The 60,948-nt window shown below is 48.0% G+C and overlaps 2 protein-coding genes across 7 annotated transcripts; both read right to left on the bottom strand.

Annotated features, from left to right (window-relative positions):
- Nucleotides 1-9,305: 9,305 nt before the first annotated feature.
- Nucleotides 9,306-45,541, bottom strand: ACTR5 (actin related protein 5). Of its 6 annotated transcripts, XM_070381727.1 has the most exons (14): nt 44,828-45,541; nt 42,450-42,679; nt 39,273-39,442; nt 36,180-36,397; nt 35,307-35,489; nt 30,290-30,406; nt 29,419-29,558; nt 28,255-28,387; nt 24,848-25,870; nt 24,205-24,295; nt 23,906-23,953; nt 22,822-23,074; nt 18,417-18,529; nt 14,222-15,560 (listed from the first exon to the last, which is right to left on the bottom strand). In XM_070381727.1, exons 1-9 carry the CDS (start codon nt 45,224-45,226, stop codon nt 25,613-25,615), a joined length of 1,848 nt encoding a protein of 615 aa, XP_070237828.1. In that variant the 5' UTR covers nt 45,227-45,541; the 3' UTR covers nt 14,222-15,560; nt 18,417-18,529; nt 22,822-23,074; nt 23,906-23,953; nt 24,205-24,295; nt 24,848-25,612. The 6 variants fall into 6 exon arrangements, with proteins under 6 accessions (XP_070237824.1, XP_070237828.1, XP_070237827.1 ...); XM_070381723.1 differs by lacking the exon at nt 23,906-23,953 and adding an exon at nt 9,306-9,425 and having other exon boundaries at nt 15,179-15,560; nt 24,205-25,870; XM_070381726.1 differs by lacking the exon at nt 23,906-23,953 and having other exon boundaries at nt 14,224-15,560.
- Nucleotides 45,542-50,565: 5,024 nt separating this feature from the next.
- On the bottom strand, nt 50,566-55,610 carry SLC32A1 (solute carrier family 32 member 1). The gene is made up of 2 exons (XM_005895984.2): nt 54,845-55,610; nt 50,566-52,493 (listed from the first exon to the last, which is right to left on the bottom strand). Exons 1-2 carry the CDS (start codon nt 55,235-55,237, stop codon nt 51,306-51,308), a joined length of 1,581 nt encoding a protein of 526 aa, XP_005896046.1. The 5' UTR covers nt 55,238-55,610; the 3' UTR covers nt 50,566-51,305.
- Nucleotides 55,611-60,948: the final 5,338 nt, after the last annotated feature.

Raw genomic sequence — 60,948 nt, 5'->3', positions numbered from 1 at the left:
GACTGATTGTCATGAATGATTTGAGTCAATGCCTCCAGCTGCCTTGATAGCAGCACTCCATTTTCTGTATCCCTTACCTAGACTTAACCAGGGTTTCCCCAATTCCCCGAGTGGAAGAGTCACCTGGAGCACTTATTAAAAATACAGATACCATTTTGCAACTACTGTATAATCATTGATTGAGGAGGCAAGTCATCTCAGGTGCTAGAGCCACTGGATGGAAAGTTGGATAACAGAATATTCACATGATTCCAAAAGTCAGACCATTTATTGATTAAAAAGGGGGAAACGCACCTTCACAATACAGAGACCCAGCAGTCTCCCCCTTAACCACGGATCAGACCCAGCATCTCAGAGTGAGGAGATGACCTGACATTCCTTGACCCCTTGTGATGCTATAAGATGTACTCGCATCTTCTATGTCATATTCTTGCCAAAAATACTTAACCTGATTTTAATCATGAGGAAAATTTAGACAAATCTAGAATGTGGGGCATTCCACAAGCCTGGACTCTCTTTTAAAAAGCTAATATTTTTTAAGGTGGGGAATTCTAGAGACGGACATAACCAAAAATAGATATACAGTGTGTGGACCTTGATTGGATCCTGGATTGAACAAGTAAATAGCTATAAAAGGAATTATTCTGCAGACCGTTGAGAACTGAACGATTGTTTGCAGGTTTGATGGCGTTATTGAATTAATGTTATTATTCTGAGATGCCATAATGGTATTGTGGTGACAGAGGAAGGGGTCCTTATCTTACTTTTAGGGGATGCTTGCTGAGGAGAGGACGAAGGACAGAGAAAGAAAAGCCTAAATGGGTCAAGATGTTAACAATCGCTGAATCTAGGTGAAGGGTATTCAAAGGGCACTTCTCTTTCAATTTCTTTGCAAGTTGGGTATCTTTCAAAATAAAAAAAATTCAGAGAGTGGGAAGGAATGCAGAGTCCTGAGAATCTACCCCCTGGAGATTCTGATTTAGTAGATCATTGAAGCCTGGGATCTGCTTTTTTTTTTTAATTAAAAAAATTTTTTAATTTTTTTGGCCGTGGGGTATATGGGACCTTTGTTCCACCACCAGCACCCCCTGCATTGAAAGGATGGAATCTTAACTGCTGGACCGCCAGGGAAGTCCATGGGATCTGTAATTTTTAAAGAGGGCCCCAGGGTGAAGTTGCGGTTTGGGGAGGGGGTAGTCATTTTATCTGGCCCAAGGCTTCACCATCCCGAGAGGTCACCGCAGCAACCTCTGCCTCTAACTGCCCTCGGGTTCCTCCAAAGCCCTTCCGGGAGCTACCATCTCTCAGCACACCCCGTTCCCTCTGCCTGGCCTGCTGTCTCCTTTTCCTCTGTTTAACCTTCATTGGTTTTTTTAGATCTCAGCCCAGATACCATTTTCTCAGAGGAGGCTTCCTAGACACCCCTCAGTCAAACCCCCCGGTTTTGGTTCTCATGGCCTCAGGAACCACAGTATAGTTAGTTGTTACGTGGTTGTGACTTGGATTCATGTCCGCGTCTCCTATCTGACAGTGTCATGGGTTGAACTGTGTCCCCACCTCACCCCTAAATCCACATGATGCGGTGCTTCAGAACGTGACCATATTTGGACATGGGGCCTTTAAAGAGGTGATGATGGGGAAAGGAGGTCCTCGAACTGGGCTCTCATCCAGTATGCTTGGTGTCCTTATGAGAAGAGGAGGGACTTGCCTGGTGGTCCAGTAGCTAAGACTATGTCCTCCTAGTTCAGGGGGCCCAGATTGGACCCCTGGCCGGGGAAGTAGATCACTCACGCTGCAACTAAGACCCACTGTAGCCAAGTAAATAAATAAATTTAAAAAAAAAGAAAGAAAGAAGAGAAAGAGTGATTCAGGAGTTCCCTGGTTTCCTAGTGGTTAGGGTTCCAGGCTTTCATCGCCAGGGCCCAGGGTCAGACCCTGGTCAGGGAACTGAGATCCCGCAAGCCAGGTGGCACAGCCGAAAAAAAAGAGAGAGATTAGACACAGAGAACAGACCACGTGAGACAGTGGAAGAAGACAGTCATCTTCAAGCCAAGAAAAATGGCCTTAGAAGAAACCAACTCTGCTGATCCCTTGATCTCAGACATCTAACCTGCAGAATTACGAGAAGACAAGTTTCAGTTGTGAAGCCCCCAGTGTGTGGTCTTCTGTTAGGGTGGCCCTAACAAGCTAACATACAGATGGTGAGCACCTCTGGTCAGATGAAAGTATTAGTTGCTCATTCGTGTCCGGCTCTTTATGACCCCGAGGACTGTAGCCCACCAGGCTCCTCTGTCTGTGGAATTCTCCTAGGGGAGGAAATGGCAACCCACTCTAGTATTCTTGCCTGGAGAATTCCATGGGCAGAGGAGCCTGGCGGGTTATAGTCCATGGGGTCGCAAAGAGGTGGACACAACTGAACGACAAACACCTCTGGTCAGGAGCCGTGTCTGTTTCATTTACTGCTGAATTTCCAGGACCTAACAAAGCTGGGCACACAGGCAGGGACACAGAAGGGACTTGTTGCGTGAATGATGTCACCTTTTACGAGACTTTTGAGGGAAAACACAATACAGGTCCTGGCCTACACAAAGGCTTCAGTAAACAGCGCTTGCAAATGCAGCAAGATAATACTTGGGGGTTATAAACTGAAGTTTAGATTGTCTTCCTTCAATTGTTGTTTTGTAACTCTTTGCCTCTGGGAAAGGACAGACACCACCCAGAGGGAACAAAGTGGCTTCTCCGTCCTGAACTGCAAATAGAGTCTGTAACAGTCACAGCCCAGGGAGTCACTGGAGAGCCTAGGCACTTTTCACATACTGCTGCCTCAGGCAAGAGAGGAAAGCTTTTTTGGAATTCTAGAAATCTAGGCTTGGAAGATAAAGAGACAAAGCCTGAGGAAGAAGGTAAGATGTTTCTCCCCAAATGACAGATTGGTTGAAGTGATGCTCACCTTCAGAATGATTAGGGAAGTACAGAGAAAACATCCATAGCAGAAAAGCCGACAGCCGTCAGAAATAGCCACAAAAAAGGTCCTTCCATCCTGAGGCAGTCTAGGATGATGAAGCATGAATCCTAAGGAAAATCAACTCTGAATATTCATTGGAAGGACTGCTGCTAAAGCTGAAGCTCCAATACTTTAGCCACCTGATGAGAAGCACCGACTCATTGGAAAAGACCCTGATGCTGGGAAAGATTGAAAGCTAAAGAAATGGCAGAGGCTGAAATGGTTAGATAGTAACCACCGACTCAATGGACATGAACTTGAGCAAACCTTGGAAGGTAGTGAAAGATGGGGAAGCCTGGCGTTTTGCAGCCCATGGAGTCGAAAAGAATCAGACACGACTTAGCGACTGAACAACAACAACAAGGACTGTGAAATAGGAACTTCTTAGGGTTAAAGAGTCGGACACGACTGAGCGACTGAACTGAACTGAGGGTTAGGGGACCAAACACTAGGCCCACTGCTTTGGAGAGGAATCTAGCATTGTTTGGGAAAGATGGCCCAGCAACTCCACATTTAGGAGTACTTGGCCTGGAGAAAGCCTCACACCTGTGTAGGAACAGGCATTTCTTTGCGGCTTTGAAATCGAAAAAGACTGGCAGCGCTCTAAATGCCGGCTCATAGGGGAGTGGACATAATGAATTAAGGGGTATTTTAAGATGATGAAATTCTAAACAACAGAAAAAATGAACTGAAATAAAGCCACCTGTATCAACACAGAGAAATCTGGAAAACAAAATGCAACTGGGGGGAGGGGTGCAGAAAGCAAGTTGCAAATGGATGCTTTCAGTGTGATACTTTTATATATTCAAAAGGAAATAGCAACCAATATGAAATATACACAGGCGGTAGAATGGCCGCTACAGACTCATTCTCCATCCTTCACTCTGCTCTGCCTCACCGGGGATTAAACTGCAGGGATTCCCGTGTCTTCTGGCTCCTTCTAGGTTTTGGCCAAAGGGAGGCACCAGCGGATCAGTGGGCAGAAGAAATGAGACCATCTGAGTTGTCTGTGTCCCTCCACTGAGGGCCATGGCTCGTGGTGGTGGCCCACTCTAAGTTTTGATAATTGCTCACTCCCCTTGCCTCAGTTTTCCCATTCACAAAACGGGCATGATGGGACTTCCTTGATAGTCCAGTGGTTGACTTCGCCTTTCAATGCAGGTGTGGGTTTGATCCCTAGTCAGGGAGCTAAGATCCTATAGGCCTTGTGGCCAAAAAAATCAAAACCTAAAACAGAAACAATATTGTAACAAATTCAATAAAGATGTTAAAAATGGTCCACATCAAAAAAAAAAAATCTTTAAAGCAGACATGATAAAAATACCTACTTCCTAGCATCATTGTGTGGACGTGGTCGAGGGTAGGCTCCTGGCACAATGCCTGGTAGGTTGTAAACACTCAGCAAAAGCTAGCTTGTATTATTATTAACCACACCCTCTCTCCAATCCTTCAACGAAGCTTTTCCCTTTTGTTTTTCCCCCCACCTTTTTTAAACATAGAAATCTCATGACTTCCTTTAATATGACTTGAAATTTCAAAATACAGGATTACAAGAAATCTGTCATCTGAAACCAAGGGAGCCAAATGTGCTTTAGAATTCAGAACTTTGGGGTTTTACAAATGTCATGTGGAGCTTCCCTGGTGGCTCAGTTGTAAAGAACTCGCCTGCCAATGCAGGAGATGTGGGTTCAATCCCTCGGTCGGGAAGATCCCCTGGAGAAGGAAATGGCAACCCACTCCAGTATTCTTGCCTGGGAAAACCCATGGACAGAGGAGCCTGGTAGGCTATAGTCCGTGGGATCGAAAAAGAGGACACAACTTAACAACTAAGCAACAACAAAGTGTAATGCGATGCATAAACTTTATATCAGTGATTCACATACTTGAACGTGAGTCAGAATCAACAGGAGGATTTGGGTAAAGCACAGAAGTCTCGGGCCCATCCCAGAGGTTTTGCTTCAATAGGTCCAGGGTGGGGCCTGAGAATTCCCATGTTTTACAGGCTCCCAAGTGATGCTGCTGCTGCTGGCCTGGGGACCACACTTGGAGAACTAATGCAGTCTATTATATACCATCCTTAGGGCAGCACCCCATAAATTAATATTTCTGCTATGAAATGTTAATAAAAGACATAACTAACTTATGTCAGTTCAGATTAGGTTAAGCTCCCCAGTGAGCTTTATTAATCTGATGAGAAACCTTTCAGTTTTCAGAGAATTCTGGATTTTGGAAGAGAAATGTAAGAGATTGTGGAGTTTGAAATGTCACGATCAAAGGTGAAAGCATACAAAAACACAGTAAGGTTTACACTTTTTTTTTTTTAAACTACACTTGACCTATCAGGGACTTGACCATCAGGGACTGTGAAATGTTTGTGGGATGTATGAATGAATGAATGAATGAAAACGTCTCTCTTTAACAGGGAAAACAGTGCGTTTTTTCTATTGTCCACCAGGTGGCAGCAATAGCTTCTATCAAAGTTGGGGGCCGGGGGTGCATGGGATGGAGAATGGTGCTCTTTGCTTTTAGATGAGAAAGCGGGTCTGGTGGTCGCTGTTCTGGAAGAGTCTTTGGGAACTGCTGTTGCTGTGTAATAAACTAACTCCAAATTTAGTGGAGTAACAACAATTTTATCATGCTCATGAATTCTGTGCCAAACTCCAAAGTAGGATAGGGCATGGCAGGGACAGCCCACCTTCCATGGGTCTGGGGCATCAGCTGAAAAGACTCAACAGCTGGGGACTAGAATCATCTGGAGGAGTCTTCACTTATGTGTCTGATGATTGGTGCTGGCTGTCAGCTAGGACCTCACTCAGCTAGATGGTCAGCAGGAGTTACCACACAGGATCTCTTGATGTGGCCCCTCCGTGTGTGCCAGCTTGGGCTTCCTCACAGTATGGCAGCTGGGTTCCAGCGTGAATGTCTGCACCCAGCTTCAAGGGGAGAGGACAGAGCCCTCCAGCGGATGGGAGGAAAGTCAGGGTCGCTGTGTTAGTTTGCTAAGGCTGCTGTAACAAAACACCAGCAGACTGAGTTGCTTAAATGATACAATTGATTTCTCACAGTTCAGGAAGCTAGAAGTCCAGGAGAAGGTGGCAGCAGGTTTGTTTTCCCCTGAGGCTTCTCTCCCCTTGACGTGCTGCCCTCTTGCCGGGTCCTCACGTGGTCTTTGCCGTGTGCCCATGCACCCTGTATCTCTGTGTGTCCAAATTTCCTCTTCTTGGGCCTTCCCTGGTGTTCCAGTGGCTGAGACTCCGTGCAGGGGGCCCAGGTTCGATCCCCAATTGGTAAACTGGATTCCACATGTCGCAACAAAGGTCAAGGATCCCACATGCCACAACTAAGACCCGCCGCCAAATAAATTTTTTTTTTAATTTTTTTCCTCTTCTTATAAACACAGCAATCAGGTGGGTTAGGGGCTCTAATCCTTAATGGCTTCATTTTAACTTAATCACCTCTTTAATGACCCAGTCTCCAATACAGTCATGTGCTGAGGTACTGGGGTTGGGACTTGGAACATGTGGATTTGGGAGACACGATTCAACCCTTAACAGCCACATTGTCGAAAGAGCATGTGGGGTGGGAGGTGTTCTTCCGCCCTCCCTGGCACCCCCTCCTCCGGTTGCCCCACATGCTTCAATGGCACCCGAGTTTATTTAGCACAGCCTACTCATCCTACTCCTATGCCTTCCAATACGCCATGTTCTCTGCCTCAGACGCCCTCACCTGCCCTTCTCTAATGGGCTGCTCTTATTCATCCGTCCAGAGCATCCTTGCCGCTGTCTGCAGTTGACCACCATTACCTTTACCACCAGCCTTACCACATTAGCCACAACCAATGCCATGTATGGACTGCTCCTCTGTGCCAGCCTCAGCTCCACTGATTTTTTTTGGGGGGGGCGGGGGGAGAAAATGTTTTTTTATGCGGACATTTTTAAAGTCTTTATTGAATTTGTTACAATATTTCTTCTGTTTTATGGTTTGTTTGTTTTTTTGGCCATGAGGCATGTGTGATCTTAGCTCCTCAGCCAGGGATCAAACCCTCACGCCCTGCATGCCCTGCGAAGGCAAAGTCTTAACCACTGACTCGCCAGGAAGTCCCTACTGATTTTATTTAATTCTTACAACTATCCGTGAGGTTGGTTTTACAAATGAAGAAATTAACAGTCAGAGTGGAGAAGTTCATTAGCCCAGAGCCACAGAACAAGCAAGTGGCAGAGTCAAGACCTGAACCCAGGTCTTGCCTCCTCCAGAGCCCGTGTCTGTCATCTCTTATTGGGCATTTGACACCTCCTCTGTGCTGCTCCCATTCCTGGTTCATCCCTCTTATAAAAGCATCATTCCCCTGCAACAGTTCACACCACACCAGCTCTGGTCCCATCTGCTGGTCTCACCTGCATGGGCTGCTCATATGCCTAGGCTGCTCCAGAGAAGCTCCCACCTGAGCTTAAGAGCAGGCTGAAGGCATGTTACATTGTACATTACATGGTAACACCATGACATTGAAGGTCCCCGATGAAGCACACACTTCCTGATATCCATGCCTTTGTGCAGCCCTCCCACATTGACTCGGGGTTGTCTGTGTGACTCGCTGTGGTTAGCAGGACCTCGGCAAATGTGATGCAAACAGGCGCTTGAGCCTGGCTCTCTTGGAACACTGCCATCTTGTGGACAAAATCCAGATAGATTTGGGGATAAGCAGCAGACCAAGCCCTGGAGAAGGCAGTGGCACCCCACTCCAGTACTCTTGCCTGGAAAATCCCATGGACGGAGGAGCCTGGAGGGCTGCAGTCCATGGGGTCGCTAAGAGTCGGACACGACTGAGCGACTTCACTTTCACTTTTCTCTTTCATGCATTGGAGAAGGAAATGGCAACCCACTCCAGTGTTCTTGCCTAGAGAATCCCAGAGATGGGGGAGCCTGGTGGGCTGCCATCTATGGGGTCGCATAGAATCGGACACGACTGAAGCGACTTAGCAGCAGCAGCAGCAGCAGCAGCAGCAGCAGACCAAGCCCAGACAGTGGCCTGGCCACCTCTCCTCCTGGTCTAGGAATTCTAGCTGAGAAGGATATGTGCCTTGGTCTTAAGACAGAGGGGATGTTTTGTTTTGTCTTGTTTTTATTTTACTTTTTATTTTTGGTTGTCTTGGGTCTTCATTGCTGTGCACGTGGGCTTTCTCTAATTGCAGAGTGGGAGCTACTCTGTTTGCAGTGTGCAGGCTTCTCATTGAGGTGGCTTCTCTTGCTGCTGAGCATGGGCTCTAGAGTGTGGGCTCAGCAGTTGTGGCGCACAGGCTTAGTTGCCCTGAGGCATGTGGGATCTTCCTGGACCAGGGATCGAACCCGTATCCCCTGCATTGGCAAGTGGTTTCTTAACCACTGGACCACCAGGAATGTCCTGTCTTGCTTTTACAAGCCTGTATTTTTAATCTCATATTTGATTTGGCTTCTTCACTGGCCTCTCAGTCTCACAGATCGCCTTACTTTGCTCAACTTCACACAGCTTGTGAGTGGAGGATCCAGAATTCCAGCCCAGATCTGTCTCTCTGGAAAGCTATAATAATAATAATAACAATAGGGATTTCCCTGGTGGTCCAATAGTTAAGATTTTGCCTTCCAATGTAAGGGGTGCTGGTTCAATCCCTGGTTGGGGAGCGAAGATCCCACATGCCACGAGGCCAAAACACCAAAATATAAAACAGCAGCAATACTGGAACAAATTCAATCAAGACTTTAAAAAATGGTCTACATAAAAAAAATATTTAAAAAATATTATTAAATACTGTTATGTATTAATTATTATCAAATAATTATTTATTTTCTTGCCCTTATCCTGTACTATATATCTAAGACATTATAGATTTTAACTTTATTCTTATGCATTTTATAGTTTTATCATCATATTCTTTTTTATGTTTTTCATTATCACAAATTATTCTTTAATTTCCTGGTTTTCCTCTTATGTTAGAATGGCCACGATGTTGCCTCTCTGCGGTCCAGTTTTCTGCTCTATTATATCAGTAGAGTATTTTGTATGGTTTTTTTCTCTAGTTCTTTCGTGCTAGACCTAATCTTATGGTTGGCCTGTGTATATCTGTAGCAGGTATAAGCCAGGATCCTTGAGGCCCACCCTTAAAACACTGCTGTTGTCATGAAAACATGGTCCAGCCCACCCCACCCCCAACTGTTACAACTTGACTGTTTTTTCAAACACCATGAAGGGAAATACAACATTCCCAGAAACACTACTTATAAACCCTCTTTTCTTTCCAGTCCACTTACTTCACATGCCCAGAGCCTTTGTCCTGTGCCCAGCTCTTGTCTCTGTCTCCTCTGACCCTCTCACTTTCTCTTTTTCTTCCTCGGTCTTCCACTTTCTTCCAGCCTCTGCAGATCTCTTGCTCTCCCCATCTCCTGGATTCTGCATCACAAAACTTGCTTAATCACTTGTCGACCATATGACACTGCGCAGGTCTGTGATTTTATCATTAAAAAGTCCAACAGATCCTCCATTCAGGTCATTTAGAACCAATCGGAGAATTCCTCAAGGCTGTTCGATACAATACCAATAAACAAGCACCAACGATAAAAATCAACTATGTTCCTATACACCAGCAACAACCAATTAGAAAATGTCCTTCTTCAAAAGATGCCATTTACAATAGCAATAAAACTTCAAGGTGTCTAGGAATAAGCCTGCATGATATCTTTATGGGGAAAATTGGAACACTGCAATATGAGATATTAAAGAAGATACAAACATTCCATGATTTAATGAAAGGAAAAACACACACCCAAAATAAAGAACATATACAAAATCCATGTGCAGAAGAGATACATCCCATGATCAAATTAGACAAAAGATGTGAATGGCGAATATTCAAAAGAAATATAAATGACCATAAATCAAAGGAATATTCACTAAAACCACAATATGATATAATTTACCGATTATTAGAAAAAAATTTTAAAGTTGTAAACATGCAGGATGGTCAAAGTGTGAAAACAAAGGGTGGATACCTTTAGGGAGAGTATAAACTGACTTTGTTTTCAGACTGATCTGACAACACTTGTCAACATTTAAAACCTCCTTTGGTGCAGCAATCTCACTTGCAGTATTGTATCCCTTCCGAATATACATATGCAAGGATGTTTATTGCAGCACTCTTTGCAATAGAATAACCTTGGAAACATACTTACTCAAATGCCATTCAAAATGGAATCATTAAATAAATTATGGTATGAAACATAATGCGCAAATGTTTAAATATTTAAAGGAATCAGTTGCTTCACAAAGCATGGAAATATATGAATACAACTTTCCAAGTCTATTAGGTGACATCAAGACATGAATAAAGGGAAAAGGCACATTCCCGTTTTTGGTTAGAAGAATCAATCAAGAAAAGATAGCATCTTTCATCTTTCAATCTGTAATTTTAACGGGATGTAAATACATATTCCAACAGGATTGTTTTGGAACTTAACAAACTGACTCAAAGATTATGCAGGAAAATCAAGAAAAGCCCTGAACAGAGAGAGAGAAATTGGAAGAGATAAACTCTGTTACATCTCAAAGTAGATTATAAAGTGACAGTAATAGTTCATTATGAATTCAAGAATAGACAGAAAGATGAATGGAGCAGATGAGTGAGTCTGGAAATAGACACAAAAAATAAGGTTATTTAACAAATAATAAAGGTGGCATTTAAATCAGTGGAGAAAAGATGGATTACTCAATATTATTAATACACCAGGCTAGCCATCTGAAAAGAAATTCCACTGGAGCCCTACCACAAGCCTTCGCGAAGATGAATTCCAAAAGGATAGATAAATAAATCATGGTACATGCACACAACAAAATATTACACAGCAATGAGAATAAAAGGACTGTGGCTACAGGAAACATGGATGCATATTAGAGGCAATGTTTAGAGATGCATAATCAGGTGGTCAAAATATACAGGAGCATGGGAAGAAATACTGTAGAAATTGGTATAGTGGTTTCCTACAAGGGGAAAGGTTTTGACCAAGAAAGATCATACTGGAGGCTTCTGATTGGGAAGAAGGGTAGCAATGTTTCGTTTGTCAATCATTATGACTGCACAAGTGTTCATTTTACATGTTGTTAGGTTGTTCATTTATATTCTATGCCATTATGTAGGGTTTTTGTTTTTACATAAAAAGCTTTGCAATAATTAAATACACGGGAAGAAAATGTCAGGCTTGGTTTTGTTGTTGTTGTTTTTAATTTTCTCAGCATGAGTAAGACTTTTCTAAAGATGACATGAAACTCAAAAGCAATTTTAAAAGATTGCTTGATTTAAGCCCATAACAAATTCTGCATGGAAAAACACCTCCACCCAGTCAAATGATAAACACCCATTACTGGAAAATGTTTGCAATTATATCACATTTCTTAGTATAAAAGAGCAAAGGATTGAAGGGTGGTTTTTCAGCCTCTTATGAATGCATAATTCATTAAACATAATATAAAACTAAAGAAAGGAAAAAAAGAGTACGGCAGCTGTTTTTATATTGATGGGGGCTGATCTCCAAGGTATATTGTTATATTGTGCATAGTATACGCTACTATTTGTATAAAAAGCGTGTGTGCGTATGATGTGGCTATCCTAATTGCATTCACTTGATGTTCTTTACCATGTTTGTGGCAGATATGCACACATTTACCTCTTTTTTTTTTTTTTTTTTTTTGCAAACACACTTTTAAAAGATGAAAAAGAAGCAACTCCACATATAGTAATATTAAATGATGTCTAAGACATACCACTACATGAGCAACAAAACAAGACTAGACAAGAGTAGCGCTACTTCTCTTTCTTTTAATGGAAAACTTCAAACAGGTACAAAAAGTAGAGAGAGAAGTACAGTGCACCCTTATGCACCTCTCCGGAGAAGGCAATGGCACCCCACTCCAGTACTCTTGCCTGGAAAATCCCATGGATGAAGGAGCCTGGTGGGCTGCAGTCCATGGGGTCGCTGAGAGTCAGACACGACTGAGAGACATCACTTTCACTTTTCACTTTCATGCATTGGAGAAGGAAATGGCAACCCACTCCAGTGTTCTTGCCTGGAGAATCCCAGGGACAGGGGAGCCTGGTGGGCTGCCGTCTATGGGGTCGCACAGAGTCAGACACAACTGAAGCGACTCAGCAGATGTACCTCTCTCCCAGATTCATGATAAAAACACATGGCAACTTTTGTTTCTTCTCTACCTCCCTCCCACTCCCCTCCACACCACGTGATTGTTTTGGAGCAAATCCCAGACATACCATTTCGTCTGCAGATACCTGGGATGTACCTCTCTATAAGCCCTTTCTCTTTGCCTCTATCTCTCTCTCTCCATACCACAATCATATCCAAAAATTAAAAGCTATTAATAATCATACAGTCAAACATCCAGACACTGTTCAACCTTCCCAGACTTTTTCAGGAGTTGATATTCTTTACCAGTTGATTTATTCGCATCAGGGTCCACGTGTCTACATTTCGTATGTGTGTTATGGTTCAAATATCTTAATTTACAGGTCACCTTCTTTTTATACCCTTTGCAATTTATGTAAGGGGGAAAAGGTTATTTAACATAGATTCTCCCACCAGTCCCTTTTTACCTCTCTTTGCAAGTTATTTGATGGAAGAACAAAAAAAGGGGGCGGGGCGGGGGGCGTTGTTTGTCCTGAAGAGTTGTCGGGGTTCCGGATTTTGCTGATGGCAACCTTATAGTGTTATCCTGTTTGTGCTGGATTTCAGCCACTTGCCCTACTCAGGTCTTCCTTCCACTCTTCTCCACCCTACTCTTTGCCCCAGGAGGCTGTATCAGCCAGGCTCTTTTGCCCTCTGGCTTCAGTTGGGCTTGGCTAATAGCGAGCTCTGGTGGGACGGGGAGGGGGCGAGAACAATGAGTTCAGGGTGTTTATTTCCCCAACTCCCTCTGCATGAAGACCATGTTGAGTTCGCTATGCTTCTTCTCTAAAGGTGACTGTTCCTCGAAAGACAGCTACTCTACACAACTGCCCCCCCTTCCAGTTTCTGGTAATTTCTCCCTCTTACTGGCAAAGGCCTCTTGGATCCTCATCCTAGGATCCTTCACATTCTACCGTCACCTTTATTTAAAAAAAAACCCTCTTCTCATTTTTCTAACCTGAGTGCCTCATCCGCGTCCTGTTGGGACCCGGTTTCTCTGTACCCGCCCCACCCCGCCCCCCAGTTATTTCCAACAAACTGGCAGTTAAATCTGAAGCTTGATCAGATTCAAGCTAAACATTTTTCTAAGAATACTTCATGGATGTTGTTAAACACATTACATTGTATCACCTCAGAAGGCATGGTAATGTCCACCCATTACAAAGATCTCCATCAACTTTTCACCAAATGGTTTTCAGCTGTCATTGCATCACTGTCTCTTGCCATTATCAGGAGTAAGAAAATGATGCTATTCTATCATCCTTTCTTCATGCACTAGCTGGAAATCCTCTACAAAGGAAAATCCCCTTACCATCTACTTGGTAACCGTGGGTCTAATTATACAAGAAAGGCAGGACCATGCCTGCTTATTTCCCTTCTTTGTTTTTATTGATTTTCAGATGATGAACTGGATCTTTCAAACATAATCAATGATGAATTCATAGATTTCAATATTTAATGTTTTAACTCTTCATCTTTGTTCTTTCCCCATTTTTCAGCCAGTGGGTGGGAGTCACTGAGTTCTTCTGATGTGACCCCAGGAGTCTTTGATCATTTCTTTGGTTTCTGATACAATAAGATATTCCAGGCTCATCTATTTCCTGCCCCTGAACTGGAATCATCCATTCCTCCAAAGAACCCTGGTTCCTTTTAATGAGAAATGGTATTTGAGACTGGGGCTTCCCTAGTGGCTCAGATGGTAAAGCATCTGCCTGTAATGTGGGAGACCTGGGTTTGATCCCTGGGTCCGGAAGATCCCCTGGAGAAGGAAATGGCAACCCACTCCAGGGCTCTTGCCTGGAAAATTCCATGGATGGAGGAGTTGGTAGGCTACAGTCCACAGGATCGCAAAGAGTCAGACACGACTGAACAACTTCACTGGTATTTGAGAAGCCACACAAGGGATGTTCCTTGGTACTCTGTTGTTTGTTATTTCTAGACCGTACTCCAGGTAAGAAATTAATACTTTTAGAAAATTCATCATGTTCTCTTACTGAAATTTATGGTTCAAATTTAAGATTACAGGACTTTCATTTTAATTTTATATTTTGTCTTGTATGCTGAAAATCTTAGTTCCTAATGACATTAACATAATCATTTACATATATATTGATACATAAACATTTATATCTTCATAATAACTATACCAATGCTATTACCAACAACATAATTACTGGAAACAGTAAGATTCCTTTGCTGTTCTTTTTTGTCCTTAGAATATATCCCACTAAAGATGTATATTCAACTATTGGACTTTTTCTCACCACTGTGAAAAAAAAGTCACTTTAAGTCACCTAATTAAAGATTTAAAATAGGACCTCTCTCTGTGAGGAAGCTAACAGCTTGATATAATTAGCTTCATTTATTTCACTTGCTTTTGATTTTTAAAGATTGTGCTTTTATTTCTATTGAAATTGGATTGTTTCATAACATATACACAATTCCAGAGCCACACATACAAAGCATGTACTGTTAATTTAAAATGTAGGTGAAAGAAGAAGGAAATTGCAAGGCTCCTCTGGCCAGTATGGACAACTTAAAAACAGTTGTACCTTCATTTTTAAAAACAGAGCTGTTAAATAAAATGTTATTACTAGAGCAACATATAACTAAGCAATGATGCCAAATTTTTTTTAAGGTTTTAAGAATTTTATGGACATAGTTTGTAAAAGATTTTTTTAAAAACAGCACATGATTACATTTCTCTAAAAAAAAAAAAAAAAACCCGAGTGACTTAAAATAATCCATTGTTGTCCATTGTTACATTTGAAAAATTAAAAAAAACGGAGAATATTAACCACTGGACTGCCAGGGAAATCCCTCCCTTGTTACATTTAACATTTACAACAAAAATCGGAACAGGATGAGAGTTCACATTTTATCAGAACAGGAACTTTGGACCAGTTTTCTACTGCTCTCAGGGGACTGTCTGTTTTTCCAAACAGGCAGAAGAAGAGGGACCATCTTTCTCACCTGAGATACTCTTCACTAGGAATTGTCAATGAGGAGGATCTCCAATCTCAAGGCCAAGCTCCGGAATACCATTACATAGCAGGAAGCAGAAAGAGCAAACTCCAACTCAGAATATGTGAAAGAAAAAGGCCATGAGAAGTTTTAAGTGTCTGCCTCCAAAATTCACAAAGAGCCAAAATCAAGTTATTTCATGTTCTCAGGATACACCTCTGCTCTTACCTTCTTCATCCAACCAGATTTCTCTGGAAGCTCTTTTAAATTTGGTCCTTCTCCAAAGTCAGCTCCAAATTCAGAAAATAACTTTTGGGAAATGTTGCATCTGTGTCATCTTTGAGGGCTTCCCAGGTGGCACTAGTGGTTAAAAAAAAAAAAAAAAATCCGCCTGCCAATGAAGGAGACAAAAGGGAAGTGGGTTCAATCCCTGGGTCCGGAAGATTCCCTGGAGAAGGAAATGGCAACCCACTCCAGTATTCTTGCCTGCAGAATCCCATGGACAGAGGAGCATGGAGGGCTACAGTCCATAAGGTTACAGAGTAGGGCTGGACTGAAGCGACTTAGCACAGCATAGTACTGCATAGCACAGCACAGAACAGCATGCTGCTGCTGCTGCTAAGTCGCTTCAGTCGTGTCCGACTCTGTGCGACCCCATAGACGGCAGCCCACCAGGCTACGCCATCCCTGGGATTCTCCAGGCAAGAATATTGGAGTGGGTTGCCATTTCCTTCTCCAAGGCATGAAAGAGAAAAGTGAAAGTGAAGTCGCTCAGTCGTGTCCGACTCTTAGCGACCCCATGAACTGCAGCCTACCAGGCTCCTCCGTCCATGGGATTTGCCAGGCAAGAGTATTGGAGTGGGTCGCCATTGCCTTCTCCGACAGAACAGCATAGCACAGCACAGATCTTTGATGCTCCCCAGAAAGCCGCTAGGTGGCGCCAAAGAATCTTTTCCCATAACCAATGACTGGACTCACACAGAGGTGATGCTAGGATAACTTGGGTGTAACTGCTAGGTCCCCAAATAGCTCAGTGTATCTTAATAATCTTGTGAGAGGTTTCTATTGTTAGATCCAGAATGTGGGGAAAAGCTGCCAAGAAAAGCGGAAGATCATCCTTCGCCCTGGCGGTGGCGGGGGTGGGGGGTGGGGGGCTCTGTAAATATCTCAATTTTATTCAGATTCTTATTTGTATACTTTAGTATCTGGGTGTACCTTCTCACAATGGCTAAAGGAATGTCTAGAACAAAGGCAGACTGGATCATTATCAACAAAGGGCTTAGTTCACACTCGTGGAATGCTCTTTACTATGAATAGTGACCAAGGCATGGATATAGCTGGATTATAAAGCCTTACAGATTTAAAACAACTATGATGAAATCCAATCCAAATTACTGCAGAACTGTCCCAAGTTGAGGAATGATCCGGCAGGCAAAGGGGAACTCACCCCCTTCCACCACTAAAACTAAAGTTTCCAGAAGTTCGTCCAGGCCAGGAAATACCCATCAACCCAATTCCCAGGAAATCCCTAGATGGTTGTCCAGATGGAAAGGTCTGGCAGGACAAGATAGAGCCCACCCTCAGTCAGATGTTGACCAAAACCTTAAGCAGGCTGGAGAGTGCCCAGCAGCTGAATTCACCTCTCAATTCTTGTCCAGGTTGAGGACTGGCTGTGAGGAGAATCCAACTGCATTTCCTCTGGGACAGCTAGGTACCAGCCAGAGGGGACCCCTCCACCCCCATCTCTTTCTGCATTCCTGAGAAGAATGTGCAGACTGAGCTCTGTGGCCAAGGGAATGTCCTCCTCCTGTCCCTACTTCCCTGTCCCAGAAAGTTGACTTGGAGGTAAATATAAAAGACCATCTTTTTAGATTTCTCCAAGACTGCTGACTAAATAAAACAGTGTTAACAATATCATGTGGGGGATAGAGCATAAGTATTAGTAAAACACACGATACCAATGGCAAATCCCAAAGTGGCAAAAGGAGTTATACACAGTGACATTCCTACATTGTTGATACACGGGACATTCCTACATTGCATGTGAAGTGTTACAGATTAATTCATGACCAGCTGTAACAAATTGAGGATATACAATGTAATCCTGAGTGTGCTGTGTGTGCTCAGTCCTATCAGACTCTGCAATCCCATGGACTGTAGTCCACCAGGCTCCTCTGTCCATGGAATTTTCTAGGCAAGAATACTGGAGTGGGTTGCCATTTCCTACTCTAGGCGATCTTCCTGACCCAGGGATTGAACCTGGGTCTCCTGCATTGCAGGTGGATTCTTTACAGACTGAGCCACTAGGGAAGCCGGTAGTTCTTAGAGCAACTACCAGAAAAAATATATATAGAGAGAGAGGCACAGTTAGACGTGAAATGGAATACTGAAAAGTTACACATTGCTAAATGATGTACCTTTACCATGGAAGTTGAGTAGGTATGACGTGTGTTATTTCTGGGTGGAAGCATTTGGAAGCCAGGACTTGACTCTTAACGTTCTCTTTTCTTCTTCGTGTTGAGTTGGCACGATCCTAAGATGAAGTGCTGTGATTATGTGCAACAGTGATTCCCTCCAACCTGCACATACATGCTGATATCCACTGGACACACACATAAGCAAGAAACCTGGTGTTAAGCCTCTGAGACTTTTGATATTTGATGGATACCCTTGCATTCCTGGAATAAAATCCCTTTGGTCACTATGGATTACTTTTTCAATGTGCTGATAGATTCTGTTTGTAACTAATTTACTTATGTTTTCTTCACTGGTATCTTTAAGTGAGATTGGGTTATGGTTTTCTTTGTGTGTGTGTGTGTGGACGTGTGGAGGGGGTAATCTATCAGATTTTTATATTATACTTAGTACATAAACAATGGCACCCCACTCCAGTACTCTTGCCTGGAAAATCCCATGGACGGAGGAGCTTGGTGGGCTGCAGTCCATGGGGTCGTTAAGAGTCGGACACGACTGAGCGACTTCACTTTCACTTTTCACTTTCATGCATTGGAGAAGGCAATGGCAACCCACTCCAGTGTTCTTGGCTGGAGAATCCCAGGGACGGGGGAGCCTGGTGGGCTGCCGTCTATGGGGTCGCACAGAGTTGGACACGACTGAAGTGACTTAGCAGCAGCAGCAGCACATAAACATAATTTAGATGATTTCTTCCATTCCTGCATTCTGAAAAAGTTTAAGGAACATTGGAACTATCTAGTCTTTAAAGGTTAATAGAACTCTATGAACATACCTGGACCTGGAGTTTTCTTTGAAGGGGCAGCTCTGGGGGTAACTTTCTTTAGTTCATCTGTGAAATAGGTTGGATGGACTCTACATATCTCTATGAGGACCAATTACAGTTTTCTAAAAAAAAAAAAATGACTATTTCACCAAGATTTTCAAATGTATTTACTGACAGTTGTGCAAAGTAGTTATACTTTTTTCTTATTTTGGTTATTTATTATTTTGTGTATTTGTGTTTTCTCTTTCTGGTAGTTTTAAAACCTTGTTGGTCTTTCCCTGGTAAGTTTTCTAGTTCTTCAGCTGTGTTTGTTTTTAATAACAGCTGATTTTGTTTTCCCTTTTTCTTTTTGGCCAGGCCACACCAGGCAGCTTGTGGGATCTTAGTTCTCCAGCCAGGGATTGAACCCAGGACTCTCAGGCAGTGAAAGTGCAGTGTCCCAGCCACTGGACCACCAGGGAATTCCCTGCTTTCTAATCATCCAGTTTCTCAACTTGTTTGTTCTATACCGTGCTGTTAGTTTGATTCCATCTCATTTTTCTTTATTGTGTAAGTAATCTTATCTATTTTTCCTAGAGGTCAGATGATTTTTTTTTAACTAGACCCTAGAGTTTGACATAATAGTTTTACTGGGCCTTTGTCTTAGAGTTGAGTCAGTTTTCCCAACTATGCATAAGTGTGTCTTTCTAGTATTTATATTCGGGGCCTTTTCCTTTCAGATGGAGGAAAGTTTTACTGAATTATCATTTTAAGTATCAATTTTGTTCCCTTGTTTTCCTTCAACTCCTCTTCAATATAAAATTCAATATAGTTTAATTTTCTTCAACTACATTCAATTTGATTCAATTTCTGTTGCCTCTTATCTATAATTTCTCCTATTTTCTTTCATTTGTTTTTTCCTTTATTTATTCTCAGTTGGATATCTTCACCCGTGTGCATCTTGAATTTAGGTTTCTGAGGTAATTTTTCCTTTTTATTCAATTTCTTCACTGAATCCTGTCAGTTCCCAGTTCACATCTACCTCTCTCAAAGTTTTTCAGTTGTTCTACACCTATATCAGTTAAAATATATATATATATATATATATATATATATATATTTATTTGACTGTGCCTGGTCTTTATTGTACCATGTGGGATCTAGTTCCCTGACCAGGGATTGAACCTGGGCCCCCTACACTGGGAGTGCAGTCTTAGCCACTGGATCACCAGACAAGTCCCTGGCTTGTCTATTTTTAATTCATGTTGGAATGTTGCATTCCAGTTTTCTTTTTGCCTGTAGTGACTTTGTGGGGGAGGGGGCAGTATATATTTTATCTGATCAAAAGTTTGAATCTTTTGGTTTTGGTCTTTTTGTTTTAACCATATCCCCATAAGGATGCTGCAGTTTTATTTATGTTCATATTTGAGGATTTTGAGTTCACCTAAACCATATTAGCAGGAGGGTATGGATAAGGGTGGGGCAAGGAGAGGGCTTTGGTGGATTACCACATTTCGCAAAGGCTCCCCCTCCCGGTGCTATAGGGAGAGACAGACTCTTCACTACTGAGCACCTCTTGGCGACTGAACTTCCCAGGTGGTGCTCAGTGGTAAAGAACCCACCTGCCAGTGCAGGAGACATAAGAGACGCGGGTTTGATCCTTGGGTCAGGAAGATCACCTGAAGGAAGGCATGACAACTCCCTCCGGTATTCTTGCCTGGAGAATCTCGTGGACAGAGGAGCCTGGCGCTGCAGTCCACGAGGTAGCAGAGTCGGACACGACTGGAGTGACTGAGCACAGTGACTGAACAAGACCTCTTGGTGGTCAGGCTTCCTCTGATCCAGCCTTGCTTTAGTAAATATCAAGTTGTAGCCCCTTCTGTGCTTCCCTTCACACCACCTCTGGCTCCCAAGGTGCCTCTCTCACCCTCAGAAGGGGTGCCTTTCTAAGACTGTCAGCTCTGGTCAGGGAGGCACCAGGACATGTGAATCCCACGGGGCTCCCTGAGCCGGAGCAGATGAGTAAGGGGCAGAGAGAAGCATGCCTGGGTCTCAGTGGGTGCTCTGAAACAGAAGTTGGAGAAGAGAGGAGAGCACTTCATGCAAGAAAGGAAAACACAGCATCAATCTCTGCCACTTCCCAGGGCTCAGCTGTCTTAGTCCACGTGTGATGCCCATCCTGACCTTGGCTGTTTCCCAAGGTGAAGCTCCTGGCCACCAAGCAGAGGAGTAACAAGAGGACAGAGGTTTGCTGGGCAAGAGGAAATCCTGGGGCTACCCTGGCTGGAGGAGGCTGACTGAGGGGAAGCAGTAGAAAGAATGAAGTAGGGAGGGGATGGCTGAAGTCCCTGAAGTCCCCAAGTTACCAGAATGCAGTTTTCGTACTGGGTTTTATTCAGTAGCCTCTGCATATGCCTGCTTCCACTATAGGAAGGACCCACAAGGGTTTTGAGGACCAGAGAGGCCAACAGAGAAGCTAGAGAAAGAAAATGAAGACAGGATGTGGCTTCCAGCTCAGGACTCTCCCTTCCTCCTGAGCATACCCATTCTGGGGACCATCAGTCCCCTTCCCAGCATCTCAGGGAGCCCGGTCCTTGGGAGGAGTCCTAGGGAGCCCAGGTGTAACTGCCCAGCCTACAATTCTCCTTTGCTCTGCCAAGGGACTGGACTTAGCCCAGAACCTAGAAGTAGCAGACCCACCCTATTCCTGGATCTCATCATCACACCTCCCAAATACTGACTCTAAAGGACCAGGCACTATTTATCTGCCACTTTATGATTCTGTCAATCTGTGCTTTATACATTTTGAGGCTATTTTATGAGGGGCATACAGGTTAGATTCAGGCTCATTGTAACTTTTTCTGAATTGTTTATTACTAAGTTTTTTCCCTAATAATACTTTTTGCCTAGCAGATAACTGGTTTAATGTTTGTTTGCTTCCTTCTGTCCTTTTAACATCTTTGTATCATGTTTTTCAAAGCATCTTTTGCAAATAGCTTACAGCTATACGTTTTTTAAAACCAATCTTCTGTTTTTCTACACTTCCTATCTACACTTCCATTAACACACTTGAATTCATTTATACCACTTTGTTTTGTACTTTTAAAAAAGGTGTTTATCTGGATGCACTGGGTCTTAGTTGCTGTGGATGGCGTGGGCTTCTCTAGTACAGGCTTAAGCTGCCCCACAGGATTTGGGATCTTAGTTCCCCAACCAGGGATCGAACTTCAGTCCCCTGCACTGGATGGCAGTGGCCCAGCAGGGAAGTCCTAATTTTATTCTTTTTATTAACTAGGCTACCTCTTCTTCCCCACACCACCCACCTCCAAACTTTTCTTCTATTAGACTTGGCTTTCCCTAATGTCTGGATTTATATGCTCTGTTCATAAGCTCTCTGTTTCCCTTGCTGCATTAGTATTATCTATTAAGGGAGTTTATTCCAGGTTCCTTGCTCCTTGAGAACCCAGGCTACATCTCTACTTAGGCATTTTAAAACATGTAGTCCCTACCCGTCCAGAGGGCTGATTTCTCTATCTGAACAACTAGGCTTGCCTCAGTGCCAACTCGGTTTACCAGTCTGGCTTTGATTTTCATGTTCATTTCCGATTTCCAAGCTTTTCCATAATATCTATAATTCTAAGGTTAGCATGACAACTTTTTAAAAATTCTGCTTTATCCCACTTTTTGCATAACTTTGTAGGAGGTGCAAGGGGGTCTTTCTGGGTCAGCTTATACAGACAAGTTTCCTGAAATCCTTAGGTGATTTATTCATTAGCTCATTAATCCTACAGGATACAAAGACTTCCCTGGTAGCTCAGCTGGTAAAGAATCCGCCTGCAATACAGGAGACCCTGGTTGGATTCCTGGGTCGGGAACATACCCTAGAGAAGGGATAGGCTACCCACTCTAGTATTCATGCCTGGAGAATCAATCTCCATGGACAGAGGAGCCTGGTGGGCTACAGTCCATGGGGTCACAATGAGTTAGACATGACTGAGTGACTAAGCACAGCACAGGATAAAAAGAATTACTCTCATTTCCTGGGCTTCCGTGGTGGCTCAGCTGGTAAAGAATCCACCTGCAATGTGGTAGACTTGGGTTCAACTGCTGGGTTGGGAAGATCCCCTGGAGAAGGGCACGGCTACCCACTCCAGTATTCTGGCCTGGAGAATTCCATGGATTATACAGTCCATGGGGCCACAAAGAGTTGGACATGACTGAGTGATTTTCACTCATTTCCTAAAGGAGGGGATAACTATCTGTCACACTGTTCTCCTTGTTTCATATTATTTCAAAAATTTTTCCTCCTGAAATCCCCGACGAACACGAAGGTAATGGTTTTTATTTTTAACCTACACTTTTAGTTAGAATAACGCTAGCTTCTGTAACAGACAGAAAAGCTCTCAGTGGCTTAAACAGTAAGTTTATTTCTTACACACTGAAGGATTTGCAGGGTCTCTGCTCCAACCGGTTGTTTAAGGACTCAGCTTCTTCCACTTCTGGTTCCACGCTCCTCCTGGGCCTTGGACAGCTCCCTGTTCAGCCAGATGACGGGGAAAGAGAGGTTCTCGTGGGAGGTTTATGGAAGCAGCCCTGGATGTTGTACATCTCTTCCGTCCGTGTCCCACTGGCCAGAAATCAAATGGCTACAGGTATAACTGTGAGGGAGGCTGGGAAACGTGGTGCAGCTGTGTGCCCAGGAGGAAAGGAAAACGAATTTAGTAAACCGCCAGTCTCCCTGCCTGTATTTTTTAATTCTCTGTTCTACCGTTTTCTAAATATCTGGAAATGATTTAATCACAAGGATCTGTAATGATAAATTTCATCTCATCCATTTAATTCCTTAGGTAGGCATAAAATAATCTTTGTGTATTGTATGAGTTCAGCATCTTCATTTCTTGGTCAGGTGTTCTCTGCCCATACTTAAAACATTTATTTTACTCTTAACTTCTATTTCCTTACCTTTTCACCTTCTTTGTTGCTTTGGTAAAACTGTTTATTGCCAAAGATGTCCATGGAAGGAAGAGGGGGCAAAAAGGGGGGACACCCCTATCAGGGAGAGAGGCCCTGATCACCCTGGGTGGCCACTCAACCTTTGGAGCGGCCCTGACTCAAACCCAGAGCCAGGCTGACCTTGGGCGGACTCTCCCGACCCCGGGCTCTCTTCCCGCGCCACAACGCAGACAGAAGCCCGAGGCTGGGCTACGGGAATCTATTTCTTCAAGGCTGCTCTCAGATCATTCAGCTGGAGTCATACCCACTTTATCTCCAGGAACAGTCCTGGTATGATCAGAGGAAAGACTTAAGATGTCTCAGTAGTGGGCTCCCTGGCTTAGGGGAAGAATAGACTCCTGATTTGTTCCTCCCAATGCAGCAGACAAGCTATCCTCAAAATGTCTTTGTTCACATATTTGGTCAGTCATCCAACCAGCTGGTCACTCATTAGAAACCCTGTGAGCCCTCGACACCCTCCAGGCCCAGCCCTGGGATATGCATATTTCAAGCTGAATGAAACCCACCTCCTGCTCTTGCAAACACTTTCTGAGTTACAGTCTCTCAGAGGCCACCTGGGGGCAGAGAAAAAGCTCAAGGTATTGTGCTGAGCGCCCTGATGGTGGTCTGTGCGCCCTGATGGTGGTCTGTGCGAGGGGCTGAGAGGTGTGAGAAGAGGTCGCGGCAAGCTCAGCATGAAGTTAAAGCAGGAGAGCGCAAGGCCCAGCCTCAGCACAGCCCCAACCCTCCTCAGTTCTGGGCTACAAGCACCCCGAACAGAGCTGGCTTCACACTTGTTCTTGGACTACGCTATGTCCCAGCTTACCTGCCCAGTCAGGGTCCTTCCTCAGCAAGGCTGGATGTCCAGGGCAATCTTTGCGCCTCACCATTGCTCTTCAGGCCGTTTAAAATGCTGACTGTGGAGAAAGACCCCAGCAGCTCACCCAACCCCTCTTCCTGGAAACGCCATTATGAAAACCTCTCCAGGGAGGCCAGTCCTGCCTCCTTCACATCTGTCCTTCCTTGTCAGCTCATGCTCACCCTCTCATCCACCCTCAGGCCCAGCTGTGGACGGCCAGTGGCTCCCTGCAAGGCCGTGGGGCATCCTGAGTTGGCCTGAGTCTCCTGCCTCCTCCTCCACCACCGCTGCCCCTTCCTGGTCTTCAGTGTCAAAACCCTGGAGAGCTGGAGCTGCAGGTGACCAAGCCTGGTGAACTGCACAGGCGGACTGGTTCTGAGGAGGCCTCCTCAGAGGGGTGGCCCAGACGCTCCACAGGATTTAAACATATGGATTCTGGGGCAAGGAAACTCAGGGGCCTCCTGGGCTTAAATACTGGTTGTGTCTGAGAGTTAAAATTCTCCCCAAGCATCTCTGGAGAAGAGAGGGGTTATCCATCCACTTAAGAAGAAGCTGCAAAGGCCCAGGAAAGATGAGGTTGTGGCAAAACTGAAAAGGCAACACAACAAACCTTTTCCAGTCTGTTTCTTTCTTCAGGAAGGCCTGCAAAGTTAAGCAGCCAGCAAGTTCACAGGGACAGAGACTTCTAAAACTGTACGAAGGCCTCATACAGTAGAAAAGTTTCCAGCAAAGGAAGTATGAACGATGCTTGGACACTAGCCCCACACCTGCCCATTCAGAAGCCGGCACTGGGCAGGTCCTCAGGAAGCTGACTTTGGACAATCTCGTTTCCCTCTTTGGGCCCCTTTTCCTTATTTCTCAGCAGAAATAACAGGAGGAGGAAAATATTTCCAGTCCTGGAGAGTTCGTGAGTGATGGTTCCCTTAAGTGTCATCTTCTTAGGTGTAGAGGAAAGAACGCCACCTGCTGGGCCTTCACACGGTTTTGGAATCAATTTAGAAAACTAGCTACACGGACAATATAAAATTAAAAGGATTTAAAAAAAAATAAAAACAAGAACGAAAAAGGCTTTAAAGTGTAGTAAGAAGGAAGCCTGTGTACACAGTCTATACAGCTCTGCCACCATCATGCTCATTCACTGCTGCAGAAGCGAAGCCTGTGGCTCACCCACGGCAGGTCCCCGAAAGTCCGCTCGTCCCTTCACTGCAGACGCCCCAAAGAGCACAGTTCCAAAGGGTAACTCCTAGTGGCCCTTAACTGTTCTCCCCTGGAGAAACCCATCTCGAAGCCAAATGTTCCCAGCAGACTCGGGCCGCACACAGCTGGCAGAGTCACTGTCCCGATGTGGCCCCAGGTCCCTGGAGGGGCCCCTCTGCTATGCCTGCTCGCTGGCCCCGCCTCCGCTGGCCCCCGAGCCCTTGCCGGATGCCTGGGCCTCTGCAGAGCGTGCAGCCTGCCTGGGCAGGTGGATGGGGACGTACACGTTGGAGGCACAGTGCTCCCTGAGGTAGCCTCCCCCCTTCTCCTCGTAGTCCTTCCTGGTGATCCAGACGTCCTCGTTGTCCAGGTGGTCCAAGGCCCAGTCGCGAGCTCCGTACCAGGCGTCCAGCACGGGATTTGAGGCCAGCTGAACCTGGAAGACGAGCAGAGCAGTCACCGGAAGGGTATCCCCCATCCGTTTCTAAGGACTGAATGTTTAGCAAGGCTGGCTACAGAGATGCACACACAGGAGGGCCCCCTTTGATTCCAAAATGCGGCAGGACTATCTCTGCACCCCCCAAAGGGAGCTGAGCTGAAATGCCCCAGACATTCCAAGGAAGGACACGAACATGCAGAGTGCACCAGGACCAACCTCACCGAGTAAGAGGTCATCAGTTACTTTATCCACACCACCCTGGGCAGGGGGCAAGGGACCAGCTGCCCCACCTCCTGCCCCCGTCCTGTCGGCCACAGGTGTCAGGTGGAGACCTGGAAGACCTGGACCTGAGCCCCTCTGCCAGTGAGGGAAGCGGAGGCTGATGCGAGGTGGCTCTGGCCATGGTGGCAAATGAGCCTTGGAGGACGTGAGAGCACAGAGGCTGCCCTGGGCTCGGATTCCGCTGCTTATTCCAAGAGCAAGACTGCGGTCAGCAGTCCCGGGAGTGCCCCAGTGAAGTTTAAGCTGATCACAGGGCAGACCGCTGTCCAACTCAGATCGGGCTCCTTTTTCCTGGAGTCACCCAGCTAACCCTCCCTTCTTCCCTCCATCTCCCATAGAAGTCCCAGGCTGGAATGGAGGTTTGGGAACTTTCTGAAATAAAGGGCAGGAGGAATCAGCACAGATGGAGGAGGAGGAGGCAAGGGACCTGCAAGAAAGGACCATCAACAAAATCAGGATCACGAGAGCCCCGGCCGCTCCGGTGTAGAAGTGTCAGTGAAGGAACGAGGGAGGCGCTCGCTCCACTCCTCACACCGGGCAAGTGCCCACTGTGAGGAATATCAAGCAGGATCATATGTGGAATCTCAGCGGGTCCTTCTAGCGACTCACGGAATCTAGTGTGTTCTCAGGGGCCCTCAACACAACAGCTGATGTCTGTCCATCACACGCAGGCCCTGGGCTGAGCACCTGACTCGCCCTGAACACTGAAAGCCGGTAATGGGTGCCAAGATGACCCCCTTCTCACTGCTGAGAAAACTGGGGTGTGGCAAAACTCAGTGACGGTGGTGCTGGAGTCAGAACCCAGGCCCAGAGACCACCCCTTGAATGTATAACACATCACAGAGCACGGGGCAGGCCAAGCCAAGCCCCTCAGCAGGACACACAGGCTCCATACCCCATGCGCCCTGCCGGCCTCTCCAGCCCCGACCCTTCACAGCCACTCTCAGCTGCACACCCCTCAGCAAGATTTTGGCCCCCAAGCCTTTGCTCCTGCTCATCCTCTTGTCCTCAGTCTGGAACATTCTCTCCATCCCACCCCGCTCCACACACTCTACATGACAAACACCTCCTCGCCCTCAGAAGACTCACTTCCAAGAAGCTGTCTCTGAACTCCAAGACCCCTAGGTGCCCAGGACATCTCAGCATGCTGAGATGACTGGGCCACGAGGGGAACTCAAACCACTTCTCTTGGTGATCGAATCTGGTAAAGAAATTGTGGGGTACCCCCACCAGACAGTTGCTTTTAAAAGTATTTCTGATGAATAATGACATGGGAAAATGTTCCTGGCAGGTTAAGAAGTTCAAGTTACAAAAGCCATGTGTAGAAAATATGTGGAAGAAAGAAAAAACCTCCTCAGCCAGTCCCCTCTGCCTGTGGCCCAGGGCCTGGGTGAAGAGAAGGCCTTAATCTCAATGTACACTCTTTTTAAAGAAAATAATTTTGGGTAATAATGAATCCCACACGCCGCAGAGCAAGTGGGGCTATGCGCCACAAGTACGGAAGCCTGTGAGTCTAAAGCCCGTGCTCTGCAACAAGAGAAGCCACTCTGAGGAGAAGTCCGTGCACCACAACTCGGAAGTAGCTCCCACTCGCCGTAACTAGAGAAAGCCCGTGCGCAGCAACGCAGACCCAGTGCTGCCAAAAGCAAATAAATAATTTTGGTGATAATTTTTAAAAAGTTAATTAATTTAGCTGCCCTGGATCTTAGTTCCAGCACGTGGGATCCTTGGTTGTGGCATGTGGGATCTAGCTCCCTGACCGGGGATCAAACTTGGGCCCCCTGAACTAGCAGCGTGGCATCTTAGCCACCGGGCCAAGTCCCTCAAGGTACACTCTTGTGTACTCTCTGAATGTTTACTGCCTGCAGGTCTTCCTTTGTCAATGAAAACAAAACAAAGAAGTACATAAATTATGATTTCCATCTTGCTTTAAAAATCTGAAGAATAGAAGGAAAGCCATGAATGTGTTAACAGTGGCTGCTTCTGGATGATGGAATGACTATTTTTCTCACTTACACTGTACTACTTTTGCAACCTAGAAAACAAAAACAAACAATAAGGCTATTTTCGAAACAGCTGGTTCCATGGACAATCAGTACCTGAAAAGAAGACTGAAAGGGCCTCATCTCCAGCAGCTCCTTCTCGATTCTGACCTTCATCCCAGGATACATCATGTTCCCGCCAGTGAGAAAAACGTTCTGAACCAGCAGCTCTTGAACATCCTTTGGGTACCTGGGGATGAAACAATTCCGCTGCTATAGTCTCTCCTACTTGAATATTAGAAGAGAATGTGGATGTGGAAATGTGAGCTCTCAGTACAAATCAGAAAACATCCACACAAAAAGTTAAAAAACAAACAAAAAAACACTTCCCATTTTTCATTTGCCTTTACAGAATGAATGTCAAACAGCTAGCTAAAACCTTATTGAATGGTCAATCCATTTCCTTAACATTATGCCTTTCTAATACATGTTTTTAAAAAATTGACTTCACTAAGGATTGCTTTAAATCCATTTAGATGAAGTCTGACAAATTTATAAACCCCAGCAACCAACACCAGAACCAAGATACAGAACATTTCCATCACCCCCCAAAGTCCTGCCTCTCCTTTAGAGGACCTCCCTCTCCACCTGTGCTTTTTATTACTAGTTTTATCTTACACGTTTGATCACTTTTCTACCCACTGCGAGACAAAACTCTAAGTTATTCAGACAAAGTAGCTGCAGTCACTTTTCTTCCTTGCTAGTTGTTAAGTTGCCGTTCTGTTTGAACCAACAGCAACTAGAGGACCACAAGACCGTGTTCCCTACTTGTTCCCCGTGAATCAGGAAAACTCACACTGCAGAATCATATCTGTATAAATGGCTGGGGAGAGGCATGCTGTTATAGAAATGCAAACTCTTAAAAAATAAAATGCAAGGTGGGAAAAACACTAAGTTCTGCTTGTTTTTAGGGTGATTTAGAACCAGCAGTCTGCAGTGATGTGAAGACTTTTAGAAAAGCCAGTGCACATATATTAACATATTGCCCAAATTTTTAAAAGACATTCTTAAAGCTCAAGTATATACACGTTGAGCATCTACCTACACACTGAGAAAAGAATAGACAGCCCTAACTCTGTGCCAGGCCTGGTGAGAGAAAAAGAACACCCTCTGAGCGCAGCAAGTCAATGAAAGAGATGCCCGGCCATCAGCTCTATTGTTCAACGCAAAATTCAAGGGAATGGTTCAAGAAAACAGAAGGAAAAGAAGGTCCAGGCTCACCTGTCCAGGATGTACTGGAGGGTCTCTGCTATGCCGGCCTGCTCCTCTCCGATGAGAGATGGCTGGAAGATAATTTCTGGAGCTCGAATTCTTTCTGTCCCAACAAACAGCTGATGGTACGCTGCCAAGTTAAACACGGGCTTTAAAAACCCAAGGTTTAGAAGATATTTTTAGGCCATAAGAACAAACATCCCAATTGCCAGCTTCCTCAAATTGCATTTCTCATTCCATCATAGCTTTGTTCGTGCCAGAATAACCTCTCCCCACACTCTCTTGATGTGATGATTCAATTTTTCTACCTTCTTTAACCTCTGGATTATAAACTGCTACACATCTCCACTATGAAATGATCCTTGAGATGTAGGAAAGAGACTTGGTGAAGAGCAGTAGCAGCAAGGCTGGCACTGGAAGACCAAGTCTCCGCCAGCAACTGGCCCAGCACCCAGTCCCTGCACGGCCAAGAAAGCCTTCTCCCGGGTGTCTCAGCCTCACGTCCGTCTATCTGGTTGCCACAGTGATGGCAGAAACATGAACCCAGATGAGGATGAAACATCATTACACTCACTTCAATTTAAATAAAAGCATTAAAAGCTACTCTTTGGGTCTCAAAGTCCCTGGTTACTGGGACTCTCCCAATGAGCAGACCGTTTCTCACAGTTCCACAGTTAGTACTGGAACCCCAATCAATCACCACAGGGGAAAAAGTCCCTGACTCTGCAAGTTTTGAGTGCTGGTACTCGCCCTTCTAGAAAAATACAACTGAGATTTGCAGCTGGAGGGGGAAATATTCCTAAAGAAGCAGACTAGACCTGACTGGTCATTCACGCCAAGCTTCAAAGCATAAGCAAGGTCGAGGCTACAGGAGGCCAACCTGGACTGTGGCCACTGGCTTCTCCACTTCCGGCGTCTCCTCCGAAAACAGGGGCTCAAAATCGTTGATGTTTTCCACATCTTCCAGAGATGGCTCGAGCTGCTCCAGGTCAGGAGTCTGAGAAGAGAAGAAACACAAGACAGAACCTGTGACTCAGCAAGCCTTAGCTCTGTGAGCTCATGGTCACCAAAAAGAACTGGGATCTCATCCAGTGTCCTGAACGTATGTCCACACATAAAAACGATGAAAAGTTTCTAAACTATTAAAAAAAAAACCCAAACACACATGAACACAAGGTTAAAAGACTAAAAAGCCAGAGATGGGCTTTGTTCTTACCCCCTAACTTCCCCACTGAGACCAGTCTCATCAACTCCCACCTTCTTTGAAGCCTTTGGAGGGGGCAGCTCAAGTCTGCCACTCCAGAGAGGACTGTCCCAGAGAGACTCCAGAGATGAGGGGCTCAGAATCCAGCTGGTCACCTCCCTAAGCTCGGTCCACGCTGCCTCTCACCCCAGCCGCAGTGACTGGAGAGAATCTGGACTCTAACTGCTCGGATCTGACTCTCAGCCGCGCTGCTTCTAGCTGTTGACCTTGGGCAGATTTCTTCCCTCGCCTCACTCTCAGTCTCCTTATTCATAAAACGGGAATGAAGACAGTGCTTGCGGAATGGTGAAAACTAATCAGGACGATCCTTGTGCGGCAGGGGTCTGGCACAGGCCCCTGTTCTGTCATCAGTCCCGTCGCTCCTGAACGGCGCCAGTTTTCTGGCTCCGACCTTGGAGGGGTGTCCTCCTCCATCCCTGCAGCCTCTGACAAGCTTCAGGTCACACTGGCTCCCTCCTGAATGAAGCCATCCCATTTTCATCCTGTCTTCCCACCTCCAGCCTCGCCTCTCCCTAAATCCATCATCCTAACTGCCACCAGTTATTTTCCTAAAATAAAATCTCGTCAGATTATGCCTTGCTCAGCACACTCTGAAGGCTCTGTCTGAAGGATACTATCCAGGCTGACAGATGAAGACTGTTTCAGGTGGCCTCAGCTTCCCTTCCGGCTTGGTCTCCCACATTCTCCATGCAGGACGGGCCCTGCTCCCTGCATGTATATTTCTTTCCATATAAAATGTCCTTCTCTCCTCATCGGATATCTACTGAAATCAAATAATCTTTCAGGGCCCAGCTCAACCATCCCAATCCTTTCTCATAACTCCATCTGAGGACTTCCCTGGTGGTCCAGTGGTTAAGCATCTGCCTTGCAACTCAGGGGATGTGGCTTCCATCCTTGGTCAGAGAACTAAGATCCCATTTGCTGCAGGGCAACAAAGCCCCTGCAACCACAACTAGAGATCCCGTATGCTAGCAACTAAAACCCAATACAGCCAAAGAAATAAATAAAATATTTTTAAAAACAAACAAAAAAACAAACCTCCATCTACATTCCCACAGACATCTATTAATAGCATCACATTTGATAAAAGTTATCACAGTCTGGGCTTCCCTGGTGGCTCAGACGGTAAAGAATCTGCCTACAATTTGGGAGACCTGGGTTTGATCCCTGGGTCGGGAAGATGCCCTAGAGGCAGGCATGGCACCCCACTCCAGTATTCCTGACGGGAGAACCCCCATGCACAGCATATTACAGTCCTGAGTATGTTCTAGAGCCCTAGGTTCTGAGGTACTGAGGAGGGAAAGGGTTGTCTCTTAGTCACCTCTGTGCCCTGGTCCCTGGCAATCATGCCTAGCACTGAGTGGTAAGTCCCGGGATACACCCTTAGATTTCTCTAGAATAAAGAGGACTGTAAAATGTCTGGATTTTAAAGGCTTTTTCAGTATAACTACTCACTTTCACATCTAATTATATTCAAAAGCAGTCATCTTAAAAACAAGATTTCTTAGCTTCACCAAAATTGTAAAACACACACACACACACACATTTTCCTTATCCTGATTCATGATTCATAGAGAAGAACAAAGCTGGTAATTTCAATGCAGCAACAGGCATCCCAGAGAGAACTGATTTCTCCACCAGTTGGCTGGGTTCTCCCCCTCTTAGGGTTTGCAGGGTCCCCAGGTGTACTGGGTGACAACTGGGAACATATACATGGACTGCTCTTTGGGAACCAAGCAGAACAACAGTTTTCCAAGGCCCATCAGAGAAGATGCAGTGTGGTTCCCCATCAGAGAAGATGCAGTGTGGTTCCCCATCAGAGAAGATGCAGTGTGGTTACCCAGAACAGCCTTGAGCAGCAGAAAAACAAACAGACCAGTTCAATCTTGATTCCTCAGGTAAGAGATCTTTCTATCTTTGGCCCACTGTGCTTTCCAACAAAGGAGGGTGCTAGTGAGCTGCACTCCCAACCATGTGCAGCGATGGAAAGTGAGCATCTTTTAAGTACTCCATGAAGAATGCTAGCAGGACTTCCTTGGTGGTTCAGTGGTGAAGAATCCACCTCCCAATGCAGGGGACACAGTTTGACCCCTGGTCCCAAAAGACTCTACATGCCACGGGGCTGTGTGCCACAACCAGAGAGTCTGCGTGATGCAGTGAAGACCCTAGTGCTGCAACTAAGACCCAGGGCCGCCAAATAAATAAATAAATAAACATTGAAAACAAGAAGGCTAACAAAACCTACTCCTTTACAACATCCTCACTGAATACCTGCAGTGAGGGATGCAATGGATTGGTCTGTAAGAAAAAATGGATTTTTAGAATACACTGGAAGTTTAAAAATTCAGCTGTATGAATCCAATGCAACTTTCACCATTTAGATGGCATTTCAATATGAACTGTGGTCCACATACATTTGCTCTCTCCCTTCTAAAGGAACTGTACAGTTGGAAAATACAATAAATCTTTTTTGAAAGGTAGAACTGGTTGGCCAGTGTTGTGGCCAAACTTAGCCCATGAATGTTACTGTATTTGATCTAATTTTTAACAATCTCTCTGACTGACCGTTAAGGCTTTGGGACAGACTGATTCATCAGATCTGTTGTACTATGTAGGGAAACCTTTTAAAGTCCAACAATTCAAAATCTCCCCAAGCCCAGAGAGATTTGAATATGTACCCTCAGGTTACAGGACCAAGTAGGGACTTAGTAAGTACCTGCTGAATGAATGAACAGAGTGACTGAATCAGGGCATATAACAGACACAGGAAAATGAACAAAGAAAAGGAAAAGCCAGCTCCCCAACTGCTTGGGAATCACAACTTCACAGTTATTTGATTTCTTTTCTTTTTAAATCTGAAATCCTCCATGTGCATGTAGCTTAGTGGTTCACCTCTGATATAAAGATGCTGACAGCCTGTGGACACGTTGATAAGCATGATAAAACTAAGTACAGATAAACAAACAACAAAGGCAATGTGAACAGAGGATTCGATGGTTGGATGGCACCATCAACTCAATGGACATGAGTGTGAGCAAACGCCGGGAGAGAGTAAAGGACAGGGAGTGCTGCCTCCCATGGGGCTGCAAAGGGTGGGTCACAACTGAGCAACTGAACAACAACAGTGTGGATCCAGATCCCAGTAACCAACTCAAATCTGAAACACACATCTGGAGAGTGGGAGGAGCAAGCCAGAAAAGGCACGCTGGTCCTCCTAAAGCCAATCCAGGATGCTGAGCGAGACGAAGATGGAGGTCAAGGCCCCTTCAACCCCGGACCTCAGGGGTCCAGTATGCTGTGTCTAGGAAGTCTGACTCAGGACCTGCTCTGTCAAGCGTGCATGCTCACGGCCAGTCACCGTCCTCATGTGATCTACAGCCTGTTGGAGAGGTGGGGAAGGGGAGGCTGAGAGCGGAAACCGTGAGAGCCGGCCTCCAGCGGGGACAGTCCCTGCAAAAGCAGGCTGCCTGCTGAGCCAAGGACAGCTCTGAGGCCCCCGATGAGCAGCGCACTACACACGCCCAGCGGCAAACCTCGATTTTCCACCGGACTGTTTCTTTCGAAAAGTAAAGGCTTTAGAATTTAAAGCTGACTTAAAAACAAAGGTCGACAGCTGGACTGGCTAACCCTGCTCTGGTAGTGTCACAAGGCAGTGAACAAGTACCTTTATTTTAGAACTCTAGAGATGACAGATCCAGCAACAATGCATCCACCTACTATCACTTTTTTCCAGATCTAGAGAAGGAGAGCCAACCAGAGAGCTGGGACCGAGGTGTGACCTGCAGGCAGCCCCTTCCACATGAGGCCCAGTGCTAGGGTTTGATTTACCCAGGGCCCTGTCTCAGCTCCACCCACCCGCCCACCCTTTCAGCCACATGAATACTTATTCACAGTCCACAGGCAGGGAAACAAAAAGGAAAGACTGAGAAGATTAAAGAATTAGTTTTGGTAACTAACAAAAGGCTGGTTTTAAATCAACCAGCAAATATCTTTTCAAGGTTTTTAAAATAACATTTCTTAAAAGTTAACATGTGCATGATAGGAAACCGAAAAACACAAGAAGCAAAAAACAGTGTCATTCACAATCACAAGCCATTTACCCTCTGATGTGTCCTTCTGGGTCTCATTTGTATATTTCCTACTGAGCATGTCTATTAGCGCCTATAAAAAAACTCCCAGACTATGTGTGAAGTGTGATCCCTGTCCTTAGGGAACACGAGATGGAAAGGTGGCGAATGAAAGAGTAGTCACAATATATTTAATACGAGATCAGAAGAAAGTTGAGGCATTTATGATGATCCAAGAACCATCAGTGGGGCAGGCTCACGCTCAAGATGGGCCACTCAATCAGCCTGTGTTATGTTCTTCCTTTTCTACTTGCACACTTTCCCCTCCCAGGGGGCCAGGGCGCTACAAGGTAAAACCCCTCGGGTCAGCACTCCAGTTGGTATAAGGTCAGTCCCATCCCTGCCCCCATCCGTGCCCCCAGAGACATCAAACACCACTCTGTTCTGCTTGCTGCTCAAGTCTGGTCACAACCCCTTTGTCATCAGCCTTTCCTGGACACTCCTCTGTCCTCAGAAAGGGCAATTCTACACAACCCCTCGAGACCTCCCTTCTGAGGCCCCAGTACCTCTGGCTTGCTGTCCACCACGTCCACCTCGAGACTGACTTCTGCTTGAAGGATCTTCTGCTTCGCCTGCTCCACTGCAGCACTGAGCTTCTGGATGTAGGACTGCAGCTCCTCCGGGGAGTCCATGTTCAGCTCTATCAGGGCCTTGTGAAACTGATCCATCTGGCCGTCCTCCAGGAGCTCCTGCAAGCAGAGCAGTCATAATCTGCCCTCAGAAATGCAAATCTGGGTGATCACGCCCAGGATGGAGAGAAGGAGCTCAGAAGCTGGATGGACAGGAAGACCGGCGGGAGAGGGCTCCCTGCGCCTGCCCCTCCACACAGCCTGCCCCCTGAAGCTTCACACCACAGCCCTCCTCTCTAGCTATCTCTGGGCTCCCACACATCACCATCTCAGTACCACCTGAGCAGGCAACACTCATCTATGTGGACAGATGTAAGACTGTGAGCTTCTGGGCGGGCCAAAGGCAGGAGAGGGGCTAACAGGAGACGGAGGGAGCCTCCTGGGCTGCTGGGTGCTCTATTTCTTGATCTGGATGTGGCTATGTGGTGCATTTCAGTGGTGAAAACTCACTGAGCTGGACCCTTAAGATTTGTGTGCTCTGCATCACGTGTGCCACACTTAAGCCAAGAAGTTAAAAATCAAACAAAGGGGACTATAAGGATAAAATACATCAACAAGGCCAAGTGCGAAGCTCTTGCAGCAATTCCTGCTGCTACAATGTCCTCCACACACGTCATCTCTACACGGATGATCCCGCTAGACTCCTCCTGGACTTCAGGGTGGGGGGGACTGAGATGGCTGATGCGTTGCACAGCTGGGGCAGAAGCTACAGGAAGAACACTCGGGGACCCACCCAGGGGTCCGCATCACCTGCACATAGAGCAGTCGGTCCAGCCGCTCCTGATCCAACTGCAGCTTCTCCTCCCTTCGCCGGGCGTTGAGCTCCTGCAGCCGCCGCAGCTGCTGCTGCCGCCGCTCCTGCTTCTCCTCAGAGGTCAGGGTGCTGCCCAGAAGCTTGCTGGAAAACGGGAGCTGCATCTTGTGGACGTTGTTCTCATAGTAATCAGGGCACCGCCATTTCTGCAGCTCTTCAAAGGAAGCGTTTCGGAGTTAGGAGACGGGAACACCATGAGCCCTGAGATTAGAAAGGTGGGACCAGGGTCCCAGGTGCAGGGGAAGATGGAGGAAGCATGGTCCCCCCGTTTCTGAACCCACCAGATGGACAAAATGCAGCAGGAAGACTGGACACGATGCCAACACACCTGCTCTGAGAAAATTGGTAAATAAAGCTTTTCAGACGGAAAGGATCTCACCTGGAGCACCAGATATGAACGAAACACAACTGAAACGGTGAATGGACTCTATTAACCTCCTCCGGAATCCTTTACAATATGTTTGATAACTGAAAGTAAAAACTGTGACAATGTCTGAAGGGCTTCCCACGTATGTAGACGTGACACAGAAAACAAGTCCGACACAAAGGAGGGAGGACACAGGGGCCTCTGGAGCGCTAACATCTCCAGGGTCCACTTGAAGTGGCAAAAAAGAGACCCTAAGACTGTGAGAAGCCAGTTAACTGTCACCTCTTGAGCAACCACTAAAACAAAAAACCTACACAAGAGAGATACGGTGAAAAACACAACAGACAAATTAAAATGGAATGCCAAAAAAACCGGGGGGCCTAAACCCAGACACAAGAGGGACTGAATTCACTGTAAGTGGTTTTATCAGCTAAAAGACAGAGACTGAAAGAAGGGATTTTTAAGGAAAGGACCTGTTAGAAAACTTGCTTTGAATATAATGTTTTACGTAGATTAAAAGGCCAGGGAAAAAACCACCGCACAAGCACCAATCAAAAGAAAGCTCAAGTGCCTATACTCACGTCCAAGTAGACTTCAAAGCAAAGAAAACTGAAAGGGATAAAAAGGAACATTACATAATGGTACAAGATCAATTTGCCAAGAAGATGTAAAAAAGGATGACTACATAAAAGACCGATTTGCCAAGAAGATGTAAGAATCCTAAATGTGCACCTAACAAGAGCGCTTCAGATACTTGAAAGCAAAAACTGACAGAACTGAAAGGAGAAACAGGAAAACTCACAATTCTCCCTGGAGATTTCAACACTCTTAATAATCAGTACAGCTTGATGGACAATGAAGCTGGGTTGACAAGAACTGAACAAAACCAACAACCAGCGGAACCCCCATGACATCACAGACTACTTCATCCAACAACAGCAGGACTACCTTCTTTGCAATTGTACACGGAACATTCGCCAAAACAAACCATGCCTGGGTCCTAAACCAAACCTTCACAAATCTAACTGATACCAAGGAAAAGAAGTTCTTTGGCTATGACAGAATTAAAGTAGATATAAAGCACAGAAAAATAACTAGAAAGTCTCCAACACTTGGCTATATTCTAAATAATCAATGGTTGCAAATAAGGCTTAAGGGAAACTTAAAAATATCTGAACTCAATAAAAATTAAAATACACCATATCAAAATCTATGGAATGTAGATAAAGGACTGCTGAGAGGGAAATTCAAGCTTTAAATGCCTATATTAGAAAGAAGTTATGATAAAAATCTAAGCTTCTACCTCAAGAAACTAGGAAAAAAGGACAAAGTAAACCTAAAGCAACTAGAAAGGAAGAAATAATAAAAAGAAGACATCAATAAAATTGATGAAACTTACACCTACACCTATTAAAGAAAATGAATTCCTTCAGAAAAATAAATCCCCCAGGCTCAAACAGTTCTGCTGTAGAATTCTAACAAACATTAAAAAAAAAAAAAAAAATCAACTATTTACTCAATCTTTTCCAGAAAGCAAAAGAAAACACTTTTCAGCTCATTTAATAAGACCAGCATTGCCATGATCCCAAAACAAGACAAGGACAGTAGAAGAAAACTGCAGATCAATATCCCTTATGAATACTGACACAAATACTTCATAAAATTTACCAAATTAAATCCAGCAATATATAAAAAATAACACAAAGAAACAAGTAGGGTTCAAGGCTAGTTCAATATCTGAAAAGCAATCCTTATACTCTCTTAAATGAATAGTCCAAAGCACAAACACCACAGGATCATATGAGATGCAGAAAAAGCATTTCACAAAATTCAAAAATCCAATCATGATAAAAATGATCAGCAAAACTTGGAACAGAGAGGAAATTCTTCGATTTGATAAAGAGTAAAAACTCACTGTATTTCATAAAAATTCACTGCATTTCTATACAATAGCAATGAGCAACTGGAAACTGAAATTTAAAATAAGGAAAGAAATAATTTAGGCATAAATCTAATAAAACATGTACAGGATCTATATGCTGAGAACTATAAAATGCTGATGAAGGAAATGAACAAAGACCTAAATAAATGGAAAGACACATTATGTTCATGGATTAGAAGCCTCAACATAGTAAAAAATGTCACTTCTCCCCAGTCTGGATCTAGCATTACATTTGGACTTATATTTAGAAGGTTGCTGTTTTTTATACAAACTGATCTACACATTTAACGTTCTTTCAATCACATCCCAACAGAACTTTTGGTAGATATGGACAAACTGACCCTATCATTTAAATGGACAGGCAAAGGAACTAGAATAACCACAAGAACTGTGAAAAAGAACGAACATATGAGACTTATCACCCAACTGAAAAGTTTTTGAAGAAAATAAATATCAAAAAATGGAAGAGGACGCTACGAAGTATTAAGTGTAAAAAAGTGGGCAAAGAGGGAACTCCCTGGGAGTCCTATGGTTAGGACTCTGCGCTGTCACTGCAGGGGGCATGGGTTCCATCCCTGGCTGGGGGAAGATCCTGCACGCCACACCTCGTGGCCAAAAAAAAGCCTGTCAAGAGTGAGCAAGACAGTCATCCTGGGAACAATTTAGGAAACACCCCCAAAGACAACACTCAGAAGCTGCAGGCAGACGTCCTCTTCGTACCTTCCACGTAATCCTCAGCAATGTAGCTGTGCTCGTGTAGGATCTCCTCCATGCGGCTGAGAGTGATGGCAGCCAGGTGCCCAGGATACTTCAGCTGCAGGAGACGCTGGAGGTAGCCAGCTGCCTGGCTTCCTCCCAGGTTGATGCGCTTGCAGTTTCTAGCATCTAACCTACAACCGAGAAGTGGAAATAGCACTGAAACTTTGGCAATGTGGAGGAAAAAATATGGAGCAGGTGGACAAGGGGGGATGATAATTTAATAATGAGGAAGAAACTGACTGGTAGGGGAAAACGAAACAGTTGGAAGGGACTTTAAGTTGCCTTGGTGCAACCTCTGACCCAATGCAGGCATTCCTAGACCACATCCTGACAGACACATGGACATTTAACTTCTGGTGTGGTGTTGGACAAGACTCTTGAGAGTCCCTTGGACTGCAAGGAGATCCAACCAGTCCATTCTAAAGATCAGTCCTGGGTGTTCTTTGGAAGGACTGATGCTAAAGCTGAAACTCCAGTATTTTGGTCACCTCATGCAAAGAGTTGACTCACTGGAAAAGACTCTGATGCTGGGAGGGATTGGGGGCAGGAGGAGAAGGGGATGACTGACTCGATGGACGTGAGTTTGAGTGAACTCCGGGAGTTGGTAATGGACAGGGAGGCCTGGGGTGCTACGATTCATGGGGTCGAAAAGAGTCAGACACGACTGAGCAACTGAACTGAACAGTCTCAGAAGGAAACCAGGTTCAAAGCAAAGAACATGCTCTCTAAAGTCAGACCCTCATGTTACTTGTCATGTATTTCTCAAACTGTGGTTCCAAGGCCACACATCCTGGAATTAACTGGGGACAACGTTTAAGGTGACAATCCCCAGGACCTGTCTGCTCCGGGGAGGGCCTAGGGATATGCACTTTTTCTTTTTTGGCAGTGCCACATGGCATGTGGGATCTTAGTTCCTCAACCAGGGATCAAACCTAAACCCTCTGCAGTGGAAGCTTAGAGTCTTAACCACTGACAGCCAGTGAAGTTCTGGGGATATGCATTTTGACAAGCTCCAGTGTACCCCTCCCCTAGACACGCCACTTCTACTTATGCAAACACATTAAGTAACCACATACACACTGGCTTACTGGAATCTCCTTAGAGTACCAGGTTCCTCTCACATGAAGTGAAGGGGAGGAGAACCAGAATAACTTTATAAATTCTCAGTGTGAGAAAAGGAGAGGAGCTGGGCTCTAGGAACTTGCTGTGCACTGAAAAGATGCTGCTATATCACACCTCACCAGCAGGTGCCAGCACAGAACAGGACATGCTCCAATCTGATCCTAGCTTCCAGGTCAAATCATTTTCTCTCAATATAAAATAACAATATTATTTTTAATTTCTGCATATTCTGGTTACATAAGATAGAAAATTCTGTAAAGCAGGAGTGTTTTGGAATGCATAACTATTAGTTTTTTCTTCATAAATGTTTGTACAAACTTCAAGAGAAATTCCCACAACAGGGCTCAATAAATTCATCACCCTTTATTTTCACTTAAATATTCAGATTGTTTTACAAAGTGCCATCTCCTACATTATCTCATTTCATTCTCAGGGTAACCCTGAGAAATCAGTTTTTCCCAAGTCTATTGTTAGGAAACCAAGTGAAGTTAAGTACCTCATCCTTAGCAGGGCTGCAAACCCAGGCTTTCAACTTCTCTCCTTATTTACACACTCACTCTATACAAAGAGAAACCTCAGGAGAGCATGATGCTGGCCTAGTCTCTCTAATTTTTAATTGAAGCACAACTGATTTACAATATTTCAGGTATACAGCAAAGTGATTCAGTTATATATAACATATGTATACTTTTTCAGATTTTTTTCCATTGTGCTTCCACTGGGCTTCCCTGGTGGCTCAGATGCAAAGAATCTGCCTGAAATGTGGGAGACCTGGGTTCGATCCCTGGGCTGGGATGATCCCTTGGAGGAGGGCATGGCAACCCACTCCAGTATTCTTGGCTAGAGAATCCCCCATGGACAGAGGAGCCTGGTAGGCTACAGTCCATGGGGACACAGTCAGACATGACTGAGTGACTAAGCACAGCACGTATATATACTTTTTCAGATTCTTTTCCATTGTAGGCTATTATAAGATACTGAATATAATTTCGTGTCCTACACAATAGGTCCCTGTAGTTTATCTGTTTTATGTATATTGGTGTGTCTCTGATAATCCCCAATTCCATATTTATCCTTCCCTTCCTGGCCTAGTCTCTTTGAAGTGAAAGTGAAAGTTGCTCAGTTTGGTCCAACTCTTTGCAACCCCATGGCGTATACCCAGGCCAGAATACTGGAGTAGGTAGCCTTTCCCTTCCCCAGGAGATCTTCCCAACCCAGGGATTGAACCCAGGTCTCCCACATGCCAGGCGGATTCTTACCAGCTGAGCCACAAGGGAAGCCCAAGAATGCTGGAGTGGGTAGCCTATCCCTTCTCCAGGAGATCTTCCCAACCCAGGAAAGGAACCAGGGTCTCCTGCATTGCAGAAGAATTCTTTACCAACTGAACTATCAGGAAAACCCCCTGGCCCAGTCTCTTTATCAGACAATAAAAGCCCAACTATAAAATAAGAACACATTTTAAACATGACAGAAACTACCCTCAACTTTTATACAACTTGGAAAAACAATCTACTACATATCTATTATGTACCATACTTGAAAAGAAAGGTCTAAATAATTGTCATTAAAGAACTTTAAATAAAAAAGCAAAATAGCACTTAATAAAAAAAAGTGACTCCAGAACACAACAGTATAAATTAAATTTATTTAAATAATTTACTCAGAACATTTTTATTGAGTGCCTACTACCTACAGATACTTGTGTTAAGCTATCTATTTCACTCTAAGAATAGTGAGTTTCACTATTAGTGAGTTTCACTTTCAGAATCATACAATTACAGAATTACAGATTTGGACCTCAGAGACCATCAACCCCAACTCAAGCCAGGAGGTCACAAGGACAGATGGTGAAGTGACATATCTATACTCACACAGTGAGGGAGGTCAGAGTTAAGCCCAGAGGTCAGTTCATGGTCCTGTACTTGCTCTTTCCAATCCACCTTTACAGTAGGTGCCCAATAAAAGTTTCCTGAATGCTTCTCAAAACAGCACTCAAATGCCATAAGTACAACTCACCTCCCTTCTAAGATGGGTAAAATATGTGTACACTGATATCCAGATGAAATGATGAGCCCGCTGGAAATCATGTTCTTTGGGTTATTGTGGTAGAAGCTGAAGAGGCTGTCTATCCCGTAGGCAACCTTAGGAATCCCGTAGCACTCAAATAGAAGCTCAGACATCATCTGTCGTGAATACAGTGGGGTGCACACGGCTTCTGTCAAAACTATGGGATGATCAACACAGCCCTACTTTGAAAGAAAAGAGCAAATTGTTAGGTGCTAAGAGGATACACTTTTCAAAGCATAAAAAGAAACAAAAATCCTTATTGCAAGGGCTGAATTGGCTTTTGGTCTCCAATCAAAACACCTGATCAGAAGTAATTGAGAAACACCCCTCTTCCCTGGAAGTTTCTTTGGAAAATACGAAGTAGGGTCAGTCGTGTCAGACTCTTTGCGACACCACGGACTGAAGCCCAACAGGCTCCTCTGTCCATGGGATTTTCCAGGCAAGAATACTGGAGTGGGTTGCCATTTCCTTCTCCAGGGAATCTTCCCAGGGAGCGAACCCGGGTCTCCTGCATTGCAGGCAGATTCTTTACCATCTGAGCCACCAATGCTCATAGTAACTTAAGTCAGTTCAGTTCAGTCCAGTTACTCAGTCGTGTCCAACTCTTCGCAACCACATGGACTGCAGCATGCCAGGCTTTCCTGTCCATCACCAACTCCCAGAGCTTGCTCAAACTCATGTCCATTGAGTCAGTGATGCTATCCAATCATCTCCTCATCTGTTGTCCCCTTCTCCTCCTGCCTTCAATTTTTTCCAGCATCAGGGTCTTTTCCATGAGTGAGTTCTTCGCATCAGGTGGCCAAAGTATTGGAGTTTCAGCTTCAACGTCAGTCCTTCCAATGAATATTCAGGACTGATTTCCTTTAAGATTGACTGGTTTGATCTCCTTGCAGTCCAAAGGACTCTCGAGAGTCTTCCCCAACACCACAGTTCAAAAGTATCAATTCTTCAGTGCTTTCTTTATAGTCCAACTCTCACATCCAAACATGACTGATGGAAAACCATAGCTTTGACTAGATGGACCTTTGTCGGCAAAGTAATGTCTTTGCTTTTTCATATGCTGTCTAGGCTGGTCATAGCTTTTCTTCCAAGGAGCAAGCATCTTTTAATTTCATGGCTGCATTGTCAACTGAAGTCAAGCCCCATCCAAATTGTGAGCCAATCATCTGGCTCTACAAAACAGCTCCAGAATCCAACTGCTTCTTATCACATCCGCCATTCCTTCCTCAACTAAGTTACCATCATCCCTCACCTCAGAATTGCAACAGCCTCCTAACTGATTTCCCTATTTCTACCCTATGACTCAGGCCAGTTCATTTTCCATATAGCAGCTATAGTGATCCTTCTGAAACAAAAGTCACATCCCTCTCTCGTTCAACACCCTGCAATGACTCACTATTCCACTCATAATAAAAGCCTACAAAGTGTGTGACCTCTCTGGCTTCTACTTATTGAAGTGAAGTTGCTCAGTCGTGTCCAACTCTTTGCAACCCCATGGACTGTAGCACACCAGGCTCCTCCATCCATGGAATTTTCCAGGCAAGAGTACTGGAGTGGGTTGCCACTGCCTTCTCCAGGGGATCTTCCTGACCTAGGGATCGAACCCAGGTCTCCCTCATTGCAGGCAGATGCTTTACTGTCTGAGCCACCAGGGAAGACCTTATAAGTAAGACCTTCCACTTACTACCCTCCCCTCACTCTGACTGTCCTCAATTAGGATTAGGGCAAACTCTTGCCTCAGGGCCTTTTCACTGGCTGTTCTGTCTCTCCGGATTATTATTCATTCCGATATTCACAAGGCTTGCTCCCTCAATCGTCTGCTTTAGTCCTTGCTCAATACACCACCGTAACCCTGAGTCCTCTCCCTACCCATCTTACTGAAAAGCTGTAACCCTCTCCTCTCCTCCGTCTATCATGCCGTAGAATCTACTGCTTAATTCTACTGTTTATTATCTTCCTTTGCATACTAGAACGTCTTTCCATACTAGCTCCATAAGCACAGGAGATTTCGTGTTATGTTCCCGGACATATTTCAAACACCCAGAAAAGTCCCCATTGAGAGTGGGTGCTCAACACATATCTGTTAATAAATAAATGCACTAACAAACAAACCCAAACAGATGCTCCAAGAGAAAAGGGCGTTATTTTGTTCACTGCCATATCCCAACCGCCTAGCACAGGACTTACCTACGTTAGGCGTTTAATATTTGATAGACTGACCGAAAGACTAAATGACAACTGGAGCGACTATCATCTCTCGGAGAGCGGAGTGACACGGGACACGACCACACCCCTCTCCTCAATCCTAACCCCACCTCGCCTGTCACCTGTGAGGAGACACCCAGATGCTGGAAGCTGTAGTCAAGCAGCAACTCTTGAAGCTCCAGGTTCACCGGCACGTTGCGGTCGAAGGGCGATCGCAGCATCCAGCGCAGCGGCTCCAGGCTGCCCAGCGCGTTCCCCACCTGCGGGCCCGCCCCGCCCCGAGCCCCACCCCGCCCGCGGGCGCACACAGCGCGGAACTGCAGCCGGGGCTCGGGGCCCGGGTCCGGTCCGGGGCACGCCCAGCCTGCGCGGGCCTGGAACGACCCATTGTCCAGCACCAGTGGCACCGGGAGTGACCCGTGTGCCACCGGGCCGGCCTCCAGCACCGGATCTGGCGCGGCGCGAGCATCGCGGAACAGAAACACGTTCGTACCCAGGCCTGCAGCAGTGGCCACCGCCATGTTGGAGCGCTGCTGGCTCCGCCCCTCGCCGCGGCGTCAACCACGGCGCGAGACTCCGCCCCCGACGCAGCGTGCGCTCCGCCTTCGCAAAGAACCGCGGCTGCCTCGAAGTCTCCGGTGTTCTTGCCCTTTAATCCCAACCGAGTTCTCACCAAACTCGCCGTCAGCAGCCCAGGCCTCCTTCGGGGATCGCTAGGCCACGCCCACCCTTTAACCTTGCTCCCAGCTTTCGACCTGTTACTACCCTTCGCGCTAGCCGGGACTCGGGCTAGCAAACCCCGCCCCGAATGCGTAAAGCCATCGGTCCCAGTCCGTTCCTTGCCTCCCGAACTAAGCTGAGCTCCGCGGGGCTCCGCCTTTCCGCCTAGCCACGCCCCATTTGCCTTCTGTCACCTTCTTTCACCGTTGACTCCTCCCCACGTCCACGTGATATCTTTGCCTTCGGTCAAGGAAAGAAACTCCGGGTTAGCTGACTGCTCGACTTCTTGACCAAGGAGTTCGCTACTCAGGCGTGTTCATTTTGTTCATTCATCAGGTCGTTCACTTATGATTTGTGCACTTCTCTGCAGGTATGTTAGAAGGAAACATGGTGACTCAGACGGTAGAGAATCTGCCTGCAATGCAGGAGACCAAGGTTTGATCCCTGGGTCGGGAAGATCCCCTGGGGAAGGAATTGGCAACCCACTCCAGTATTCTTGTCTGGAGAATCTCACGGACAGAGCAGCCTGGCGGGCCACAGTCCACGAGAGCCATACACAAATGAGCGACTCTTTCTCTCTCTCTTTTTTTTTTTTTTTGCACATGTATTTTATAATACAATATAAAGTTTCCCAGGTGGCGCTAGTGGTAAAGAACCCACCTGCCAGTGCAGGAGACCTAAGAGGGTTTGGATCCCTGGTTTGGGAAGATCTCGGTGAAGGAGGACATGGCAACCCACTCCAGTATTTTTGCCTGAAAAATCCCACGGACAGAGTAGCCTGGCGGGATACAGTCCATTGGGTCGCAAAGAGTCTGACACCACTGAAGTGATTTAGCACATAAAGTTTTAAAATAGATTTATTAACTCCCACAAGTCTATGGGACTTTTACCTTCTCACAGACCTCAAACACTGCAAAAAAAGACTGCTAAATGTTAATGTTAATGTATATATTCTCTTTTTCTCTTTTGTGGTATAATTCCCCTACATGGTCCTCTAGCTTGTTGTGATCTTGTGACTCAGTTTTGGCCTTTTGGCCAATGGGGGGGAAGGGCAGGGAGGAATGGAGGTGATGTCATCTGCCCCCTCCTCAGTTTTAGCTGTAAAAGGACTTGGGCTCCCTCTCCCCTGCCCCACTTCTCCCTTTCCACCAGGCAAGATAACAAGAATTAGAGCGCCTGCTTTGTACCCTCCCAGCTCTGGAGCACTTAATTTTGAGAGATAAAAGCAAGTAAATTATAAAAGGTTCAGTTCAGTCGCTCAGTTGTGTCCGACTCTTTGCGGCCCCATGGGCTGCAGCACACCAGGCTTCCCTGTCCATCACCAACTCCTGGAGCTTACTCAAACTCATGTCCATCGCGTCAGTGATGCTATCCAACCATCTCATCCTCTGTCCCCCCGCTTCTCCTCCACCTTCAATCTTTCCCAGCATCAGGGTCTTTTCCAATGAGTCGATTCTTCGCATCATATGGCCAAAGTATTGGAGTTTCAGCTTCAGCATCAGTCCTTCCCATGAACACTCAGGACTGATCTGCTTTAGGATTGACTGGTTGGATCTCCTTGCAGTCCAAAAAGTGGTTCTGTAATAAACATCCTTATGGAGAGATGAGACCCCCAAACATTCTCAGGAACGTCTAGGAACACTTGTAGGCCAAACAGGGAGCCAGTATAGCAGCAAAATCAGATGAAAGGTGTTGCGTTCCAACATAAGTCATGATCTCACATCTGAAGGAATCCACCATTAAACAGAGAAAGCAGAGCAGAGCAGAACACAGAAGATTCAAGTGAATGTAAATTCAAGGACTACATCTTGAATTATACACCTGTGTATACTAATGTGGGAAAATCTCCAAGATACATTTTTAAAAGAAATGAGTGCAATTTATAGAAACTCCCTTTAAGAAAGGTAGGAGGGGGGTGGAGTGTAGAAAATATATAGTATTTTGCTTGTATTTTCATGTGTGAATAGATAGACAAGAAACTAAGAGTTTGCCTGTAAAGAAAAAGGACAAGGTGAGTGGGTCAGGTGTGGGAGATCTTTTTCACTGCATACTTTTTCACTTAGTTTTGATTTTTTAATCTTGTAAAAGTATTACCGTTCCAGGAAAAAAAAAAGAGCACTATGTATAAAGGAGGTAGACTGGATTATTGCTCCCAGTTCTTCACTTCTCTGTAATGCCATGTGACTCTGTTGGGCCTCTCTCACTGTAGACATTGATATTGAACTTGGCCATGGGATTCACTTTTAGCCAGTGGACTATTAGCCAGATGTGATCTGAGCAGAGGCTTTACCTGTGCCTGTGTGGCTTAGACTGCCCTCTCATCATGAGTCATGAGAAGAACATGCTCTGAGTCTAAAGAGGATGAGAGAGACACATGGAGCAGATCCAACACAAACTGCAGCCTGGAACTAATTCAGCCAACCTCCCTCCTAAAGTTGAGTTGTGACCCTCTTCACTTCCTGACTGGTGTCCTTGGAGCCCAGTTGACTCCTTTCTTCCTCCAAAGCCCCTAGAGTGGAAAACGTATGAGTCCCTGGGGTAGGGCATGTCATTTAATAAAATACGTCCCTGATTAGCATCCTTCTATTGTTTGGGAGGAAGGGAGGCCCTGAAAGTATAGCACTAGAGAAAAGCAATCTTTATGCACTGGGAAGGAAGGTGAGAGAGTATGGAGTGGCCGGGAGGCAAGAAGCATTGAGAATGCTGAAGGTGGAGAACCTTGTGAGCGCCGGCAGCTTTGCACTCTCAGCGCTGGGGGGCGCGGCAGAGCGGGCTCGGGACACGGTGGCGGCTTCCTCGCGAGGATAAGGATCTTGGTGGTTCCCAAGCCACCCAGCTGGATGGCGGTCCGAAGCGCCCGGAGCCAGGATTCGTCGTAAGAACAGACAGGAACTGATGGGGGGAGAGGATGGAGGGGACGGGTCCTGGGGGGGATTCCCTCGCTCCTCAGTTCGACTCCCGAATGAACCTTGCCGGCCCTTTCTGCCTCCTTCGAATTCGGATTGCGAGCTCACAGCGGACCCCTGCAAAAAACTCAGCTCTCTTCAGCTTCCACACATGCACTTTACTGTTGTGGGTTGGGGGAGGCAGAGATGGGTCTCATCTTTCATTTCTCCCGTAGGCCTGAATGCAGGCCTGGGGATGAGTGTTTTGCCCATGACGGGGCAGGGTTTCCCTTGGGGCGCCTAGGAGCTTGGCTCTCGGCCTCGGTCCTTCAGGGCCCAGGTGGGTGGAGGGGGGTGGGGCGGCGGGGGACGATTTAGGGGGATGACCCGGGCTCCGGGGAGCTGAGCACAAAGCCCGGAGCTAGGATGCAGTGCAGCGGATCCAGGCGGGTCCGCGGAGGTGGCACCCGCTGTCCAGGGCGTGCTTAGTGTCTCATTTGTCCTTTCAAAGACGGGAAGGACGGAGCTGGTGCAGCGTGACGCTCCCACCCTCCCTTCCACTGCAGAAATCCGGGCTTTTTCTGAAGGCTATGGACCGAGCTCCGATTCAGAGAGCACCCAAGGGTGCGTGGACCCGCCGAGGAGCAGCGAAGGCGGGGCAAGCTTCCCCGGCCTGGGAGACGTCAGAAGGTGTAGGAGGACGGGAAACAGAATCCTCTGGCCAGCTCCGGGTTCCAGCTCGCGACAAGAGTGACAAAGGGGCATCGGGCGGATGATAGCAGGCATTTCAAATGGCCCGTTTAAATCCTCAGAGCCTCGGGCGGCCAAGGGAACCTAATTTTATACCCCTTGCGCTCCCACTCCCTTTGGGTGGCTGCGGAACCAGGGCAGTGCGCAGTTACCTCTGTCGCAGGCACGCGCTCATGGATGGTCTGCACACCGAGGTAAACACACACATTCATCAAGGCTCTTCACCACCACCGCCCCCCGCCCCCCGCCCCGCTCCCCGGGATATCCCGTAGGCTGCTCTCGCTTGCTCAGCGGCACACACTCACCCACGCCTGTCATAGCGGGCAGGGAGAAATGGTCACCGTGCATTTTCCCCGTGCGCCCTTTGCTCCTGGAGAAATCGTTCTAAACGAGGCCTCTGCCTTGATGGGAAAGACCTAAAACCTCCAGCATGGCTTCTCTCTCAGTGAGTACGGCCCAGCAGTCCTCAGCACGCAGAACTCATCTGTAGAGTCTAACCAGGACCCATTCCCATCTTTCCCAAGACTGACGCCATGGACGCGAGGGCTGCGCCTGGAGTAGGATCTAACAGGATCCTCTGGGTATTTTAAGTAAACATTCTCAGGCTGCTCAAAAAAAGGGGAGGCTGGAACATAAAGCGCTGTGCTTGGTGAATCTAAACAGGCGCACCTCTTCACTGTGGCTATGTAAACTCCACACAGAGGGGACTGAGGGGGGATTCTGCAGGGTGAGAGACGCGTGAGAGGCCAGGTTGGTTCCCACCCTGGGAAATACACAAGAGCCCTGCTGATTTCCTTTACAACCTGTAAGTCCTACTGTGGATTTCAGAGTCCTTGTCTATTGCCCTTCTCTCCTTTTCTAGACTAAGCTCCAGGAGGGCAGAGCTGGGTTTGTTTCTCCAGGACGCCAGCACAGTCCTCATCTGTGGTGAGCTGTCTATACACATTTGTTGAAAACCCTGTAGGGCTTTTGTTGTTGTTTAACTGCTAGGTGGTGCCTGACTCTTTGTGACCCCATGGACTGTAGCCCGCCAGGCTCCTCTGTCCATGGGATTTCCCAGGCTAGAATACTGGAGTGGGTTGCCATTTCCTTCTCCAGGGGATCTTCCCCACCCAGGCATCCAGCCTGCCTCTCCTACATTGGCAGGTGAATTCTCTACCAATGGGCCACCAGGGAAGTCCTTTTGTACACAGAAAAAAACTTTTAAAAAAAGGATCGGAAGTTGAGAACATCCACCAAATTCTCAGATGGACCCAACTCCCGGGAAGAGATTTGGGTTAAAAAAAAAGCCTAGTCCTGGCGGCTGGGGACCAAGGTCACACGGAAACCGCGGGCGCACCGCCTGCTCCTCGGCCTGAGTCCCCCAAGCACCTAGAGTGCCGCCCCCTCCTCTCCCGGGACTCTTTCCCTACAGCTGGCTCTTTGCCCCCAGTTGCTTCACCTGGGAGGGCCAGAGCCCGGATTCCCGCGCGTTCGAAAATGCAGAACTGAGCCAGGGCCACGAGCGCCTTTGTTTCTTCTTTATTTGCGGATATAATTATGCACCGCACTCTAAATTAGAGATAGATTTTTTTTCTGATATACATTTCACCTTATTCATCACGAGCACACCACACGCACAGTAGAACAGTTCCACAACCTGATAAATTGCGCAGGATGAGTTTGGATTCCTGAAAACCGCAGGCAAGCCAGCCCCGCCGCGGCTCCTCGCCTCGCCGCTTGGCTGAAGGAAATTCGCCCACCCGAAACGGATTTCCCGGCCAGCCTTTCCCGCTGCGGGGTTGAAATGTCTCCGGAATGGGAAGCGCTCTTGCTGGAAATGGCCGGACGCTGCAGATTCCGAGCACTGATGGCTGTGAAATGTCCCCCCCAAGGTCAAGTTTCCGCGTCAGCGAGCTGCGCCCCCTCTCCCTCCCTTCCCACCCCTTCCCTCGGTGACAGGGACCAAAGTGTCGGGGCCCCTACTGGAAGGACAGAAAACCTTGCCCGCAGATGCGCCCCCCGCCTCCTCCGAAACCAGGGTGTTTTGTGGAAAAGAAAGGACAACAGAAACGCAGACGCGATGGATGGTGGATCCCTAGCCCCTCCCACCCCCAACCCGCAGAATCAGAAACTAGGAACCAGAGATGTTGACGGCTTGGCTTCCCAAGCGCGGCGGCAGCGGGGCTCACGGGGTTGGTGGGGGTAGGGTGGGTGGGGAGCGAGGAGAGAGCGGGAGCGCGGCCGCGGCTCGCCCCCGCGCGCCCTAGTCCTCGGCGTTGGTTCGGTAGGCCTCAATGAGGCCCTCCAGAGAGTGCACGAAGCCGGACACGCTGCAGATGCCGCCGATGACGAAGATGGCGACGTCGAAGAAGACCTGGTGCCACAGCAGCTTGCGCCAGAGCAGGCGCAGGTGGAAGAGGCTGGGCAGCAGGAAGCAGAGGCCGGCGCCCGTGAGGCTGCCGGTGAGGCCCATGAGCAGCGCGAAGTGTGGAACGTAGATGGCCATGAGCAGCGTGAAGACCACCAGCGCGCAGCGCAGCGTCAGCCCCCACGACTTGAGGCGCCCATCGCCGCCGTAGCAGGCGGGGAAGAAGGCGCGGCTGCCTTCCTGGAAAAGCGACTTCTCCAGCACCTCGACAGCAGCGAAGAAGGGCAAGGGGTAGGACAGCAGCGCCTTGGCCACCAGGAAGATGTTGACCACGGCGCGGATGGACCCGGGCAGGTTATCCGTGATGACCTCCTTGGTCTCATCGGCCCAGGTGAGGTAGGCGACGAGCGCGAAGAGGCCTTTGAGCACGCAGGCGGCGATGTGCGTCCAGTTCATCATGCAGTGGAACTCGCTCGGCTGCTGCATGTTGCCCTCCAGCGAAGGCAGGAAAATCTGCGACGTGTAGCTGAACACGATGATGCCGATGGAGATGGGAAACTTCTTGACGTCGATATAAAACTTGACCTTCTCCCAGGCCCAGTCGCGCGCCCGCGACAGGCAGTAGGCAATGACCAGAATGTTGATGACGAAGTGGGCCAGTGTGCACAGCAGGCTGAACTTGGACACGGCCTTGAGGTTCTTAAGGAAGGCGCAAGGCAGCAGTACCGCCGTGGCGATGATGGACCAGGACTTCTGAGACACGGGCAGCCCCGGGAAGCTGTTGTACATGAGGTTGCCGCTCACCACCACGTACAGGATGCAAGTCATCACCAGCTCGATGATCTGCGCCACGTTCACCACGCGGCCGCCCAGCGTGGGGAAGCGCGGGGCGCAGCAGGCGTTGGCAATGGCCACGTACGAGTCCCGCACGCGCACCACCTCGCCATCCTCGTTCTCCTCGTACAGGCAGGCGATGAGGATCTTGCCGGTGTAGCAGCACACCACGGCGGCGAAGATGATAAGGAACAATCCCAGGTAGCCGCCGTGCAGGATGGCGTAGGGCAGGCCCAGCACGAACATACCCTGCGGAGCGAAGAAGCAACCAAACCCGGGCGCTAAGAGGAGGCAGGTCTCGGCGGAGGAGGGTCTAGGGGAGTGGGTTAAGGGTGTCGCAGGAAGGGAGCGCTAAGGAAGTGAGAACGGGGCCTAAGCCTCTGAGAGAAGAGGTTAAGGGTAGGCTGGAATGAGGGTGTAGAGCAGCCGGAAGGGGGAACGTGGGCGTTGAGTCAGAGATGGCGAGGGACGGAACCGAGAAGAGGTATGCTTAGTGGCTGGGAACTGGAGAGCGGGCTGAGTTGGGGCGGGGGGTGTCAAGCTATAAAGACGGAAGGGTAGGAGGAGATACCTGCGGGTAGTTCGCTAGAAGGCGAGTAGGGGCTGGAGGGGGTGTGCCCGGAAAAGGGCAAGGAGAAAGGTAGAGAGCGGGGCCTGGGCCACTCGGAAAAGGGGGCACGGAATCTAAGGTGGGGCTGGAATGGGGTGCACAGAAGCTAAGGAGGGAAATGCAGGGGCCGAAGGGCCAAACCAAAGAAGAAAAATGTAAAAGCAGCAGCGGGAGGGAAAGGAGTCGGGGGAGGGAGGGAGAGGGGCTGAGCGTGAGGCCAGCTTCAGCGGGGCGGGAAGGGAGGGAAAGAGAGGTTGCCTGCGAAGGGTTTCGGGTGGGGTGAGGCCAGGGGGCGCGGGGGCAGGGAGGCAGGGTAGGGTAGTCTTAGGGCCAGGCCGGAATTGGGGCGCAGAGACGGATCCCTAAGGAAGGGAACTGAGGGGTGGAGGCGGGCAGGATGAGGGGCCTGCGGGGATAGCGCGAGCGCTGGGTCGAAGGCGGAATCAAGCGGGAGTCGAGAACCAGAAGCTGCGGGATGGGGCGGGCAGAGCTGTGGAAGGAAGGTTTAGAATCCACATGGGGAAGCAAAGCTAACGAAATCCAGGGCTCCCGAGGCTTGCAGGCCTCCAGCTTCCCACCCTGGCCTCCCACCAGGCCAACCGAACGAGCCCTTTAAAGATGCCCCAGGTGGAGGCGCGAGCAGCAGCCGAAGCTGGTGCGGTCCCCGGTCCCTGATTGCGCTTGGCCGTCCTGCCCGGCCCTGGAGTGGGAGGCGTCTTGGGTTGGGTCACTTATTGAGCGGGGCCCCTAAGAGTCCCGCGGAGCCCGGGTCCCTAAGTAACCCCATCTGGGCCTCCAACTCCTGGGAAACCCACGTTCTGCGCCCCAGCAACCGTGAGCTCCGGGGACGCCGAGGATAGGGCTTGGGCTGCAAAGCCGCAGGGCCCGGGGACGCCTGGGGCCGAGGCCTCCTGTGCCCCGCGAGCTGCGGCCTGCCCGCCTTCGTCTGCGCCCGGGGTCGTTGTGCAGATTGCAAACCCGCTCCGGGTGGAGACCGGCGCCGCCTGGTGGGGACTGAGGGTTGACCGTAGGGGTGGCAGAGTAACTACCAGAGGAGGTTCAGAGCGTCTGGAGGCGGCTCTGCCAGGGTCACACGCGGAGGAGCTGGTCGCCTTTTTGTGGTCGCCAGGAAACAGGGATTTCGGCAGAGAGGGGTGAGTCTGTGGGCAGGTAGCGCTGGTGCACCAAAGACCATGCTGTGCTTGTGTGGTCACACGTATGTGTTTGTGTGTGTGTGCATGTTTGTGAATACCTGTTTGTCCCCGACAGGACTGCACCTGAGACAGCGGGTGGATCCTGTATACATGAATCTGTGCGTGTGTGTGTTATGTTTAAATAGGTTTGTGTGTGTGCCCCTGGTATGTAGAGGTATGTGTTTCGGTGTGCGGGAGGTGTAGGAGTGTATGAAGGTGCATTTGAGGATAATCTTGTGGTCTATATATAGATGGATGTCGTGTGAACCTGTGACCTGCGTTTCTTCGTTGGGGAGGGGGGCTGTGGGTATGTGTGTCTATCTATGTACATGCGCGCTGTCTGTGCGCGTGTGTCGCGGGAGGAGACTCCCAGCTCAGCGATTCCCCCTTTCCTTTCTACCGAAAATGCAGCTGTGAATCCATTCCGGAGTCCCAGGCGACACTGTTCCTTCCTATCCTGATTTTCTTTCTCCCTCACCCCTCCCCACTCCCCCTCCTCCTGTTTCCCTCGCTTTTGCAGGGTCTCCCGGCAAGCATCTCTGACCGAACCTCAGCTTAGCCATCCCGCGGCCGAGGACGCGGGAGACGGGCCGGACCAGGGGGAGGACACACCGCCTGGGGGCGTAGATCCCCGCGCAGGGCTGAGAGGGATGGGAAAAGGCGAGATTCCGGGTACAGGATGGGGTCTTGAGGCTGAGATCTCCAAGGGACTCTGCTTCCGGCAGAGCCTGGTGCGCAGAACTGGGGGTGGGGGAGTCGGGGGAGGGGACAGGCAGAGCTGGGAATCCCGCGCTCACCTGGATAGCGTTGGTCACGTTCCAGCCTGCCTCCCATGCCGTGATCTTAGGTTTGTCGTGGCCTCCGAACTCGCCACCAGCTCCTAGGGACTGGTCCTTGGAGCCCGAGGGCGGCAGGGGCGCGCCACCGCCGCGCTGGTAATGGATGTCTCCCTCGACGGGTGGTTCGGCGCCCTCGTCCCCGCAGGGCTCGCCCTCGCTTTTCAGGATGTCCATCTGCAAGCCCTGACGGTGCTCAAAGTCGAGGTCGTCGCAGTGCGCGAAGCCCACCGCCTCCTCGTCGGTGGCCGCCTGAAAACCCATCCTGGCGAACATGCCGCTCACCTTGGCCTGGGACTTGTTGGACACCGATGTGGCCACATTGGACAGCTTGCTGCGGAGCAGGGTGGCCATGGCGGCGGTGGGGCCCGAGGAGAGGACACCAGGGACCGGGGACCCGGGGGACGCGCGGCCAGGCGGCGAGGGCCAGGGGGGTGCGAGGGCGCTATCTTCGCTCGCTCTCCCCGCGGCGCCCCGGGGCGCTCTGGCTCATGACCTCCTCCGCTGGCGTCTGAGGCTCGCTCGAGGCCGACCCGGCGGGCGGGCAGCGGGGCTGGCGGAGCGGCGGCGGCGAATGCACTGCGGAGCTGCCGCGGGGCGCGGGCTGGGCTGCGGAGGGCGGCGGCGGCGACGGCGGCGTCAGAGCCGCTACGCGAAGCTGGCGCGGCGCCCCCACCCGCGCGCAGCCCAAAGCGCTCCCGCCCCTCGGAGTCAGGCGGGGATGCGGGTAGGGGGGCTGGGGAGGGAGAAACTCCGGGAGGCAGGAGGCGTGAGGAGAGGGCAAGGAGAAGAGAAAGGGGGCACCAAGGGACTCCGGAGGACAGAGATGGGGACCGGAGAAGGGCGCCCACGGAAGGGAGCGGGAGGGAGCGCGCGAAGGAGGGGTGCGGGGGGCGGGTGGGGCCCGAGTGCTGCATTTCTGGGGGAGGTGCTAAACTCCGATCCTGGCCCTTCCCATCTCGCAGCCGCAGGGAGGGAGGGGGCCCGAGCGGGCAGATTCTCTCGGTCCCCTGTCCCTGGCTACCCGCTCCAGAGTCCGGGAGCCTTTCAGCCCCAGATCCTCTCGCCAAGGACTGGTCCAGATGCCCGGGAAGGCAGCAGGACAGTTACCTGTCTCCGGCAGCGCGGGCCGTCAGGGCATTGCTCTGTCTCCCTGGCACCCATCACTGGCATTTGGACCTGGTTGCAAGCTCCCCCTTGAAGGCAGAAGGGTGCGGCAGAAGTGGGGGGACTACTCTCAAGCAGGCTCAGCCCCGGCCTCGGTCCCTGGGGCTGTCTCCTCCCGTCCAAGGATGCCGAGATGGAACTGATTCTGCGGGTTGTTCGCCACCAGCCGTTCTCCAAACGTGCAGAATGAAGGCGAAAGGTTGACTGTGTGCTACTCTTTTCGTTTGGGAGTCTGGAAGGAGGCAGAACGGAAGGCACCTGTCGACAGCCTCGAGGCGGGTCTGCAAGTGCTGGCGCCGCGGAAAGGCGCAGCCAGTGCCTGGCACAGAAGAAAGAAGGACTCGCAGAGGGCCCAGGGAAGAGGCGCGCGGTGCGATCCGACCCTGCTGGCCCCGTGGCCGCCGCGGGCGGTGCAAACCTAGACTGTTTCTGTTGAGTGGGTGGCATGTGTGTGCGCTCGAGAGTAGGAGACCCAGAGACAAAGACCACACGGTATCAGCTATTGCTCCGGGCCGGATCTGAGTGGACTCCGAGGGTGAGATTTGGTAACCGTGTTTATTCTGTGAATGTGTAGTCCTGCGCCTCATCTAAGCCCCTGTGTGCACAGAGCTTGTGTGCTGGATTGTATGTGTAGATGCATTCCCGAATGAGTTGCTTGCGTTTTTGCCTGTAGGAGTCCTTTTGTAGTCGTGTCTCCGTGCGGGTCCGCGGCTCCATGTGTTCCCAGCTGGACTCCTGCCCCAGGACTCAAGCGGTAAACAGCAGCGTCAGCGACCTGGCCCTGGCAGCCGAGGTGGAGGAGAGCTAGTGGCTGTGACTGGGGGTAGGATGGGGAGAATTCGAAGGAAACGAAAAGAAAGGGGCTCCTAGTGAACCCCTTCCCAAAACCCAGGCTCTCTGAGAACCCCCGTCTCCGTCTCTCCTGCTGTATTTCTAGATTAGCTCACGTCAGCGCACAAGTAGGGCGGCCTGAGGGCTTTGACCAGTTGGAGCTGCCAGGGCAAGACAGGCTTCCCTCTACCCCCCTCCCTCTCCTCGCCCCCACCCTCAGCGCCTCACAGCCTCTGAGACTCTCCTCTCCAGATAGGGAACCTCCACCACATTGGGCAGAGATGTTGTAATCCCTTCTAGGGACCCTCTTAAATACCCCCTTCCCCAAGATCCTGCCTGGCAGAAACCAAGACAGAAATTGTCAGTCTGTCCTAACCTGAAGCATCCTTCCAGCCACTGTGACAAGAAAACCTTTCCACAGAGCCCTCTCCCAAACCCAGATCCTCCAAACAATGATGGGACTCAGAACAAAGATAGGACAGAGGTCCTTCCCGCTAAACAGAGATTCACTCCTCCAAGGAGGCTTTAAAGAAAAAAAAAAAAAATTCTGATCTCCTATCCCAGGAATTCACCCTATACAGAGACCCTCCCCACTTCCAACCCCAGATGCTGGAGAGAGAGAGAGAGAATCTTTTACCTACAGATTATTAGAGACAAAAATCTATATCACCTAATCCTCATCACTCCCTTTTCTGTTCTTGGTGAAATTCTTTAGTTGCACAGATGATCCAGGGAGGGACTTGAGTCCCCTAGTACAGTCTTCCACTCCATACATGCTCAGACCTGAAGATGGTCATTAATGCCTTCTTTGACAAGTGAATCAATAACATCTATGCATCAGTTCAGTTCTGTTCAGTTGCTCAGTAGTGTCCAGCTCCTTGCAACCCCATGGATTGAAGTATACCAGATTTCCCTGTCCATCACTGACTCCCAGAGCTTGCTCAAACTCATGTCCATTGAGTCAGTGATGCCATCCAACCATCTCATCCTCTGTTGCATGTCTCATGCATTAGTTGGGCATTGCCAATTCGTGTGTGGATTTTATGAGGGTCCAGAGTGCTTATTCTCTCTTTCCTTTTATCTGGTGATGTTCACTGTTGTAGGACCCAAGGTGAAGTTCTCTTAGTAGTGAGAAGCGGGACTCATTCATTCACTCATTTATTCATTGATTCAGCTAACCTTCTTGAAGCCCTACTGTGTGTGTGTGAGATTCTCTTCCAGATGAAGATGATACAGGCACGGCCCTGTCACTACTCCTAACCCTAGTTCTTGGGTCCGGGTGGGAAGAACCTCAGTGAGAACTCAGGCCAATCACCCTCTCTGTAGTGTTTTAAACCACCCCTGAAACATCCCAAACAAGCCTCACTTTCTTTCTCATTGTACAGACAAGCCAACCCAGGCTCAACAGGAAGGTGTCCCGATCAAGGTCACACAGAGTCTAGGTTAGAGCTGGGCTAAGATATAGGAGCTCTGATGCTCCACTGTGCTTCCCCTCCATGATCTCATCTTGTCCTTCCATGCCCTCTCCCTGTTTGTTTGGTGTTTGGCCACCCCACTGTCCAGAGAGACACAATTCAAAATTAGACTCCAGTCCTTCCGGCTGCAATCAAATGCCAGCCATTGGGGGAGGAATGCCTCTGTTTCCCTCCTCTCCTGCTGTTGGCAGTAAATGCGGGCTGAAGGCTGGTGTGGCAAGCTCCTGAACAGCCCATCCCTTATGGCAGAATCCTGCTCCATCATGTGCTAGCCGTGTGACATCAGATGACTCACTTAACATCTCCTAGCTTCCATTTGCTCATCACTAAAATGTGAAAATAGCAACAGACTCCTAGAGTTCTTGAGGGGGATTCAACGAGATTGTGTATATAAAATTATCAGCATGTGCTAAGGGCACAATACGTGGTAGCAATTATTTTATTATTGTTGTTGTTATTACTATAACCTGGTGGCCATTTTTCATTGTTTGGGAGGAAAGTGAGTGTACAACAAGAAAAAGCCTTGTGATTGGGGCTGAGTCAAAGTGAGCTGAATGCACTCCTTCTGGCTTTGCCTTGCCTCCCTGTCCTCACCCCTTCCGGTCCTGGGCTGACCTTCAGGGAAAGGGATGAAGGACAGGAGAAGGGCAAAGGGCAGGGGGCCTGGCAGGCAGCCTCAGGAGACCACGAGGACGACCTACCTAGCTCGTTATGAGCCAGCCTGTGCTCTAGTGAGGCTGTCGGCCTCCAGATTCTTCCACTAGCTCCTCTAGGGCCACTTTCAAGAGAGGAATTTGCCGCCACTTGGCCCCCTGAGTTGAAACACAGCACACACATACACACATCTGCTCACACACAGAGTGTGACAAGCCAGTTGACAGATGCACTAAGAAATGAGGACCAACACACAGACTCAAGTACATCAGTAGATTCACACAGATTGATGGAGCAACACACACAGGTCAGACACCGGCCAGCACATCCACACGCTGATAGACACCCAGACACAGGAACACACACACACACACACAGATTCACAGCGACCAATGAATTGTCAGGCACCCACAGAAGCAAGAATACCCCCATGTGATCACTGAAGGGGAAAAGAGGAGAGAACAAAGAGAGGAACGGGGCAGAGGAGACATAAAAAGGAAAATGCTAGAAGAGGCAGCAGGGAGACAGAGCAGGACACGCCAGGCAGTGGCAGCAGCCAGTGGGGCACAAAAGAGACAGAGATGCCACAGGCTTCCTCTTGGCCAATGTCAGAACCTAGTTCTGTGACTAAGACAATGGGGTGGGGAGGTGGGGTGAGGGAGCAGGAACAGTCCCTGTTGTCTGTCCTGGGAGTGGGGGTGGGGGCTCCCCTCCCAGGGCCACATAAGGTCCCACCCTCTGGGGGGACTTAGGCTGCCCGAGAGGGCACAGTGAGGGACTCCCAGGACCCCCGCCAAGTTCTGTGAACTGTATTCTGAATCAGTCCCACCACCTGGAGCCCAGGGCGGGGGTCCCTCTCCCATCATGAGATTTTTTTTTCTATTTTTGATGATTTTGGTACCCAAAGGGTTAAACACCTGGCTAGCACAGATGGAGGACACTTTGGGGGGAATAAATGGGGTTAAATAGAATCGAGCTTATCTCCCGGAGCAGGCAGCACCATGGGGGTGGGGCATGGAGCCCTTGAATTAATGGCCTGGAAAGCCAACATCATGAGCATCATTTCGGGGCTGAATGATTACAGACAGACCCCCTCCTTTTCCTTTTTCAGAGTATAGACGGTTGTGAGCCTTTTCCTGCCAAAGGGGCAGCCACTGACTCTATAAATCACCCTCTCCCCTTCCCCTCCCCCCCCCTCCCCCGTCAAGCTGGGGCATTGGCTTGAGAAAGTCATGCCAGTCTTGCCTCAAACCAGTATCAAATTTCCTGATGCTGTGTCCATGGGCACCAGGGCTGAGAGGGGGCCTCAAGGCTGAGGGCTCCAAGTGGGCAATCCCTACCCAGAACAAAGACCCCAATTCTTCTCCCTTCGGTGAGACAAATCAGGGGCACTGTGGATGGTGAAGATGCTATCTCTGCTGGCTCAGGGTAAAACATATTAAAATATATTAAATGATTTTTTAAATGCTGGCATTTTTCCTTGCGGAAATAGAAAGCATCTCATCTCTGGAGGCATGCAGGCAGAGGCTGGATGTCCTCTTCGAGAGCAAGTGGAGTCCAGCCTCAGGGCAAGAGAGGCTGGATTCCATGACCTCTGGCCTTCCAGGTTTGTGCCTTTGTGTGGATGCTTCTGAGAAGAGACCAGGGAGCAGGGGACACTGGGGACCCAGCCTGGCCTGGCCTTGAAACCAGAAGAAGCTGCCTGTAACTGAAGAAGGAGCCCTGGATCGGACTTGGTGGGTTAGACCAAGAGTTCCTGCCGTTATGAGAATGAAGTTTTCTATCACATTGGGAAGCAGGAAGAATGGTGACCTCATTCCCCACTGGGTCCCCAGTGCACAGCAGACGCTCAATAAACATATGGGTTGGATTCCATCCACATCCCAAAACCATTCCCCCACCCTGAACTTTTAGGATAATTGGTTAAGAAAACACATC

The sequence above is a fragment of the Bos mutus genome, chromosome 13 (genome assembly GCF_027580195.1).
Source record: "Bos mutus isolate GX-2022 chromosome 13, NWIPB_WYAK_1.1, whole genome shotgun sequence".
Classification (NCBI taxonomy): Eukaryota; Metazoa; Chordata; class Mammalia; order Artiodactyla; family Bovidae; genus Bos; species Bos mutus.
Note: the sequence above shows the minus strand (reverse complement) of the source record. Positions and strands in the feature narration are given on the sequence as shown.

Bases quoted from the DNA above. Each gene is read 5' to 3' on its own strand.
- ACTR5 (XM_070381723.1), bottom strand. From the start codon at position 45,226: ATGGCGGTGGCCACTGCTGCAGGCCTGGGTACGAACGTGTTTCTGTTC. The intron at 39,443-42,449 runs GTGAGTTGTACT...TCTCGGTTGTAG, and splicing joins TTACCCATCTTAGAAGGGAG to GTTAGATGCTAGAAACTGCA. The intron at 30,407-35,306 runs GTACTGGGGCCT...TTCTCTTCTCAG, and splicing joins TGGTGGACAGCAAGCCAGAG to ACTCCTGACCTGGAGCAGCT.
- SLC32A1 (XM_005895984.2), bottom strand. From the start codon at position 55,237: ATGGCCACCCTGCTCCGCAGCAAGCTGTCCAATGTGGCCACATCGGTG. The intron at 52,494-54,844 runs GTGAGCGCGGGA...TTCGCTCCGCAG, and splicing joins ACGTGACCAACGCTATCCAG to GGTATGTTCGTGCTGGGCCT.